At 45.1% G+C, this 69,852-nt stretch overlaps 2 protein-coding genes and 2 long non-coding RNA genes across 4 annotated transcripts; 2 read left to right on the plus strand and 2 right to left on the minus strand.

The window, feature by feature from the left end:
* Positions 1-34,981: 34,981 nt before the first annotated feature.
* On the minus strand, positions 34,982-42,147 carry LOC136304222 (tissue-type plasminogen activator-like). The gene is made up of 12 exons (XM_066207844.1): positions 42,126-42,147; positions 41,719-41,850; positions 41,222-41,335; positions 40,675-40,849; positions 40,020-40,111; positions 39,586-39,760; positions 39,159-39,244; positions 38,527-38,722; positions 37,886-38,022; positions 37,657-37,797; positions 36,121-36,269; positions 34,982-35,265 (listed from the first exon to the last, which is right to left on the minus strand). The coding sequence occupies exons 1-12, from the start codon at positions 42,145-42,147 to the stop codon at positions 35,107-35,109; spliced, it is 1,578 nt and encodes a 525-aa protein (XP_066063941.1). The 3' UTR covers positions 34,982-35,106.
* A 104-nt stretch (positions 42,148-42,251) lies between these two features.
* LOC136304219 (uncharacterized) lies at positions 42,252-49,514 on the minus strand. The gene is made up of 4 exons (XR_010724429.1): positions 49,408-49,514; positions 47,565-47,778; positions 43,322-43,423; positions 42,252-42,292 (listed from the first exon to the last, which is right to left on the minus strand). It is a non-coding gene; the product is annotated as an uncharacterized lncRNA (long non-coding RNA).
* Positions 49,515-49,570: 56 nt separating this feature from the next.
* LOC136304223 (inhibitor of nuclear factor kappa-B kinase subunit beta-like) lies at positions 49,571-56,960 on the plus strand (the record flags this gene model as incomplete). Its single annotated transcript, XM_066207845.1, is given in 17 exon segments — positions 49,571-49,720; positions 49,793-49,887; positions 50,628-50,745; positions 51,466-51,535; positions 51,953-52,041; positions 52,507-52,596; positions 52,983-53,107; positions 53,437-53,544; positions 53,855-53,984; positions 54,427-54,621; positions 54,874-54,935; positions 54,937-54,986; positions 55,341-55,464; positions 55,718-55,869; positions 55,983-56,044; positions 56,461-56,570; positions 56,828-56,960. Coding segments are annotated over 17 exon segments (1,863 nt in total), but the record flags the coding sequence as incomplete, so codon positions are not given.
* Positions 56,961-57,342: 382 nt separating this feature from the next.
* LOC136304220 (uncharacterized) lies at positions 57,343-58,322 on the plus strand. The gene is made up of 3 exons (XR_010724430.1): positions 57,343-57,486; positions 57,673-57,820; positions 58,024-58,322. It is a non-coding gene; the product is annotated as an uncharacterized lncRNA (long non-coding RNA).
* The last annotated feature ends 11,530 nt before the right edge of the window (positions 58,323-69,852 follow it).

Here is a 69,852-nt window from a genome sequence, read left to right on the forward strand (position 1 = left end):
GCCCCAAGGCTGCTGTGGGCACCACGGCACAGGGGCCGTTCCCCCCCGCAGTGCTCCTGTCCCGCGCGGGGGCTGTGGCACCGTGGCTGGCCCAGGGCGGCACAAAGGGGCCACGCGGCCGCTGCCGGGGCTGACAGCAAGGCCAGGCACACGCGAGGAATTGTTGGGCATCGCCTGCGCTGGGCAGGGCTGACTGTGCCAAAGGCACAGCTCAGCTGCCCTTGGTGGCTGCAGGAAAAGTCCAGAGCCCAAAGAGCCTCCATGGCTGTGCTGGAGACCAGGGCTTGGGGAGGGAAAGGCAGGGCTGCTGCGGGATGGGCAGGGGATTGAATTCCAGCACTCATCCTGTTCTCTGATGATCCTGGCACCATGCTGGTCCCTGTTGCAGCCTGGAGCAGAGCAGATGTTTATGGGACAGGAGCCCTCTGGGGCTCTCCGGGACATGCACCTTGCAAGGTGCGCTGCTCCCCCTACAGCTGTTCTCTGAGAGATGCCAATCCCAGCTCGGCACCTCAGGGCACAAGTGGCACCGCCTGTTCATGCACACACAGCTGATGTCTGCCTGGAAAGGGGCACAGGTTTTCGTACTTGTGCATTTCATAATATACAAGCATATTTTTATTATCTGGGTCGTTTGAGTAGTTGAGGAAATGGCAAAGTTTTCCCACCAGAAATTTCCTGGATCTACTATATTCTTCTACTGATGGCATAACAAGAAATACTGCTCTTCTCTAGTTGTGTCAAAAAGATTCCGTTTATTATTTTCTTCACCTATTCCTTCTGGTGTTTCTAGCTGTCCTGTTTAAATTGCCATGACTAAGGACATTTCTTTACTAGACCAGCTGGATCTATGTCCTTCCCGAATCTCCCTGATTTCCTCCTCCAGACACTCTCTGGTCATTCAAGTGCCTCTCAACTGACTGGTTTCATGCTTTGATCTTCAGGGAGTTGCCCAATCTCTCTGAAGTTCACAGAAGTATCGTATCAGTCAACATCTTAAGTGTGTTTGTATCTATCACAGAATTTCCTTTTCGTATGTCTTTGTCGAAAACTCTTCCTGCATGGAAAGCCCTTGGGGATGGTGGACATGTCAGATGCTGCTGGGACATCACAGAGAGCTGAGGGAAGAGCTGGGATGCTTATTAAACTGTATGGTGTTCAACTTCTGTTTGTTGGCAAGAAACCTTTCTGTGCCTCTGAGTCTCACCAGTCCCGGAGCCCCAAAGGACACAAACCTGGTGAGTTGTGGTTCCCACTCCGGGGGCACTTGCACCTTGGCTCTGCACAGGAGAGCTCTTCATCCACTTGTTCTCTTTTCCTTCCTCTAGGCATGGAGGGAGCTCCTGTCTTCAGCGTGTGCAAAAAACAAATCTGGCCAGAGTCGGGGCAGGGAGGCTTTGGGGAGACCTTGGGATCTGTGCTGGGCACAGGAGGTCTTTTCCATTGATCTGAGAGTGTCTGCTGTGGAAAGTGGATGTTAATACCCAGCAGAGAAATGACTTTTGCATTTTACGCAGCTGTGCCTTCCCCTGGGTTTGTGTGCTGACAAGAAATGAACATCCCTCTGTGTCTCAGGCAGCTCCTCCAAGGAAAGCAGGTGGGAATTGGAGCCAAGGAGCTGAAAGCTGCAGGTGCAGCCTGGGGTGGAAGGAACTCAGATTTGCACAAGGCTGCTCTGAGTCCCAGGGCTTGGATGGGGGAAATGGTGGGGTGGGGGTAGGGACAGAGTCTGATTGATTGTCAGTCAGGAAGGGCCTTGATTTTCATAGCTATTCAAAGTGAATTAGAAGGTACTTGTGATTTATTAAAAAAATATGAATATCGAGCTAATACTGATATCCAACTGAGGGGGACAAAAACTTTCTAACAGTTTAAAGTTAGAAAGTGTATGTCTGTTGCAGCACCGGGCGGCATGCGGGGTGGCTCCCAAATACACACCGCAATTTACAGACAATCACAGAGTCCTTTTATTTACAAAGATGTTGAATACCCAAAACACAAATGCGTATTCAGAGCCCCCCCCCCCCCCATCCCATTCTCCGCTTAGTATGGTAACTAGCCAAAAAACAATTAAGCATGCTAGTTTGGCCTTTGAAATGGGTCGGTGCTCCTTTTCAAGGGGAGGGGGGCTTAAAATAAAAAAGTAAGATGAGTCATCCTTGCTCTGAACTTTCTACCTTTTCAATGCAAATGTGACAAATGAGCTCTGGTAGGACTCCCATTTCTCCAGGTGCATGACTTTCAATGGGTTTCTGAATAGGGAGTTTCTGTAATCGTCTTGTGCTCCTAAATCTATTTATCAGGTTCTCTGTTCTTCATTACAAACCCAGCTAAGCAAAACATAAAGTTGACAAGCAATCAGTTATTGAGGCCTGGGAAAGTTAATTCAAATCTGGTTTCCCTTAACTAACCACAAACTTTTAATTTTTAGCAAACTTTAATTAATTCCTACAAAGCTTATCTCTAACTAAAGTCTTAACCTCTCTAAAATCCTTAATTCTTTAAAGTCTATGTCTCACTTGGATTCAATGCCAATTGGAGATTGCACATATCAGTGTATTAATAGGGAATAAAACCTCTAAACAGGACCATAAAAATCTTTTCTCAGTGTCCTTTAAAATATTATACATTCACCTGGAGGACAGTTCTAAAATCTGTCCAATTAACCAGAAAAATTTGAAAACTTAAATCAAATGATTCCCCGAGGCTTGGCCTGTTAACGTGTTCTGAATGTTGATGGAGCCCTGGGCCACTGAATTCCTGAACTGAAGAGCTGAAGGCTGAACAAGCCTCTGGAGAAGTCCAACCCAGCAGCAGCCTCCAAGTGTCTGAGGGAGGGTGTCACAGCTCCCACTGAGGCCACCCCTGCCCAGAGACCGTGGGGGAATGGGCAGACAAGGAGAGCGTCCCTGGGGCTGGGCAAGCAGAACTCAGAGGCACCAGCGGGTCCAGGTGGGAAACGGAGTGTGGGATGTGGCTGTGAAAGCCCTGCCTGGGCTGTGCCAAGCAGGACAGAGAAGCCCTGAGCCCCAACCCCCAAACAACTCTCTCCGTGAGACATTGCAAAGGAATTACAATTGTTTGTGTACTCTGAGTTGGAAACAATGGAGAAGTACCGACAAGAGATTCTCAGAAGCTTAAAACAACAAAACAGCCTTTACTGGCAACTTTAGAGAATCAGGGAAACTTGAGCAAAAGCTTTACTATGACATTCAGTCAACAAAAAAACACTGCTCAAAGCGTTAACTTGGCCCATTCAACTTCACAAACTGGAAGCCTGCTCAATTTTAAGTTAAGCAAAATTTGCAAGAAGAGGGAATTAGAAGAGGAAGACAGAAAGAGAGAAAGACAAATAAAATATAGAGAGATAGAGAGAGAGATAGAGAGAAGAACACACCCTGCTACCAGCTCCTGGATTCCAGCAGTGTTCAGACAGAAATTCCAAGAGGAGCTAGGGTCAACGTGTGTGCTTGCCTTGTGGTCAGCCTAAAATACCCCTTGGTCTTCCTGGGCCCCTCCCCCAGATGGGACTTTGGGTCATCTGGTCACTCAGGAGCTGGGCTGGGGGCTGCAGAGGTGGGTGTGGAGCATTGCCTTTGGTGTGCCAGGGATTGGCAGACACTGCTGGGCTGGGATAGAGGCTCTGGGGGATTTGGGTTACAGGGTCAAGTCAATGCTTTGAGAAGTGCTGGGGTTCAGGGCAGGGTAAGGCTGCCTCTGCCCCTTCCTCCCCCTCACGCGAAATGTTTCCAGCCAACAATCTCCTCCAGTCTCTCACAAGAGGCAATGTTGGAGGTGGAATCCCAATTCTGGCCGTGGGCACCTGGACAAGAAGGACAGTTCTTTTCCGTAGGAAGGAAAGTACAGAGCCCCAGGGTTTGGAAGGCAGGTGAGAGACTCACCAGGCCAAGGTCACCCAGACTTGTCATTAATGGCAGATTTTGTCTGGGAGCAGGCTTTGGATAGAGGGAATTTTTGGAGGTGGAATCCCAATCTCAGCCATGGGCACCTGGAGAAGCAGGACAGGGTTTTTTTCCCATTGGAAGGAAAGCACAAAGCCTTCCCTAGAGTTTTGGGGACAGATGGGAAGTGACCCTTGTGAAACCACTGCCAGCCAGACTTGTCCTGACAATATTCCCATGGGAACTATCCCTGGATATAAGGAAGTTTAGCAGTGAAATCTGAATTCTGGCCGTGGCTGGTGCATTTGCCAGCATTGCCATGGGTTAGCACAGGAGGGGGAGATTTCCCCTTCGAGAGAAGCTCGTATTTCAGTTTTTGCATTCAGGCAGCTCCAGATCCCTCAGCTTTGGTTGCACGGCAGCTGGAAATGCAAGCGCAGGAGCTCTCTTTGGGCCCAGCCACAGCAGGTGACAGCAAGGACAGGGCCCTGGCAGTGTGACATGTGCAGAGAGCGCCTTCAGCAAACGCTGGGGGCTGGAACTCTGTGCAGAAAAGGCCCCGGGGGTCTCTGCACCCAGGCTAAAGGAACAAAGTTCCATTTCTGGCCTGGCTGGGGAGCACCACAATGGTGCCTTTTCAGGGCAAGCTTCCATTGCCGGCTGTTCTCTGAGCCCCAGAGGGGATTCCGGGGGGCCAAGGGACTGAGAGAGGGACTGTGCAGGAGCCGGGAACAGTGAGAGAGCCCAGGCTCTGGATTTGTGTTTATTTTAGAACTTCCTGTGTGTCTAAAACATTCCTTGCATGGTTCTGCCTTGGGAAAGGGGAACTTCCTTGGTGGCACCCTGGGCTTGGCACACACCTGAGGATGTTATAAATGACCAGAGCCAATTTCCAAAATCAAAGATTTATTTAACAAATTTGAAAAGCAATTTCGGGAAACGCCACGATAAATCAGGACAACATCGGTCGAATGTTGGGTGGACAACCCGGGAGCAGCAAAGGGTGCTTCTCCGGAGTACTGCCCACAAATTCGGGGTCTCAGGGGAGGTGTTTTAGACCATTTTTCTACCCTGAGGCGAAAACAAGACGGTAACAAAGAACCCGAAGAACATGACATCATGTACATAACATAATCATTGAAATGTCTGGTGTCCGCAAGGGATATCTGAAAGAGTTTCCTGAGAAATTGAGAAGACGTCTGAATGAAAAGTCTCCGAATCTTCTGTCAGAAGGTTTCTGCCCAGATTGGTATCGGATCTCCTGATGAGCTGTGAAGATGTGGCCAGCCCATGCTTAATGGGCCGTTTCCCGGTTACCTCTCTGGCAGATGTCGAGGTAACACCTTTGGACTGTGAAAAGACTGTGGTATGCGAAGAGATGCCCTGGAACTCTTTCCAGGAATTCAGGGTTTTTTTACATTCCACTGCAAAGTTTTAATACACACAATTTTAATCCACGAATTTAATACTATGTATCTATTACAAGGAGATTGTCTGTTTTCCATGGGGAAGCTCAGGGGTTTTAGATTGCTAAACTAAAAGAAAGGAAACCCCTCGTTGCCTGAGTGCACCCAGTTCTCCGAGCAAAGCAGGTCCCACGTGAGCGAGGAGAGGCAGGATGGAGTTGGGGAATGTGGAGCAAGGTTGTCCACTGGGTCAGAGCTCAAGGCACAGCTTCTCTGAGCAGGCCAGACCTGCCTGCTTAGGAGAGTCCCTGGGTCAATATGAGTCACTGAATGCTGCAATCACCTCTGCTCTCAAGAGAAAAATACACCCTTGAAAATAGGAATGTGCGTTTATTAGAAGCCCTTTGAAATATTTCTCTGTAACTCTAGGAAAAAAGATCTCCCAATGAATTGCAACAGACCACGGGGAAATCAAGGGAGAGCTGAGAGATGAATTTCAAAGGAGGTAAGGATTTGAGAAAAGTTAATGTTTTAGCTAAAGATAAGCTTTGCCAGAATTAGTTCAAGTAGGTAGCTAGATAAGCTGTACTGGAAAGAATTAGAAGTTAATGGTTAGATGAAAGGATTGCGATCAAGGATAACGATCCTGGATCTAAATAACTAATTGCTTGTCATTTTTGTGTTTGTTTAGCTGTGTTTATAATGAGAAACAGAAGAAACTGATAAATAGATTTAGGAACACAGACAATTGTAAATCCTCGAGCATCCTAAAACCCATTCAACAGTCACGGAGAAAGGAAACAGGAGTTTGACCAGTTATCATTTATCTTGATATCCATTGAAAAGGTTGAAAGTTTACAATGAGGAAGACTCCACTTACTTCCTTTTTTTACGCCCCCTCCCCATATAAAGGACCACTGACCCAATTCAAAGAACAAACCACACATGCTTAATAGCTTTTTAGCTAATTATAATATGAAGCAGAGAATGGGAGGTTTTAGTGCTATAAATATGTATTAGTATTTTGGATATTCAACACTTTTGAAAAGAAAGAGATTTTGTAACTTGGCAGTGCATTTTAGGGAGTGATCGCACACAACTGCCTGGCGTTGCATTAAACATATACTTTCTAACTCTAAACTGTTAGAGAGTCTTCTGTCTGTCACAGTTGGGTATCGATAGTAGATCAATATCCATATTTTAATGTCAGCAGTGGCACAGGAAACTCCCAGCTGATGGGAACAAACTTTCTGGCTGACTTCAGAGGCCAGGACAGAACTGAGTGGTTTCCCTCCTGTCCCCCAGCCCTTCCTGGCCCCAGGGGCTGATGGCATTTGTGCTCCCTCAGGTTCATCTCCCCACACCAACACCATGGGGGTGCTCAGGCCTGCTCTGGGCACTGCAAACAGGGGCTCCTGAGCCAGAGCTGCCGTGTCTGTGCCTGCAAGGATGCGGCCCCCGTGTGAGCTGGGAGAGAGGCCAGGGCTGCTCTCAGAGGGGGGATGTTGTTGGCAGGTGCATGAGGACGCTCTGGGATGCTGCCCGGGGGTGTCCAGCACAGTGGGGATGGATCAGCCCCTGCTCTGCTGCTCCTTCCCGTCTCCCCCAGGGACCCTGCAGAGCCCCAGCCGTGCTGTTTGCCCCCAGCCTGCCCACGGCCACCCTGGGGCTGCTCACGGGGCTTTTCCGTGCACAGCATTGGGCCTGGGCGTGTTCTGGAGAGAGCCTGGGCAAGGAGCCTGGAGCAGCGAGGCCCTGCCCTGAGGCGTCAGCGCTGCCCCAGCGGAGCCCATGGCCTGTCCCTGCTGCAGCCCCGGCACTGCCAGCCCCAGCCCTGTGCCCGGCGCCGAGAGCACTCCGGCCCTACAGCAACACCAGGGCCAGGAGGGCAGCGGGGCAGGGCCACGGGAGCAGCGCTGCCAACACCAAGGGCTGCTGCTCCTGGGCACAGCTGCTGTGCCAGCACTGATCTGCCCCCAGCTCTCATCCAGAGAAGAGAACCAAAGGGGGATCTCTGCAGAAAACTTGCCTGCCAGATCCTTGGGTTCCTTTAAAGCCACCAGGAGTGCAGCCCCTCATTGACACAGTCTGTGGCCACAGGGAAGGTGGAGACAAACAAAATGAGAAATGGCACAAACAGTGACACTGCTTTGTGGACAATATTACAAAAGTAAAACAAAGGAAAAGAACCTCCAAAGTAAAGCAACAAGAGGTATCAAAAATGACTTTTATGACAAGTGATTTTGAGAAACTGGCCAGCAGTTTAATGTTTGTGAAACCATCCAGCCATCAGTCTTCCACACTGCATCCTCGAGCTCCTGCTTCCTCAGGCTGCAGATGAGGGGGTTCATGGCTGGAGGCACCAGCGAGAACAGAACTGACAGGGCCAGATCCGGGGATGGGGAGGAGATTGGGGGGGGCTTCAGATAGGCAAACATGGCAGTGCTGAGGAATAGGGAGAGCACGGCCAGGTGATGGCGGCAGGTGGAGAAGGCTTTGTGCCGTCCCTGCTCAGAGGGGATCCTCAGCACAGCCCTGATGATCTGCACATAGGAGAAAACAATGAACACAAAACAACGCAATCCTAAAAAGATGGAAAAACCAATGAACCCAAACTCCCTGAAGCAGTAGTTGGACTAGGAGAGCTTGAGGATCTGGTGAACCTCGTGGAAGAACTGGCCCAGCGCATTGCCATGGCACAGGGGCAGGGAAAATGTATTGGCCGTGTGCATGAGAGCATTGAGAAAGGCACTGGCCCCGGCAGCTGCTGCCATGTGGGCACAAGCTCTGCTGCCCAGGAGGGTCCCGTAGTGCAGGGGTCTGCAGATGGACACAGAGCGGTCATAGCACATGATGGTCAGGAGCAAATACTCTGCTGACATGAAGAACAGAAAGAAAAAGAGCTGTGCAGCACCTCCCGTGTAGGAGATGGTCCTGGTGTCCCAGAGGGAATTGTGCATGGCTTTGGGGACAGTGGTGCAGGCCGCTGAGGGCCAGGTTGAGCAGGAAGAAGAACATGGGGCTGTGCAGGTGGTGGCCGCAGGCTACGGCGCTGGTGACGAGGCCGTGGCCCAGGAGGGCAGCCAGGGAGATGCCCAAGAAGAGGCAGAAGTGCAGGAGCTGCAGCTGCTGCGTGTCTGCCAATGCCAGCAGGAGGGAAGCGGCTGATGGAGCTGCTGTTGGACATTTGCTGTGGCTTTACATGGGGACATGTTCATGGATAAAGGACAGTGACAAGTCAGGGCTGGCTGCTTTGAGCCAAACATGGGTCATTCCCTGTAGACTGTCCCACTGTGATTCACCCACCCTTGTTCCTGCTCTGGGAAAACCTTCACCCAGGTCCCTGCCTGAGCTCCAGTTGTGCTGTCTGAGTGTGCCAGGAGCAGCCAGGCCTGTGCATGGGGGCTCTCCAGGAGCCGTCCCTGCCCCGCTGCCCTGGGTTTTTGGCTATGTGGCAGAGGGACAAGCCTGGGTATTCAGGATTTGTCAGTGGAATCACTCCTAATGCAGAAAGGCTTGTTGCCATCTTCACTCCCACTTCTAAAGGGCATGGAGAACAGGAAGGAATTATAGGCATTATTTTCCTGCCCACACATCATTCCTGGTATACTGAGGTCAGAAATCCCCAGCATTTCTGCTGCACCAGACCTTGCCCAGAGCAGAGGGATCCCTGAATGTCTCACCCTCTCCAAAGGTCTCTGGGCAAGGTCCTCAGCACCCCCTTCTGCCAAGGACACTCACAGCTCCCTTGGCAAACCCAACAGCATTTCCTCAGCTGTGGCATCTCTGCACTTCCCCGTGGCACATTCAGGGAACTGCCAGAGGCTCTGGCACAGATCTGCAGGCAGGAGGGCAGCTCAGAGCTTGGAAGGACGCAGCAAGGAGATCCCCGGGTGTGCCCATGATGGGGTCTCAGGGAGGGGGCTCAGCTCATTCCCCTTTCCCATGGACTGCTTTGCCCACAGCCACACAGCTCACAGGGAAGCTCGGACACCCCATTCCCATGGACACAGCTGCCTGGCAAGAATCCCAAGGGCAGTGCCTGGCTCAGCTGCTGCAAATGCCAGAGCCTCCCTGAGAGCACCAGATGACAGTGACAGTATCAGGGGAGGGCAGAACCAAGAGAAGATGTTGTGGGGCTGTGCCTGGGAGGGCAGGGCAGACACAGCCAGGCACTCAGGACAGTGTTCCCGTGCCCAGCTGTGCACAGCACCTCCCACACACCCACAGTGCCCTCCTGCCCCCAGCACTGCTCTGTTCAGCCCCCTCTCCTTCCCTGAGCCTCTCCCTGGGCCTGGACATTTCCCTCCTGAGAGGAGCCTTGTCCCTGCCAGTGCTCACAGAGCCCATCCCACCCTCTGCGCCCTGGGCCCAGCCCTACAGAAACCTGCCTGTCTGCAGGGCCCGGCCTGGGGCAGGGTCTGTCTGCAGCTGGGCAAGGGCAGCTCAGGAGAGCCCTGCTGGGCCCTGCAAAGGGGATGCTGCTGCTGCTGCTGAGGGCTGAGGAGTGGCTGAAGGCCCTTTAGGAGGCTCCCAGCAGAGAGACTGACCACCCAAAGTTACAAATCAGGAGTCTCTGTACATGATTAAACGTGACTCTGATGATCCTAGGTGTCCCTTTCAACTCAGAATGTTCTGTGGTTCTGTGATTACAATTCCTGTTCTGCTTCACTCATCCTCTTTTGCCTATAATCAGAAGAGAAAAAAACCCCTTGCAACAGCGTTACAACAGTAAAGTAAAAACCAGACCTTTCTTGGAAACTTCCAGGTGTCTCAGTGGGAATGAGGAACACCCAGCCCCTGATTTCAACAATTGATTAGAGGTTGATTAATTAGGATATTTAACAGAAACATCGAATAGGAAATTCAGTATCCACAGCTACAAACCCCTGGGTCAACCCATTGGAGTAGGTCCAAGGGCTTCTTTGTGCCACTTTTTTTTCTGACTGCTCACACTCTGGTTTAAAAACAAAATGTTCATCTTGTAGGTCCACTTCCTGACAATAAGACTGGGCAGTATTTCAGGAATATATTTTGAAGCTTATTGTTCTAAAATCTAAGATAAAGGGTAGGAAATGTTGTAGAGTTAATTAAAGATTATAGTAATACAAGTATATAAAAGTAGTTGAATAGAGTCATAGTAGTTGAATAGAGTTGATTAAAGATAATAGTTTTATAACCACATAATAGTAGTTGACAGAGGTACGAATAAATGAAAAATGCATCAAAAGCAAAAATGTTTTTGTCATCACCCCAACTTTCCCATCCTTCTCCAAGCAGGAAATTGAAAACACTCTCAGGAAAGCTCCTGGTCTTTGCAGCAATACCAGGCTTAGCTTCCTTTGGCAAGTGTCCTCCGGAGCTGTGCCCAGGCTGGTCTGGAGCTGGGAGCAGCCCTGCCCCACACAGCCCCTCTCAGCAGCAGCACCTGCCCTGCTCAGGGTGGCTCCTTCCCCCCACAGCTTCTCCCCAGCGCTGGCAGCAGCTCCCCGGGCCAGCTGAGAGCTGTCCCTGGCAGGCAGCAGAGTCCCTGGCCCAGCGCAGCGCCCTGGGCTGCAGGACCCTGCTCTGCACGACAGCCCTGGGCACCCCTGGCTGCAGCCCCGGCTGCTCAGCCCTGCAGCAGAGCCCGGCAACAGGGAGCTGCCCTGTGCTGTGCCTCGGGTGCTGCAGCAGGGACACCCAGCCCTGCCCTAGGGCCACATGCCTGCTCTGCAGCCACGCTGAGAGTCTTCCTGGAAGGGCCTTAAAGCTGTGGGATGTGCCAGCTTCAGGAGATCCCTGCAGGAGCTGCAGCTTCTCTTCCCCCAGCCTGGGAGTGACTCTTCCTAACGCTGCGAGGATTTGTCCCCCAGTGAGCCCTCAGTGAGCTCTGCTCTGTGCTGCCAGCCCAGGCTGAGTTGAAGCCCTCTGTGCCTGTGTGCTGTGCCCGGGGTGGCTGCAGGCAGTGCCCCAGCCCTGCTGGGCTGGGCACAGGAGCTGCTCCTGGGCAGAGCTGTCTCTCTGCAGCGCTGCCCTTGCCAGGAGCTGCCTCTGTGCCAGGAGCCCGGCCCAGCTCAGCCGCACAGACACGGCACAAGGGCTTGAGTGACCCTCTCCAGGCTTGTGCTGAGGCCCTGAACATCAGTCCCTGAGAGGGAGCTGGAGAAACCTCTCAAGAATTCAAAGTCAGAATCCAACTCCAAAGTTTCTTGAAGTTTTACTGGGTCCCGCTGAGGGACACGACAGAGAAAGTGTCCCCAGGCCCCAGCCAGAGCAGAGAACTGCAGGCAGTGATGACACGTGGGGACAAAGAGAAGCCAAGTCTTGGTGCCCTGGGCCACAGCAGCCTCTGTGCCACCAAGGGCCGTGAGGAGTCACCTTGTCCTGAGGCCCTGGGGCCTCCTGGCACAGCCCCGGCAAGGCTGGGCACTGTCAGCCCCTTGTCCTGCCCTCAGCATCCCCCTCCCATCCCAGTGGCCTCAAGAATGTGCTGGAAGGAGTCCCTGGGGAGCCTTGGGCAGGAATGGCCCTGGGGGCTCCTTAATGCTCCCAGGGACTGCAGGCTTTTCAAAGGACTTAGGGCTTTGCTTTTGCCTTGGAGTCTCAGAGAGGTTTGTGCAATCACGGCCTCCAGTTATCTGCTTTAATTAGTCCCTTGAGAGGCTTTGTCAGTAATGACACTCAGTGCACTCATTAATGCTTCAAAGCACTTCAGGTTTTTAAAGGTACTTGATGCTTCCCTTTTAAAACTGACTTTGTGAAAGGTTTGTGCCATTGTTGCCCAAATTATCTACTTTAACAAGTCCTTTGAGATTCTCAATCAGTAAAAGCACTCAGTGGGGCCCGTCAGTAATTCCGGCTACTCAAGGTTTATACAAGGACTTTTTTTTGGCACTGAGTCTGAGAGGTTTGTGCACTCGTGGCCTCCAATTATTTGCTCTAATCAGTCCCTTGAGATTTTTACTCAGTAACAACACTCGGTGGAGCTCATTCATGCTTCAAGGTAATCGGGGACATTTAAGCACTTCTTTTTGCCACTGAGTCTCTGAGAGGTTTGTGCAATCATGGCCCCAATTATCTGCTTTAAGGAGTCCCTTGAGAGCTGTGCATTGACACTCAGTGGGGCTCATTCATGCTTTGAGATACTCAGGGTGTTTAAGGTACTTTGGGTTTTTCCTTCCCACACTGAGTCTCTGAGAGGTTTTGGTGCAATCCTGGCCTCCAATTCTCTCCTCCAAGGACTCCATGAGGAACCTGTGTTGGGGATGGACCTCAGGGTGACCCTTTAATGCTTCCAGACACTTTGGGTTTTTCCTCTGACTTTGACTCCTGGAAAGGTTTGTGCAATCTCTTCTCAGGCCCTGAGGTTCCAGGGCTCAGCACCAAATGCATCACTGGGCTCATTAGGAGAAAGCAAGTCCTGACAAACCACGGCTGTGCCTTTATTTCCTTCTGGCCTGGTGCAGTTCCTTAGGAAGTCTTTTTTCCTAGAGTTATGGAGAAATATTTCAAAGAGCGTCGAAGGAATCAACACCCTTCTTTTCAAAGGGGGTATTTTTCTCTTGACAGCAGAGGTCATTGCAGCATTCAAGTGACTGATACTGATCCAGGGTCTCTCCTAAGGAAGTCTGGCGTGGTCAGAGGAGCTGTGCCTTGAGGTCTGATCCACTTTGGACAACCATGCTCCACATTCCCTAACCCCATCCTGCCTCTCCTCACTCACCTGGGACCTGCTTTGCTCAGAGAACTGGGTTCACTCAGACAAAGAGAGGTTTTCTTCCTTTTTTAGCAATCAAAACCTCCTAAGTTCCAAACAATCTCCTCAATTTGTGGCAAGCCCAAGGTGTCACCAAGGAGGTTCCCCTTCCCCAAGGCAGAACCATGCAAGGAATGTTTTAGACACCAATGAAGATGTACAATAAACAAAAATTTAGAGTCGGCTGGAGGCAGAATTAGACCAACTCCTCAAGGACAGACAAGCTTTGAACTCCTTGCAAGTCAAAGCTCCAGGTGGGTTGTTGGGAGGTGTGTGAGTGAGGCAAGAGTGAGGGCAAGGGAAATGCAGAGAGCCCTGGAAGTGCTTCTGTGCACACAGGCTGTGGGGAAGGGCGCTGCAGCCCAGGCCTGGGCCAGGAGTGAGGCTGGATCATCATCCCAAGCTGCCCGGGGCCATGGCAAGGGGCTGTGGCCACGGACACTGGCCTGAGCCCAGTGCCTGGGCCCCTTGCCCAGGGCTGGTGTCAGTGGCCAGAGCCAGAGGGGATCCCTTGCTGGGGGCTGTGCCACGGCCACCTGCCCTGTGCCGCGCCGGCTGCTCAGGCGCCGCGGAACCAGCAGCAAACGCCGCTGCCAGGGCCAAAGGCAGCTCAGCCAGGCAGAAAGGGGCAGTGCTGGGCACTGGTTCCATGGCAGCCCTCACTGGGACAGCACACCTGGGTCACCTGTCCCGGCAATTGCCACGGAAACCTGGCTCATTGGGAATGCAATGGTGGACAAAGGTTTTAGGAGGGCCTGTCCCAATAGGACAAAGGGTGCTGGTTTTAAACTGAAGGAAGGGAGGTTCAGATGCGGAGAGATAAGGAAGAAATTTTTGAGGATGAGGCTGGTGATCTACCAGGACAGGCTTTCCCAGAGAGCTGGTCAATGCCCCCTCCCTGGAAACATTCAAGTCCAGCTGGGACAGGGCTCTGAACAAGCTGATCTGGTGAAAGATGTCCCTGCTCATCGCAGGCGTTTGGATGAGATGAGCACTGCAGAGCTCTTCCCATCCCAACCATTCCAGGATTGCATGGGGAGAAGGGGCTGCTGGCTGGACTCCATCCACTCCCTTGACTCCTCCTTGTCTCTGCTGGAGCCCACATCCAGCAGCCAAAGCCAGCCCCTTCTCTGGCCTTTCCCCCCCTGCCCCAGGGGCTGCCAGAGCCAGGGAGGCACAGGTGACCTTGAGGCTTTGCAGGGCTCAGGCACAGCGGCTGTGCCAGAGTCAGGGCTGAGGTGTCACTCTGCGGGCTGGGGCAGAGCCCAGGCAGAAATGAGCCCTGAAGCAGCAGCTGTGCAGTGGGGGCCAGCAGGCCGGGCTGCCAAGGGAGGCTTCTGGCCATGGCCTGGAAGCAGCTGCTGCTGCCAAGGTGCCTTTGGTGCCTCGGGCTCTCCCTGGCACAGCTCCCAGCACGGCACTCTGCACTTGTGCCCGAGCCCTTCGTTGTGTTGGCTTGGCCTGGGGCTTTTCCTGCAGTGGGACCTGCCCTGGTCATGGCACAGGAAAGGCAGTTCCTCATGGAGCAGGAGGCTCTGCCTGGAATGGGCTCAAACAAGTCCAACAAGGCCCTGTTTACTTCAAAATTGCTTCCTAGAGCACTATATTCTATATAATTGTTACAGCTCCTATACTGTGGAGTAAATAACTCTCTTTTTTCTATTTGCTCTGTTGTGTAAATAAATCTTTCTGTCAAATCCTGATCAGAATCAGTCATAGCTGTATTTATGGAAATATATCTGGTATTGGATCGGTAATCCTTGGGGACAAATTGCATTGCAGTTCAATTCCACCTGTCCAGTCTTTTACACGTAAACCTTTGACAAAGTCTGGGACTAGGATTGGATCCAGCCACTCCCAGTCTCCTCTCTTAGATGGAATTTGAAAAGTCAGGCATCCTGGAGGGGTTTGAGGATCCATGGTGTCTGTTGGGTGTCATTTCTCCACCTTGTGACTCAGCAGGAGTTTCTCCAGTGAAGAAATGAAGCTTTTGCCTGAAGCTCCCACTCTGCCCATGACAGGAAGCTGTCAGAGTCTGTCCAAGGATGTGATATGCCTCACTACTGTCTCCAATGATTGAGGACTGAGACCCCAGGCTCTGAAAGCAGCCCCTGGCCTGGCTGAGGTGGAACGCTTGCCAAGTCTCGGAGGACTGGTGTGCATCTCCATGAGAACGGAGTGCAAGAACAATGGAACTGGTCACAGTGGACTGAGCCAGGGCTGCCTGTCCAAACTGGTCTGTCCATACTGGAGGTACGGTTTGCAGCTTGTTCCTGAGCACTCAGCCTTTACACAGCTGGTTCCTGCTTTGGCTCTGTGCCCCTTGCTTTGCTTCCCGCCTTGACCAACCTATAGAACCTCTGGAGACGCCCGCTCACTTTTGTGATCACCCCACTGGAGAAGATCGCGTCTATAGGCATCGTTAGGCGTCGAAGACTCGACCCTCCACGTTCATAGCTATAATCCCCTTCCCCTCTTTCTCTCTCTTTCTTACTATTTTTTATTTCTCTCCCCACTATGGCATTTGTTGGCACTAAATAAAGGTGCATTTGTGATTGAGTAAACTGAGTTTGTCCCCCGCTGTGTCTTTTGTGCTCTGAGATCCCTAAAACGAACCATCACGAACCCCGCTTGTGTGAGCGGATCGTGACATTAAATTGGCGTCACGGACAGGATCTTGATGGACAGAGGGGTTGCGGGTTCTGTATAGCTTGTAACAGGGGAAGGACCCTCGTCTCAGCCGCACCTAGCACGCCACTTCGGTGAGCGCTGTTAGAAAGCAAGGGGGGCCAGGGAAAATTCCCGCGCACTGTACACACCCAGGCGTATAGCACTCCCTGTCATCAGGATTTCACAAAAGGATCTCATTGTGCAAAAGATGGGACTGTAGTTAGTTTTTGTATGTTTTGGGCTGCTTGGTGTCGTTGAGGAGACAACTCTTTGGAACTAAGGTGAACCTCCCAGGCAGTTTTGGTCTCCTCTCCCATTCCAGGGAAGCAAAGGGAAACACAGTTTTAGCTGTGCCTTTGGTGTAACTTGAAGCGTACCTCCCTGAGAGTGGTTTTGGTCCCTGCACAAAATGAGTGAAAAAGATAAGAATGCATTTTATGCTTTGCTAGCAAAACATGGTGCTAGACCTTCTCCAGACGGAGAAAGGTGGGCACAGAATAATTGATTGTAACTTTGAAAACATTGTAGATAGAATATATTCTTTGCAACATGATGCTAGATACAAACTGGGCAGAAATAAAACCATTCTTTGCTCAGTTTTGGGGGCCTGTCTTTCTGCAGCCATAGAAACCCGTTTTGAATGGGTGAGTGAAGAAAAAGCAGTCATAGAATCCCTGCAGAATTAGGTAGAAGCTTTGCAAAAACAATTAGAACAGGAAAGAAATCAGAATTATTTGCTGCAGATTTCCCTTGCAGAAGGGCGAAGTAAAAACTTAAAATCTGCAGATTCACCCACTGAAGGAAAAATAGAAGGAAAGGAGACATACAACATGAAACAAATATACCCTCAGAAAGAATTAGTACACATGCAAAATTGTGGGGAACACTGTTGCTCCAACTTGAGACCTCTCATCAAAACAGAATATAATTATATAAATGAAGAAGATGATCCCCACATAACCACCAAAGAAATACCATACACAGCCACTGAATTAGCTAAATTAAAGACAGAATACTCCCGCCTCCCTAGTGAATCAGAGACAGAGTATGTCTTCAGAGTTTCCCTCACAGGGGGCGACCAAATTAAATGAAGTGAACAAGAAGCAAGTGGCTACTGGGGACATGGAGTTTTCTTAACAACAGGAAACACACATGCTCCATGCTCCCTGACACAGCGTGCAGCTCACTGGGCAGGGGGCTTAAACCCCCTTGAGAGGGGCGACCCTCTGGCAATAGTCGGCACCTCAGACCAACTCCTAGAAAACATACACAAAGCTGCATGCTTGCAAATGATACAGGAAAGAAAATGAATCTCTGGCTGTGAGTCGCCAATGCAACAGCCTGTCAAACCTGAGACTATGACCCCACTCATTCGAGGTTTGCCAGAGTCTCTTAAACCAACAGCAATTTTTCTTCCAAAAACAATAGCATCTATCTCCTCGGTAGATAGACTTGAAAGATTTCTCGGACACACAAGAGATCAAACTGGTTCCACTGACTCCACTGACTCCTCACCTTTTACAACTCCTAGCACACAATCTAACAGCAGTTATAAACTTTGGACATGGAGTGAGGTAGCAGAGGAGTTAATAAGTTACAGTAGAAAATATGGACCGGTGAAGTACTGTCTTGGTTTGGGAAGACAGGTATCTGCCAGGTAAAATTACAATCAGAGGCTCTTTGGAAAAGATTTGAGAAAAATAGAATAGCAATTCTTTACTAGTATGTAATGCAAAGCAAACAAACACAAAAAAACCCTTCACCAAACAACTACAGAATAACAAACGAAAACAGTATGTAGTGTTTTGAAAGCAAAACAAATGAGAGGCTCCAAGTCAGAGATACAATTTAATAGAAAAAAAGGAAAGAAAGTAAAATAAAATAGATGCAATAATACAAAAGACCACTGACAGAGTCAGAATACAACCTGAGCGGAGTGATGGAAGCAGTCCAGATGAGGTGGTCTTCCTGAAGCAGTGATCCTGTAGAAAGGTCTGGTAGCTCGGGTCCTCTGGGAATCCAGTGGGTAAGCGCCCCTCTGGTGTTCAGAGTCTCAGCTTATATCCAGGCTGGAATGCTGGGTTCCTCCCTCTGGGCGGAGCATCTCACAATGGGATGGTGAGTCATGTGATAAGGCCTGATGGGCCCATTAACAGGAGGTAGTCCAGGAGGGGGTTATCTGTGAGCTGTGCAGCAAAGGTGCTGATGGGCCCATTAACAGAAGATAAGCCAGAGTGGAGGAGGCAGGGAGCACTGCCTCACCTGGTTTCAACAGTTCATGAAGATGGTGATAGAATATACTTCAACCCAGGACAAATTTTTAAAGCCCCAAAATCCCCTAAATTCACCCCAAAATTCCCACTAAAAATTGGGATTTTTAGAGCCCCAAAATCCCTAAAAATTCACCCCAAAATTTCCCCCCAAAATGCCAAAAATCACCCCCAAATTCCCACTAAAAATAGGAACTTTTAGAGCCCCAAAATCTCCCAAAATTCACCCAAAATGCCCCCAAAATGACCCCAAAATTTCCCACTAAAAATCGGGATTTCAGAGCCCCAAAATCCCAGAACATGACCCCAAAATCCCGACTGAAAACTGAGATTTTTTTAAGCCCCAAAATCCCCCAAATTCACCCCAAAATTCCCACCCAAAATCCCCCAAAATTCCCACTAAAATGGAAATTTTTAGAGCCCAAAAATCCCCAAAATTCACCCCAAAATTTCCTGCTGAAAGTGGGAATTTTTAGAGCCCCAAAATCCCAAAAATTCCCCCCCAAAATTGAGATTTTTAAAGCCTCAAAATCCCCCAAATTAACCCCAAAATTCCCACCTAAAATCCCTCAAAAAACCTCAAAACTCCCACTAAAAATTGGGATTTTTAGAGCCTTAAAAATCCAGAAATTCACCCAAAAATTGGAATTTTTAAAGCCCAAATATCCCCTAAATTCACCCCAAAATTTCCACCCAAAATCCCTAAAAATGACCCCAAAATTTCCACTGAAAACTGAAATTTTTTAAGCCTCAAAATCCCTCAAATTTACCCCAAAATTCCCCCCAAAACCTGGGATTTTTAGAGCCCCAAGAATCCCAAAAATTCACCCAAAAATTGGAATTTTTAAAGCCCCAAAATCCCCAAAATTCACCCCAAAATTTCCACCCAAAATCCCAAAAATTTACTCCAAAAATTCCCACTAAAAATTTGGATTTTCAGAGCCCCAAAATCCCCCCAAAAATTCATTCCAAAATTCCCACCCAAAATCCCCCGAAAAAAACCCAAAATTCCCACTAAAAATTGGAACTTTTAGAGCCCCAAAATGCCCCCAAAATGCCCCTAAAATGACCCCCAAAATTCCCATTAAAAATCGGGATTTCAAAGCCCAAAAATCCCCAAAAATGACCCCAAAATCCCGACTGAAAACTGAGATTTTTTAAGCCCCAAAATCCCTCAAATTCACCCCAAAATTCCCACCCAAAATTCCCACTATAATTGAGATTTTTTAGAGCCCCAAAATCCCCAAAATTCACCCCAAAATTTCCTGCTGAAAGTGGGAATTTTTAAAGCCCCAAAATCCTCCAAATTCCCCCCAAAATTCCCACCTAAAATCCCTCAAAGAACCCAAAATTCCCACTAAAAATTGGGATTTTAAGAGCCCCAAAAATCCCAAAAATTCACCCAAAAATTGGAATTTTTAAAGTCCCAAAATCCCCTAAATTCACCCCAAAATTTCCACCCAAAATCCCCTAAATTCACCCTAAAATTCCCACTAAAAATTGGAACTTTTAGAGCCCCAAAATCCCCCAAAATTCACCCAAAATGACCCCAAAAATTCCCATTAAAAATCGGGATTTCAGAGCCCCAAAATCCCAAAAAATGACCCAAAAATGCGCCCCAAAAATCAGGATTTCAGAGCCCCAAAATCCCAAAAAATGACCCCAAAATTCTGATTGAAAAATGGGATTTTTGAAGCCCCAAAATTACCCAAATTCACCTCAAAATTCCCACCCAAAATCCCCCAAAATTCCCACTAAAATTGAGATTTTTGGAGCCCCCAAATCCCCAAAAATGACCCCAAAATTCCCACTAAAAATTGGAATTTTTAGGAGCCCCAAAATCCCCAAAATTCACCCAAAAATTGGAATTTTTGAAGCCCCAAAACCCCCAAAATTCACCCCAAAATTCCCACTAAAAATTTGGATTTTTAAAGCCTCAAAATCCCCCAAATTCACCCAAAATTCCGACTGAAAATTGGGATTTTTGATGCCCCAAAATCCCCAAAATTCTCCCCAAAAATCCCAAAAAACCCCCAAACCTCCTCCCAGTACAAACCAGTACAAACCAGTAAAGAAAAACCCCAAACCAGTACAAACCAGTACAAACCAGTACAAACCAGTACAAACCAGTCCCCCCAAATCCCTTCCCAGTTCATCCCACTTCATCCCAGTGACCCCTAAACCCCCTCCCAGGACAAACCAGTAAGGAAAACCCCCAAACCAGTACAAACCATTATAACCCAGTACAAACCAGTACAAACCAGTACAAACCAGTATAAACCAGTAACTCCCAGTATCCCCCAGCGCCGGGCCCTGGTGCTGAGGCACTCCCTGGAGGCCGCCGAGCGTCGAGAGATCCCAGTTCAAACCAGTACGGACAGGTGAGGGCACTGGGACGGGGACTGGGGGCACTGGTTTATACTGGGATGGACTGGGAGTGGGTTTGGGTTCACTGGTTTATACTGGGATGAACTGGGAGTGGGTTTGGGGGTCACTGGTTTATACTGGGATGAACTGGGAGTGGGTTTGGGGTCACTGGTTTATACTGGGATGGACTGGGAGTGGGTTTGGGGTCACTGGTTTATACTGGGATGGACTGGGAGTGGGTTTGGGGGTCACTGGTTTGTACTGGTATGGACTGGGAGTGGGTTTGGGGTCACTGGTTTATACTGGGATGGACTGGGAGTGGGTTTGGGGGTCACTGGTTTATACTGGTTTAAACTGGTTTTGGGGTTTCTGGGCGTGGTTTAACCTTTGCCCCTCCCCCCACAGGTGAACCGACCACGCCCCTCATCAGGCCACGCCCCCTTCCCTTATATGGAGCGACAACAAGGGCGGGGCAAAATGGGCGGGGTCTGGGTTGTACTGGGAGGGAGTGGGAGGGGCCAACGCGGCTCTGACCCCGCCCACCGCGTCGATATGTAAATTTATGTAAATGAGAGCACAAATAAACGCGAATGATGTCACTGACCACGGGGACTGGGAGTTACTGGTTTGTACTGGGAGGCGCCTGGGCGTGGCTCTGACCCCGCCCACCTCACCGAGGCGCCAGCCTCATGTAAATTTATGCAAATGAGAGGCGAAATAAACGCGGGTGACGTCATTTGTACGCCGAGGAGCAAAGCGGCGCCGCGGGGCACGACGGGATACACCGGGGCGCAAAGCGACACCGCGGGGAATGACGGGATACAACGAGGCGCAAAGCAGCGCGAGGCATGACGGGATACACCGAGGCGCAAAGCGGCGCGGGGCACGACGGGATACACCGAGGCGCAAAGCGGCGCCGCAGGGCATGACGGGATACACCGAGGCGCAAAGCGGCGCGGGGCATGACGGGATACACCGAGGCGCACAGCGGCGCGGGGCATGACGGGATACCTGCAGTTCCTCTCCTAAAGGAAGGCTCAGCCTGGGACTCATTCCTCTCTCTTCCAAGACACTACTTTAGAAAACTGCAGGATTCCAACCTAACCCTTCCTCCAACACAGGGGCCGGAAGAAAAGATTCAGAATTTCTGTCCACCCCCATAGGTTCAGCCATACAGCTATGGCAAAATGCATCTCTTCTCTGCACTCTTCTCACGTAAGATTTGTTTCTTTAATAAACCTTTCCTTGGAGGAGCAGTCTTACATCAGTAGGAGATTTATAGTATTTTAAGTAAATTTATAAACTGAGGGTTTGTAGTTGCACATACAGCAGAGATTCCAGATGACAGCAGAGCAGACCAAATGCGGCCAGACTGGTGTTTTAAAACTGAGGTCATCGACTGATTCCTGTGATCCACAATCCCAACACCAGGCCACACCTGGTGTTCTTGCCTCTAGAGAAAAGCACACAACCTGTTATCTCTGCTGAGCTCATTTGGTACCATTTAATACATATTTATTACACACTCACAAAATGGCAAGTGTGGTTGCATCACTACCACAAAATGTTCTTGGGGATTTACTCAATCATTGATGATTACAGAAATGGTAAGAAGAGAGGCCAAACAAGAAGAGAGTTAGAAGTTTGATCTGCAAGACAGTTCACACAAGGCCACAAAAGAAAACAAGCACTTTACATGTTGAATTTCACCCCTGTTTATGAGGTTTTCTCATGATATTTAACTTCAATTATCAAACACAAATTTTCAAACATACTAGTGAACATCCCTCAGTCCATAGTCTGTGCCTATTTCTTGCTCTAAGTTAGATGAGCAAACAGATAAAATTGTATCAGCTCCTTTGAACCGACCCATTTCAATTCAACTGTGGTTACAGCATTTCAACGGCGAACAAAAAGCATGCACAGCTGAGTTTCAGAATATATAAATACTCACACAAAGCAACATTTTCAACTCCAAGAGTGTTTAGTATGACACACTTAACTACCTCCAGTACCTAAGAGATCTGTATTGAAAAATCTGAGCCGTGTTACTAATTTTAAGTGGACACTAAAAAACCAAACCCAAACATTAACATGCCACATGTCCTGGCTCTCTTAGCACTGCATTGGCCATAAACACACAATAATTTTGATTCCAAAGATTTCTCAAGGTTTCCTGGGTTTTTGTTGTTCCTACAAGTATCCCAGCTTGTTTTTACTCACTGTACCAGTCTCAGGTTGTAAACACAAGTGGGCTGTGACTCTCCCATAAGCAAGTTTTTTCATGTGTTTGCAAAACTGACCGCACGAACGTGGTTACAGCTGCTCACATGCTCTACTGCCTACACACACTGAAATGCCAAACAATTAAGGAAGGCTCCAATGAATTCTCAAGATTTGGGATTTTTTTAAGAGCTATTTCAAAAAATAACTAAAACCAGTATTTGTTGATGCATTTACTACCACGTAATTGTACTAGAGCCCGTTGAAGAGACAAATTTGAGCTTTTTTTTTTTAAATGCCTTTAGAAAGTATCTTTACCGAACACAAGAATTGGTTTACACTAGCAAATCATCAGCCCAGGTCCTGCATTTCATCAGTGCTTGGACAGACAAAATGAATTTTGTACATCTATCTACCAAAGGATTGCTATTCTTGGCAGTTTATTATCCTGACTGGATCAATTAATTCCTTGCACTGGGGCAACAGGATGATGCACAGATAGACACAGAAGCTCAGAAAACCCTTAGAAATACCTAGTGACTGACCATGAGACTCTGGCCAACCTCAGCCCAAGCATTTTCTCAATATCCTCTGTACACTAATCTAGGGGAGCTATGAAACACAAGAAATCTCCCCTAACACAAATTACCACTCACCAGTGGCCAATATTACAGCCCTGACCTGATAAAAATATCCAGGAATCATCCGAATCAGATTTTTCTCCCTATCCCATCCGCTGGCAAAATTACACAAAGCAAAGTGTTTAAACTGCCATTATGTACCAAGACGGATGAAGATGCACAAGATCCTGTATTTGGTAACTGAAGTTTCCTCATGCAGCAAGGGGAGGACAAACTGGGGGAAGCAATCTCTTTGTCCTAGCATGGACACAGAAGAAAACCATTTAGTCTGAGACTAAATTCATGTCATAATGAACTTGTACCTTTGTTTGTTCCCACCGCTTTCAAAATATTCCTCTCTTAAAATAACAATCCTTTTGTTCAGGCTGCATTTTCACTTTCTGTGTTAAACACTTCCAAAACAACTTTGAATATCTGAGGAATTCAAGTTGTTGAAAACAGGGGCTGGGAGGAAAACAAATTAAACAGATTTGTTTAAGCCCAGTGTGCTTATATGAAAATCTTTCATTTGGCTTTCCACAGCTCCATCTGCATGGCGATCTCTCTAGACTCACGGACAGATTTAAACTTGACATTATCTAATGGACCTTGGGAAAAATCCTGCACAGCAAATTGAATTTTTAAAAGTGGTACTGCGCATTCAATGAGCAACTAATACATTACATTTACTTGAACTGCAGCAGAGGAACATTAAGGATAAGAAGCCCATTTGGAACTTACGTTCTTTAGCCTCCATTTGAATATACATTTCAGGTGTAGATGTTACAGTATTACGGGGCGGTTTTGAGTCTAGGCTTTGTGCAGAAATTAACAACTCCAGTATATTTGGTGAGGGGAAGCAGCAAAAAAATCCCATAAACACACTGTGCACAACCTGTGCCAATCCCACATGTGACTTGTGGCCTGACAGTGTTGTCAGCTCTCCATCTTAAAACAGCTTGGTTTTCCATTCCACTGAAACCAAACCTTTTCCACAGCATCGACACATTCCCTGCTTATGGCCAGCCTGTTGTGACCCAGCACCTTCACAGCTGGTTGTTGGGTGGGTGGGTTTTTTTGTTTTGAACCTTCTCCTTCACAACAATTCTCACTAGCACATGAACTTCACTCCACGTTACTCAACTGTGCCCTGCTTTACATTCCAGGCTGTCGAGACCATCCAGTTCTTCCAGGAATTATCTGCTCCTCCAGCCTACCAAAGTCTCTTAATCCTGTGCCATGGCATTTAGTTCATCCTGAAGAACGGTCTCAAGACAAACCCTGAGGATCTGTATTAACAGACCAATTCTTCCCTTCCAAGTACAGCTTCTTGCTCTCCCCTTCAGTCATTCCCTGTCCAGTTTACCAACCACCATTTTAACACCTTATTTTGTAATTTCCCATAGAGAACTACACAGACATGTTTCTTAAGTGTAGATAATGAACTTCCTACACCTAAACTATTATTTTATCAAGTTAAAGGACGGGCTACATCTGGCACCAATTACTTTGGACAAAAACCTCTCATCCATGTGTTATTTGCTGTTGAATCTGTCAATATTTTTTCAAGACAGGCTCTAGAAAGTCATCCATCCTCTTCAGACCAGAATAATTCTCTTGCCCATCTCCCTTCCCCATTTTTTTTCTTCCTTTTACACATTTCTTGTCTCTCAAAATGTAGTCATGATGTTTGCCAATAGATTTCACAAATCTCTAAGGGCCTAGTTCTTGAGTAAAAACAAATTAGAGATAGATGTTGATATTTGTCACAAATACATTTAATTCCTCATTTTAGACAGAGCCCTTATTTGGTTTGTTTAATCTCTGCAGTTCAGGCAAGCTCTTGCACATATATCGACTCACTTAATCCCTGCCTTCTTCCCTTTCTCTGCCCTCTTCTCACCCCCACACACAAGCACATGCCTCTACAGACCTGATAAAAAATTAACTTTCATCAGCAAGCTACTTTAGTCTGCAAATCACCCTGAGCAAAATATTGCCAAGTAAGGGACACACTACAGTTAAACATTAAGAAAAAGCTGCCCTAAAAAAGTGAAAAATGCTTCTTAGAAAGGATAGACAGGAGTCAGGAAAAACTAAACTTATAGCAAAATCTGGTTTCTTAAAATAATTCAATTTGAAGCAATACAAAAAGAAAAAAAACCCTATTCCTGTGTTTCCATCTGTCTTCGTATTTGTCCAATTACTAACCCAGATATGGAAACAAACCAATGTAATGCACTTCAACTTTATCCCTGGAGATGCCTCCTTGAAATAAGATTCAGAACCACAACTTCTCAATTCCTGTTAAAAATTCATTTCTTCGGAACACTGTTAGGCAGAACAGTGAGACAAAAACCTCTGAAAAAGAATGCACCACCAGAGACAGAAAATTATTTTGAATCTATTGAAAGCATTGATGTTAAATCTCGTTACAAGCTGAAGTCTGTAACAAAAAGTGCTATTTCCTACAGGACACTGAAGGACTGTAGGACACCATGTCTCCATAGGCCTGGGAAATGTGTTTTTAAAGATACTCCTTCAAAGGCTTCATCCAGAGTTTGGACAAAACTAGATGTCCAAGTTTCCTGTCTCTTGAAGTAACAAGTAAAAACAATGTTTTGAAGACTGTCAGGACAATCCTGGAAACATAAGAGCAGTCCACACAACCTCAAATCGTTCTCTTTAAGGAAAATGCTGGAACTGCAAGTTGGCACAAGGCAAATTTGCAAAACTTAAACATTTCCACAAGTTTTCTCAGCTGTTCTGCAGGGTTGCTGCAGTGTCCTCTGCTCCCAAAAAAAACAGGTTTTCCACTGTTTTTAGCTGCAGCTTAGCAGTGGTGGGAAAAACTGTGTTTTTGCAGACAGAGCCATCAGCTGGAAGATCTGAAATACTTTTCAAGACAAAGTTCCTCCTCTCTCATTCCCCAAAAGCAGTGTTATAGAGAACCTACGTTCTGGAAAACTCTCCACATACAAACCTCTGCACGTTAACAGGGAAAGAAAACAAGATTAAGAGAACACTGCAAGGACTGTAAAGTAAGAGGAATTCCCCTACAAATTGTTTTGGTTCTAATACTACTTCTAGTATGAACAGTTTCTCACTTCTATGATAATATCTTGCTTCATCCCCGAGTTCCCCAAAGCATAACAACAACTTCAGAAAAATAAAACAAGCATTGGGTTTTGTTTTGGTGTTTTGGTTTTTTTTGTTGTTTCAAAACACAGCAGAACACAGCAATATTTTCCCAACTGAGCAAGACAAAGTCACATTGTTCATTGCCACTCTGCCTTTTCTAATTTCCTGGTGTAAGCAAAAGAGATTGCTCTAGCCTGAAAACAGGAGTTATCATCCACCATCAAACTCAGCCTAAGGTATTAGCTCACATCTGTAATGATGATTCAAAGCTGCAGTGATCAATATCACATCACAAGTGTCCAATCCAGAGGGCATTAAAGGATCCTATTACTGCCTATCTGAAGGATCACACCGGAGTTTCAGATGATATCAATGCAAAGGTAGAGAAAAGAGAAAATTCTCACCCCACAGAAGCAGCAAATTAAACTCTCTTTAGGAAGCTTCAAGCTTCTACTTCATGTGGAAACTATTTTACTTCAATTTGTCATTTCCATGTTAAGACACAAGTTTGTCCCATGGAGGAGAACCCCTTCATAACCATCCACCACAACCTGAGGGTTTTTTTTTTTTCAGATGAGTGTCTAAATATTACACACACAAACAGCTGCAGGTAAACAGAACTTTGTCAACCCAGCTCAACACGGAATGGAAAAGGAAAAGCAGACACAGGGAAGTCAAAAGTCAACTAACAAAACTCAAAGCACATTGAAGAGAGCTGTATTTAAGCCAACACAGCTAAGAACTGCCAGCGGCACAAGATACAGGATTTTGTTCAGTGTTACAAAATGCCAGGTTTTTTTCTGCTGATTTACTAGATTTTGTGCAATTCTCTATTTTTAATAGAAAGATAAAGCTCATGAGTCACCCTGAAATCTGCAGCCAGGTTCTTTCACTCTCTCCTTTCCAAAGTGGCAAACATTTCAAATTAAGCTCTAATACAAAGAATACAAATGCACTAAAAGCTGTCTGTTCTTGTGTCCTGTATCAAGGTATGAAAATGGCACAACAGTGTTAAAAAAAAAGGGTTCTCTGGTACACAAAAAATGAGAATAGGCTAATTTTTACTACAGTGACTTTGCCACAAATCACTTTTTGCCCAATGCAAAGTTAAAACGCAAAGGGCAAAAAACGGTTCCCTGTAACTAGAGCAAGATCTACTTGACAAGTCAGTCACATTAGTGATCTTCTAGTCAAAAAAGGAACTTTTACCAAAACACAATATTCCCGCCCTGTTACACAGAGGGACTATTTGTAGATCTTCCACTGTAGTGCAGTCTGAAAACTTTTAATTTCCATTTCTGGCTAAAATTATTTTTTTTATCTTGACGTATGTTTGACATCAGAGAAATATTGGATGAGTTTAAAGTACAAGTAGGGCTTGTCTGCCCTCCTTTTCCTAAATTTATTCAGCCTTTTCCTTTGAAAGCAAACACCATTCTACATCTACAAATTCTACAAATCCTGCATCATAGGTCCCACACCTACAACTTCCCCACAATTCCTATGCAGCTCCATCCTCTACTGCCACAAGTACCTGGCGGCTCACTGAAGGAAACCATCACTTTTTTGGTTCTCCAGTTACTGTCAATCTTTCACTCCCTGTTCCGATTTAGTGGCACTACCCTGCTAAACTCCTATTTGGTTTGTGCCAGTTCTTCCCACTCCTTTTTCCTACCACCTTGTCTTGTCAGGCTCTTGCTGCTTTCTCTCTCCCCAGTCTAGCATGCATGAGGACCCTTTATGCCCAAGATACAACTCAGAGAAGCTTCCTGTCACCACATTTCAGAACCTCCAGAAAACTCACCTGTCATTAGGTGTAGCAGACTTATTCCAAGAGCAAAATGAAATCAGAGTTCGTTATTTCTAAATATACTTGTGATAGCTTTGATGGTTTTTTCCACCTCATTCCTCTCCTTACAGTCTAAAACATGAAGGTCTTAACCTTCTTTGTTTAGTAGAGAGTCAAGTTCTTGACTACAAGCACAATCAAGAGGGCAAAATTTTCCACAGCACATCACTGACAATCAGCAGAAACACACTGTGCATGTACAACATCAGAACTGTAGGCAATTTCAAACCTTATTCTGCATCCCGACATACCAGAGACACTATACACAGGGCATGAAATGAAAAAATGGCAAGAACTTTGTACACAAAACGTAGAAGGCCTTTGCCAGGAGTGAAGAGCAAAACTTTGTACAATACAAGCCTCAAATGTAATGATATTTACATGCTAAAACAATGACAGCCACAAATGACATAACCTTGCTTTTCTGTATTACAGAAACAAGGGTCGCTATTCCAAGTGGAACGTGAGGGCGGTCTGGCTGAAAAATCCATCACCTCACTGACCTCCACGGTCGATTGAACTGATTTGGAAGGCTAGATGAGTGCCCCATACAACATCAAGTCTGAGGGCATCCATCCTAAAGCTGTTTGCTCGCAGAGAACAACCCCCCTGAGCAGACGAAACCATCCATGTGTCAACAGTACATGGTACCTGCACTCCCCAAATACAGCAGCCAACGAGGCCCAGGTGGATTTGGAAGAGAACGTGAGTAGTCCAGCTTCCAGGACTGCAGGACACATGGAAGTGAGACCACCCCCAAACAAGCTCAAAACCAATTTCTAAGAGAAAAACGGGTAGTCTGTCTTCCAGGATTGCAGACACATGAAAGGGAGAGCCCCTAAACAAGCTCAAGATCCAGTTTTTGGAGAAAACAGGGTACTCAAACCACCATGACTGCAGACATACATTAGTGAGACCACCCCAAACCAATTCCAGTTTTATCTGCAGAAGAATATCAGGTGGTCAAGCTTCCAGGAGCAGAGACACATGAAAGTGAGATGCCAACAAACAAGCTCAGGGTCCAAATGTAGGAGAAAAAAGGGCAGTCAAGCTACCTAGACAGCAGATATATCAAAGTGGGACCACCCCCAACAAGCTCAAAGTTTAATTCTAGGAGAAAAAAGGGTAGCCAACATTCTAGAACTGCAGACACATGAAAGTGAGACCACCATGAAACAACCTCAAGGTCCAAATGAGGCAGAAAAAGGATTAGTCAAGCTTCCAGGACTGCAGGCACATCCAAGTGAGACCACACCTGTTATGAGTGGGCCAGGAGACAAATCTCCCTTTAAATGCCTGTATTAGGACAGCTTTGGGCGGGGAACCCAAGGGGTCACACACACCGCCACTGCTCCCTGGAGCGATGAGGACGAGGAGGTGAAACAGCTTTGCCAGGTGCCCGACAGAGCCGGGGCTTGCGTCCCCACGAGAGCCGCAGGAAAGCACAGGCTCGTTGACAAGCCGAGGGCAGTCACGCAGAGAGGGCACTATCTGACTTATGGCGACAAGACACGGAGCCCCAGCAAGCAGCCCCATGTTCTCCCTGCTCACTGGGGTAGTTTGGAGTCCTGTCTGGCTAATGGCTCACCGGCCCTAGGGGTTTTTAGGCGTCCACTCCACCTCCTGTGGGCACTGCAGTCCCAGGGAGTTCTCTGGTTTGCGTGTCGCCATCAGGGCTGTGAGGGGAGCAGCGGGAGCACGGCCCCACGGGAAGGAGACAGTTTCAAAATGGACACCGGCTCGAAATGGGGGGTGAGGGAGAGCGGAAAAGGTACACAAATGAACTTATTCACATGCAAACTTGTCACGATCCGCTCACACAAGCGGGGTTCGTGATGGTTCGTTTTAGGGATCTCAGAGCGCAAAAGACACAGCGGGGGACAAACTCAGTTTACTCAATCACAAATGCACCTTTATTTAGTGCCAACAAATGCCATAGTGGGGAGAGAAAAGGAGAATAGTAAGAAAGACAGAAAAAGAGGAGAAGGGGATTATAGCTACCAACATGGAGGGTCGAGTCCTCGAGGCTTTTGAAGATGCCTATAGACGCGATCTTCTCCAGTGGGGAGATCTCAAAAGTGAGCGGGAGTCTCCAGGGTTTTTATAGTCCTCTCCGAAGCGACAGGCAGTTGGCCAAACAGCTGGGGGAAATCATTGCAGTGTGTTCATTCAGAGAACCCAGAACAAGTCGGTCATCAGCAGGTACAGTGTCAACCAGTCCAAGTCAGCAGGTGCAGTGTCAGCAGGCGTGGTCACTTCACCGTGACTTGCCCATTGTTTCTGCTCAGGTTCTGATGTTCCCATATGGGTGCTGGGTGTTTTCCATCAAACACACCTGCAGGCAGCACTTGGCCAACATCCCACCTCAGCCAGGCCAGAACTCCTGTGTTGAGATTTTCAAGTCCCTTTTAGGGGTTTCAGTCTCTGTCCTTGACGATGGTCGTGAGGCAGATGAGGGATCTTCGGACCGTCTCTTACACAAGGGTCGGCAGGGGAGAAGATCCCACTTCAGGCTTCCACAACCCATCTCCAGGTTTCTCTCTAAGCCCTCCCGGTGTAGCAATGTATCTGAATAACTTGGGCCATTTCCTGTATCAGCCAAACTGTTTGTAGTGAAGATGACACCTGCAGTCTTCTTTTCCAGAGTTCGCAGGAATTCATCAAGGCTACAGGAACAACAACAGCTCTGAAAATAAGAGCCTAGGAAAGCCTCTCCAAGAAATGCAGAACTCAGATAGGAGACACATAGCACGGTGATGGACACTTAACCAATTAAGTGCCCTGAAAGATGCGTGCGTGCGTTCCTGCCTTCCTGCCTGCCTGCGTGATGGAGAAATAACTTAGCCGACCGAGAGAGACACCTGTACCCATGAAGAGTAGTGCTAGAAACTGGAACTGTAGCTTTATGTACACAAGAAAGTAGCTGCTGTTAGAAGCATATTGTTTCCTTCATTTCAGCAGCCCATTTTCCCCCTGTATCCCTGTGGCTACCTGCTCCCACTGCAGAACAGAAGCAGCACCCAGCCAGCAGCTCCTCAGTCCTGGCAGGTCAGCGGCACTTCCAGGAGCACACCAGGCTGGCAGCAAACTGCCCAAAGGGCACTCAGCCCTAGACCCTTCAAACCCTCCAAAGTAGCTTGGCCAGGGGGCAGGGTCAGCACCAAAGACACAGACACCAACCTCAGGAGCTCAGGGTCATTGGTGACAGCTCAGAGCAGCCAAGAACCTCCCAAGGAGAAGCTCAGCAATGCTCCCCAGCACTGCTACCCAAGGTGACCTACAGGGACTGAGATCCAGCACCAGGGACCCTAAGCCTCACCCCCAGCAGCTGGGAATCCCCTGTCACAACCCAGCCCTGAAGAGCCCCCCCAGAACTGGCAATTCCCGCGGGTGCGTCCGCCCGCAGGCCAAGAGGCTCTGGCTGTGCCGGGACAGGGCCCAGGTCGGGCAAATGCTGCAATAAACAGGCGCACACAACTCCCACAGCGGGAACAGCTGGGCTCAGCCTCCTCCGGCGTCGCCCCAAAGCCTGGCCAGGGCTTCAGGAGCAATGCAGGAGCTGCCTTTGGCCCCGCTCCTCCCAACAAGGCCACAGGACTCATCTCAGGGCCCTGTCCGGCCTCTGAACACAGAAAGGTCAAGCCATGTTTCACTAATGAGCACGGACCTAGCCCAGAACACTAATGATCCTGGCTACCGCACTGCCGACAGGATACAAACACAACATCTGGGTTGAAGGCTCACCCAGAGGTCAGCTTTGCCTCAAGACTCTGCTTCAGGCCTCAGGCCTTCAGGAAGTCCCAAGCTGCTTGAACCTCTGCGCAAAGCCTGCTCCCATCTCCTGTGGAACCTCACAGATCAGGCAGCACTTCCTCTGCCCACTCCTGAGGCTATTTAGCCTGCCAGCAAAGAGCAGGGGCTGACCTGGGAATGACAGAAGGCAGGGAGGGGAAAGGACCCTTTTGCTTCCATCCAGAAAGCCAAAGGCCGTCAAAAAACCCTCTGGTGAACACCTGAGCAATTACCTGAGCAGCACCGGGAGATGAGAGGCCTGGCACTCCTGACTCCCAGAGCTCCCAGGCCTGCCTTGCCACTCACCTTCATCCCCCGTCTTGGACAGCAAGGCAATCCCAGGGATGGAAATCCAGGCTCCTGCTGCTCCTGGAAGGAGGCACCCAACAGCTCCGTGCTGTTTTGTTTACTCTTTTATTTACTGCTGAAGTGATTCACATTACTTGACATACTGAAAGGTTTCTTATATACATAAGGGTATCAGGCCCTTATGATGTACCGGTCTGAGATGGCTGCAAGTTCCTACGGAAGATGGAGCAGGGCAGAAAGGGGAAATAGGGAATAACATCAGTGACATAAGCTGGACGTAAGAAGGACTTCTGGGGGGGAAACATGAGGTGCAGCTGTGCACTTCAGTTACAAAAGATGCTGATGTCGACTGGGGTTCTGAAACAACTTGAGTATGACAATATCAGCTGCTAAGTCTGATGAAAACAAGCGGGCAGATGGCAGATATTATTCTAAGGCCTTGTCTCAAGATGGTGCTACTGTGTGCTGGAAGAGGACAAACAGGGATAAACCGTGTAAGAAGTGGAAAAGTTGATGTAAAGATGGAAACCATTTCAGGGATTTTTTTTTTTTTTTAATCAGGGAAGGATGTAATGGGTTAAGAAGCCAGAGAAAGGCAGTTAAATGCACTGAGCTAGGTGGCAGCAACTTCTGAGAAATGCAATGCAAGGTAAAGTAAGGCTGGAGAATACTAGATGCTAGCTATTGGACAAGGATTTGGTAATATATCCCAGATTAAGAATCTATTACAAAATGAAGGTTAAAGAAGCATTTGTAAAACTTTGGGGTCGATTCTGGGCCATTCTTTTAGTCAGCTACAGAGAAGATGTCTCAGAAGAGAGACCAGGATGAAAGGAATGAACAAGTGCAGAGATGGCAGCTAGGGCTTATCCAGCATTCTTTGTCAACTTGGATATTTCATGTCATGTTCTTTTCCAAGAATTGGTAATAGCTGCGAAGTAAAAGTCTTCTCTGCAGCCTACCTTTTTGTAGGTTCTATTTTTCTAAAAGAGATCTGTGTTAGGTGTGATTCAGTTACATTTTATTGGTGGCTGTTAGATCTCATTTTGCTCAAATACTGTATTTAATAGACTGTTTAAATTGCAAAACAAAAGTTGCCTTCCTGGGGACTCTGACTTGCGTTACTCAGTGAAATAATTTAGACTATTTTACAGACTGCAGGTATTCGGCAGGCTGGGGAATGCCAGGATAGTGAGGCACAAGAGCACCTGGAAGTGAGCTTAGGGGAAATGAAGGGAAATTAACTTGTATTTTTCTCAAGGTTAATAATAAAACCAGCAACAGCAACAACAACAAAAAAAATCACCAAAAACCTGAACTGTGACTCTTCATTAAAACACATTTTCTCATCCCAGTGGCTGGAATATGAGCCTTGTTGCTGAAGCTAACTGGACTTTTATCACTGTTTCTCTGAGGCCATTAGTGAAGGTTTCTAAGGTCAATTTCTAAGCCAGTAGCTAGAAACAGTAGCTAGACCATTTGTAAAGTTGCCATTTACAAAACCCCTTTGAGAGAGTAATGGCCATCTTGCCAAATCTCTGTTTCTATACCTGCTTAGATTCTTTATCTGAGTAGTTATTGTACAACTACTTAGTATCTGAGCTTATCAGAGAGCTCCTTAAAAACACTGGGAGTAAACGTTTCGAGTTACAATGTTTTGAATTTCCCAAATACAACAGGCTAGTTTTCTAGCTAGAAATTCATGCTAGAACTGAACTCCTTTTGTACCCTCAGTACAAGCGTTTCCTTTTGTAAAGTAGTAGTTACACCTGTTTTCTCTTTACAAAGCAATGGGACAAAAGAGAAGCTCTCAGAGAGGCTTCTCTCTTAGGATGTGCATAGATGGCACTTAGCATCATGTGGCAGCTGCAGTGCAAGGAAGTAACGCTGTTTACTGGGATTCTGGTTCATGGTGACTTGGTTGTACCCTGTCCCATCTTCTGTTAAAGGACAAAGGCAGCCTTGTGATATCTGACTTGGCCTTTACTGGTGGATATAAATCTAGCAGGCACTTAAAACAGCTGCCAATACACTTGTCCTTTTGTTTTGCCCTGCTGCGCAGAAGATACACCTTTTGCATCATATCAGATGATAATGCATAGAAATTTAATAGTCAGAAATATGCATTGATTCTGTGGTAGATCAGGCTGGTGTTAAATTTTTTACACATTCCATTACCAGGAGCAAAACCAAGTGAAGGAATAAAATGTCCTAATAAGCACGCCATCCTGGATTTGCTCAGAGAGTTTAAGCTTAAACTCAGTTAATTGGTTCCAAGCTGAAGAAACAAGTAGTATAGTATTCTGGAAATAAGCAGCCCATGCCTACGGCTTTTGTTCTTTCTACTGGAAATAAACTTAAATTAGCGAAGTCAAATGGTATAAGGACAGAGCTTAATGTCTTCAATTGCACAGTCAAATAAGGAGGAAGATGAAGTTTTCAGGAAATTAAATATCCCCTTCAGTTCACACACATTCCTAAAACAATACAGCTGCTGAAGAGATGCATGATGTTCTCTCTTGGTTTATTCACTCAGGGCCAGAATTAATTTTTATTGTACTTATGTGATTTGATGCAAGGTGAAAGTTTGGTGTTGTTGGGGAAAAAGATGATTAGCTTCTAATAACCTGTAATAAGGAAAGGAGAGCATTTTAAGAACATGACCTTCCCACACACTGCAGTTTGTCTTCCTGTTTTACTACAAGTAATAAGCATCCGGATGAATGGGAAGCCCTGTCAGCAAACTTAAAGCACCCAGAAGGAAGCTGTGAGGGCATGGCCGCAAGACTGCAAAGGTTTCATCTTTCTTTCTTTCTTTCTCAGAGTTTCATGGTGTCCTGAATCCAGTCAAGATAACGACTCACATTTGTATAAACACCAGGTATGTCTTTGCGGCCACAGCCTATTCCCCAGCTGATGATTCCAATCACATCCATACGATCGTCCTTCACACAGACCAGAGGCCCTCCAGAGTCGCCCTACAGGGAAGTAGCAGATTAGTAACAATCTCTTTGTTTGGTTTGGCATTGCTTTTCCCACCTCCACTGGCTTTAAGGGTTCACTAGTGTTTACAGAAATACCCCATGCAGTATGCTCACAAATCAAGAGCTCTTAGTACTTTTACCTAAGTCACTTTCATGTTTCAGACTGCCTCAATGCTCATCTTATGAGGAGAGATACAGAAAAATATAACACCAAGGTGTCTAACTTTGTATGGAGCTCATTTATGAAATGCAGGTAAAATGCTGAAAAGAACAAAGAGAGGAAGGCCTTTATTCAAGCTATAAAGATACAAGGGGTTTTACACTGTTGTGTGTAACAGTAAGGCAAAATTATTAACTAGCTGTTTAAACAGAAAGGATGTGGATTGAATGCATGCCTTCCTTTTTCCTCATGTCATAGCTGTTTGTTCTCTACCATCTTTCAGCCTTTATCCTTCTTTGCACTACTTTTCAGTAGAGGAGCACCCCCTTCCTTCTACAGAACCTCCTGCTGAGTTTTGCATGCTCACAAAACAGAAGATACTAGGAAATGATGGGGTGGGTTTTCCTGTTCAGTTTTGTGGTATTTCCTGTATTTGGGATCTTCGGTCTGTGTTGCTCTGGTTTGACTGCTTAAGTGTTCCCTGCCTTCCCCTCCATGAGGGGTGGGGGAAGAGAAATTAAAGAGGAGCCACCAGTTCTATTCTGTTCATCAAAAGCCTACTAGGACTGCCATGTAGGCAAAAAAACTTCTTTAAACAATTTTCTGAAGCTTTTTGTTTAGTTAGCTCAAAGTACAGAGGAAAGAAAAGAGACAAGGAAAAGAAAAAAGAAGAACAGAATAGGGTTTACCTTGCAGGCATCATCAAGGTTCCTTGTGTCTCCTGCACATAACATACTGTCCGTTACTGTCCGGTTCTCTAGATACTGTGCTGTGCACCGACTGGCTGGGAACAATCTGACATGGCCTTCCTTCAGGTGCTCTGAATAGAACGGAGAAACTGGAAGGAAAATGACAACATATATACATACATATGTCTCTGTATGTGCATATATATGTTTTCTAAAAGTTGCAGTTCAGTTTCCATAGTTTAGGGGAGAGTGAACTGAAGTAGCTCTGTGGCTAAACTAAAATTTCCTTGCAAAAGGATTTTTTTTATATCTTGCGTGTTCCACTTCAATAATCAGAACCACTTAAATCTCGTTGAGAAAGAATATTGTCTCTTCAGCAAGCTAGAGAGGTTTTATGCAGGCTCCAAATTAAAGACTGCTGGGTTTCTTGGTGGATAAGTGATCTTCACAGAGTTACATCAATCAAAATGAAGTAACAGGAAATGTCTATGAAAATGCCTTAACCGTATGAAACAGGATCCTAACTTTTTAACATTAGACTTGTACTGACAAAAGTTAGATGCTTTGTCATACATAATACTGAGTAACTGCTACACTTACGTTGGAATGGAAGAGATTTGCATGGTTGATTTGGACGTGGGTTTTATTCTCCTGTACAGCTACAATTTCACAAAACTGGAAGTTGGCAGGATTGTTGCTATTCAGTAGAGTTTTGAATTACAGTTGCAGCATCTTTTCCCTTTCAGAATTTATCCTGTACTCCCTGTAAGCAATGCTGAGGACAAGCTTTAAAAGCACCTCTAAAAACACTTAATGCCACACTTACATGCTACATCTTTAGGTCTGTTCCAAAACCCCTGTGGGTCCAAACTGTGATTAGGTCTTGTATGATGGATGCTTCACAGTTTTTCTCTTACTAAGTTTACAAGTTAATGAACTTAAAGAAAACGGAAAAGGAAGAAAGTAAAATAAGAACTGGGGTTTTTTTGTTTGCTTTAAATACAGGTCCAGCTGTGTACACTTTCACACACCTTTTATTTCTGTTTGTTACAGCTCACTTGAAAAGCAATTTAACCAGCCTTTTAATGTATATCTGGGATTGTTATTTCTTTAGCCTTTTTTTTTGCTACTCTCTGCATCTCTTAGAATAATGCGTCAATCTGCAACTGTATGGTATATCAAGGCTTGAGAGAAATGAATTTCTGTCCAAATTACAGTATCTAAATGTATTGAGTACAGCAGATGTGGCAGCCCTGATTGCAAATCTTATGTCTTTCCTACCTTACTCATTGTGCCTTTCTTTTTTAGTTTTGTACTGTGGAGAGTATCGGGGAAGACTCTACTAGCCCATAGGGCTGACAGAACTCAGATGAATAACTTACAGTAAAACTTGTTTTTGAGTAATTCCTACATACATTTTGTAGTGCTCATATAAGCCATTATGATACATTACACATTCAGTGGTGCTAAAGGCTTGAATTCTTTGAGGGCAGAGGACTCAAGGTCTGGATGTATAGACATGTATCTTCTACTTACATTCTTCATTTTTGCCATAACCAGAGATCTCACATTCAGTCCAGTCAGGCAGCTGCAGCTCTGGCATGGGGAGGCAGGCAGCACGTACAGTGCCTGTTTCAACAGCACAGTCTTCTGCATCTGACTTCAACTGCAACAGAGCTGAACATGGAAAAATATCCCCATTTCATTAACCACAAATTTGAGCCAATCATGACCTTCCAGTCACAATGTCAGAAAAGTTTCTTACCAATATCATTGTTGAAATTTTCTGAGTCAAATCTCTGATGCACAGTGTAGTTCTTTACTTGAAACTTCTGTTCATTTTCCTCGGGAGTTGCTCGGGAAGTCCTACCCAGTACAATCTTCAGCTGATTTGTACTAAAGCTGAAGAACAAGAGAGTCTGTATTCCTGTGTTAACTAGAGCGCACCTTTCCCTTGAAGATGTGCTGTTGGAAAGTCTGCTCTTTATTTATTTATTTATTTATTTATTTATTTATTTATTTATTTTTAGCTCTATTACTACTTCGTTACCCAGGCAGTTTGACTGCAAAGTGACCTATTTGCCTTCTTTTTTGCTCTATATGCTTACAGCCATCAGGGCAAAGTTCCTCTGCCAGCCCCTTGCTGTTCTCAAGTTTCAGATGGTTCTGCATGTGTATTGACAACTGTGTTCTTAAGGTAACTGATACTTTCCTGTGGTACCTTAATGCCATCCTGCTAGTTTGCCTAATTAAATGCCTCTCTGTAATGCTCAGCACAATTAACTATAATCTTTAGTGCAGACTTACTGGGATAAAGAGGGGTTTTTCCAAGTCTTATACCCTTCCAGTAAAGCTATACTGGATGCTTCTATTTTCCAGACCTTTTACCCCCAGTCCTCAACTTACCCTTCCTCAAAACAGTGAGCTGCTGACAAAGCCCAGCAGGAACTGATCAGAATTCCTCCACAGAGGAAATGCTCTCCAGGCACTTGGTGATACTTCACAAAGATGGTAGCTCGCCATGGGCGAGCTGCAATGTCTGCGTAGGAACCACCTTTAATCCTGTACCGGCGTACTCTGCACTGCCGTAATCCACAGGTGGCTGTGGATGACAAACCCAGAAACAGGCTTTTTGTTTGGGCACTCTTGCTTTGAGTTAAGGTTAAGAGCCTGCTAGTCACCAGTCCATGTTGAGGCAGCTGGCCACCAACTGTTTAGTATTTGACTCATCGCTGTTTCCTAGGAAACTTGTATTCTGATTTGAGAAATACAGTAAGGAAACCCTGCCTTTTCCTGTCTTCCATTTCTGTAATCTTCCCTTCTGGCAGAGCAAGAGGCATTTCCATGACAGTGGAGCTACAGAATCTCTTTTTGCTCCAAACAGCTTTTTTTGTTTGTTTAACTCCAGCCCTTTTTTTGCTGGAAGATGCTTGAGTGTAATACAGCTTTTTTTCTCCAGATCTTATTTTAATACAGATGACATGCAGGACTGTAATGCTTCAAAGAAAGAGTAGAACCAGGAGTGCTGGTATCCTTACAGCAAGTAGGCCCATTGCAGTACTCCCATGTGAGCTGATTTCCTTTCAGGACATGGCACCAGGGCTTGCTGTCATTATCAGGATTCCTGCAGCATAGGAAAGAGAAGAGCTATTTGTATGATCAGATCTGCAGAGAGTTTGCAGACACCTCAAGGTGTCAGACTGTGACCCGAGTGCATTCTTTTTGATACGGGGGGCCCTAAGGGGGCACTCCCTAAGTGCAAGTGAAATTTGCACTTGCAGAGCCTGATCTTAGGGAAGTATAAATAGGCCAGGTGGAATAAAATTACTATTGGAAGTGAGTTTCATTGCCACCAGTAATGTGCTTTATTAATCTGTGTATAAGATTAGAGCCTTGCCTTAACAGTACTGCAAGACAGTTTGGTGGGTTGGGTTTTTTTTTGTTATTCTATAATCAACTACATACCTACAGAAATTGTGACTACCAAGGCCCAGCTGGTAAGCATTTCTTCTCCAAGCAGTATATAGCTTGTTGACAAGGATTTGAGAATTCCACTTCAAACAGGTAGCTCCAGAACTGGTAACACTGTGGCTGCCGCCGTAATCTGTGCCTCTTCCAGATCTGCAGTTGATGTTCCTAACTTCAGTAAGAAAGCTGCACGTTAACCGATTGATGCAAAACTGTCGGTTGTTCCTAGGTGTGATTTCCGTCAAGGGATCTATATGTTACCTCTATGTATCTCATTCTCTCAGTGTCTTAAATACTAAAAGCCTAAATATGATATAACATGAGAGTTTCAACTTTTTAGGCTACAAAAATAGCCCAAGTTCACAGAGAACCCTTATATATGCAGCAAATAATGGAAATTCTAATGTCCATTTCCTGTCCCCTGCATATACCTTTAGAACAGGAGGGCACACTGCAGTGTTCCCAGGTGTACCTTCCCCCTTTGTAGATATAGCACCAAGGTCTGGAATCCTCATCTGGGTTTCTGAAAGAGTTACAATATTATGCATCATTTTAAAGCTATTGCCAGTAGTGTCATGTAGGCCATCTAATTCGCTTAGTCCTGCTCTGCAGTGAAGATGTGGACTGAACCACCAGAAGTTGCTAGAATTCCTATTTTAATTATAAAACTGTGGAGTACACTGGTGTGAAGATGAGATGGCCAGTAGCTAGCAGGAGTGGACAGCATGTTTGTGCAGTTTAGGTCATGTACAGAAAACACTATACAGTTTTGATCAGAATTTGAAGCTGTAGAAAGCTGAATCAGAAGTGGAGTTTAGGAAGGACTGAGAAGGGGCAAGAGAAAGACTCTGGGGTGAGACACACTTGCATTTTGTAGTCTGCCACAGACATCAGTCTAGGAAGACCTGAAGTGCAGACACGTCTACAGACATGGCAATTACTGCTCACGGGCTGCACAGTATCTGCACCTGTGCAGAGTATTCCCTGCTTGGTATCAGACTACAGCAAGCAGCCATTCTTTTGCTCCAGGCTCTTAGAATGGGCTAATTCCTGTGGCTCTGACCCTGTGTGCCATCAGCCCCTCACCTGCAGTAGTTGTGATTGCCCAATCCCAGTTCAGCAGCATCCTCTCTTTGGCCACTGTACAACCAGTCCACCAGGCCATTGCTATTCCAATTTAAACATTCAGTTCCACTCTCTGCCGTGCTCCAGATACCCCTATATGTTACTCCAGTGTCTTTGTAGCATTTAACTTCAGTATCTGAAAAAAAGGTAAGATCTGAAAATCTAAGGACAGCATACCAATTCTTTTCTCTGACAGTTTCCCCAGTCTCTGTTCTGTTTAAACTTGGCTCTCAAATGTCTTGTCTAGTAAGTCAGTGAAAATGCCCTGTCAGGCAGTCTGCAAGTGCATATGAAGGTCTTCAGTTACAAAATTTTAGAGTTTTATTAAGAGACACCTAGAACAACCAAGATGTGCTTAAAAGTTCTTTGTAGTATTAGCTTTAGAATAAAAAAAGACAACTTACTAGAGAGCCTAGCCTACAGCAGGAGCTTCTGGGTATCTCATCCTTGTGTACTGCACAGCTAACCCCAATAGCATTGTTCACAGTAGTTGATGTGGTATACTCACCTATTTCACACTGCTTCCCTGAGAAACCTTGGTGGCACTGGTAGATGCAGAGCTGTGGGGAATAATGTGCCTGTGAACACTGGCCCCCATTGTAGCATTTATTTCTGGTGCAGGCTGTGGAATAAGCAAAAGCCAGGAAATACTGTTAGATTTCACAGAAGCAAGAAGCTGGAAATGTATACACACCTTTCATTTTCCTGTCAGTCTCTTTTAGCCTGTTCTGTTTTTCCCTACCCACCTGTTATTGCCATGTGCTTACAGCCTTTTTGTGTAGTGCTTCAATTTTTTCTCTGTTTCATTCTCTCCACATATTCTGTCAGACTTTTTCAGCTCCATGCCCACTCCCACTTAGTCCCGCCCATGACAGTGTATACTGGTATTTTCTTTTCTATCCTCTTCTATTCCCAGACAAATTTTCTGTGCAGTAACTCCGGCCCTGACAATGGACGATTAGATGGACAAGCTCTCACCATTTCCTTTTTCTTTGTCATACTTACCTCTGACAGGCACAGTGTGGCAGTGACTCCGACCACTGTCACACCTACAGTATTCGATTCTGCTCCCTGAAAGCCTCAGCCAGGTCCCCCTGTATTGGTAAATTTCTGCAGATGAATTATCTGTGCAAATGGCTGTAATCAGAGAAAGGAAATCCTCTTTTAGTTCAGGGAAAAGACCTGGCTGAACAAAAGGACTCCCTTCTATTTCCAGGAGAAAAGCATCTGTGATGGGAGCATCTGTCTAATGGGTTGCCCTTTTTCCTTCTCAGACCACAACTGTCCCATCTCTCTCGCTGCTGTGCTGCCAAATGTACTGTTCCACTATTGACTCGTCTCTCTTTCTTTCAAGAAGAGCAGAGGGAGGGGAAAACTTTGTTGTGGATGGTATTAACGCTCTGGTATTTTGCCTTCTGAATCTCTCATCCACATAACCATGACAAAAAGCTCTCAGGCTCTGTTTCTTCAGCATGATTTGCTTTCCCCTCCCATGTTCATAATGCTCCAGCTAACATGGTTTTAGTTAGCCTGGCTTACCTCTAGATCTGGCTCCTCATTTGAAACGCATGTGTAAGCCCTGCAAGCAAAGAAGGTTAATTCTGTGAGTAACTGCTCTCTTAAAAAAGATGAGAGAACAAGTTCCTTCAAAGAGTCAGTCCTTTTCTTAAGGGCATGTAAATCAGGAAGCTCTGAGGAACTGTCTGCCCTCTTGTCAGACAGTACAGTGAAAAGTGCCTCTAGTACCTCAGTATGGGTTCCTAAGAATTGTAAATCATTTTGTTCCACAGATTACCAGGTGATTGCTTGTCATCTGAGTGAGGTGAATTTGGGATATGCTTTACTCACATTGTGTGTGAAGTCATTATGTGTTCTTGGGGCGTTGCAAATGCTAACTAAAGCTTGCCAGCTTTCTGCTCTTTGAAGGAGGTTCAAGCAAATAATTTCCAAGGTAGGTACAGTCAACAAGCAGTTACTTTTGCTCACTGACATGCAGTTTCCCCATGAGACTTTGTAGCTTGATTATCTTTAAGAGATATGTCTCTTGCAGCCAGTTAAATGAAATATTTTGGATAAAGTTTAATGGAGGAAACCAATTTAGAAAGCTGCTTTGATTAGGCCACAAGAGAAAGAAGATAAGAAGGAGGAAAGGTGGGATAGCAATTTTTTGAGAAAGGGAGTAAACGTTCTGGAATTGTGTAGCATTTACTCAAGCTGTGTGTGGTGTGAGGCTTAAAGTGAGGGGACAAGGGAACCACTGACGTGCAGTTTTAAGTGAGAATAGTGATGAAGATGATGACCATAGAAAACGGAAGGCTGGTTACAATGGAGTTCTTATTAACAGTGAAAGGTGACAGTGAACAGATACACCAAGAATACCCGGAGAAGACTTGTTTACTTGCAAGTCTTGAAATGAAAACGAGCCAGGATAACACATAACACATCCACAATGATAGACTACTTTGTAACATTTTTCTTCCTCTGGTTTGTAGTGAGCTAAGCAGATTCTCATTCTGCCTGATGCAGACAGCTGCAGCCAATGGCAAAGAAATGCTGCTGAAAATACAGGAAGATGGCAAGAGAATTATTTGATGCATTAGCCTCTTACCTGGCACTGGGCAGTCATGATTGCTCCTACCAGCACAAGGAGACATGGGAGCTTGCCTTCCATTCTGAGTGTTTTTCACATCAGCTCTAAATATCAAATTATCTATAGAGACAAAAAATAGGATGCTGAACAAAGGAAGTTTACAGTGTGAATGCAGTTCAAGGTGTAACTTTAAATAAAAGTTTTAAATGATGAGAATTCTTTTTATACATTTTTTCAACCCATCACTTCTCAGCTGTCTGGTCTAACTGTCCTGGTCTTCCTAGGGAAACTGCCAGGCTGGATCCAGATGTGCTTTTACTCGATAAACTTAGAAACTTGATAAGCTAAAGCGCACTCATTTACATCTGGAGGAAACTGAGAGAGTGCTTCCTGGGGAATAATACAGAAGTAAATTCCAAGTACTTTTTCCCTAAATTGTAGGATGCCAACAGTAGTACCATGTGCACTATTACAGATATGGGCTTATCTGATGATGCAGTGTAATGGTGATTTAAACGCGTTAATTGAGATTCTGATTACTGGCACCTACTTAAGAGATCTCTTGCAGAGGGTCTGCTGAAGGGTCAGTTTGTGTTAACAGTGGTTTAAGAGGATCTGCATTTCTTGTAGACTGCTACTTTGGGTGAGAGTGAAGATTCTCTCTTGTGTAGAGAATGTGTAGGCAAAATGACTTTGCTTGATGATAGGTGAGGACTTATTTTCAATATTTCTACTGATCCTTCCCAACTAAGCCTTTAGTTTTTACTAGTATCATACGCCTTTGCTAAAAAGGCAGAGTTATGGCAATGGTCTGGCAGGCTAGCTTTTTTCTGATAGCCTCATTTATTTGTTGCAGCATCTTTCTGTATGTCACTTCTATGCAGTCACAACTATACATTATTCCCTCTAATCTCTTCTGCAGCTTTACACTTCAAAGCCCTCTTCAATCCACCAAGAAGAGTTTCTGCTTTCTCCAAATCGATTTACATAGTCTGACTCGTCTATCAGTACTCTTGGGAGAGAACCTTCATTGATCCCTAGTGGAAGATTGTAAGGTGTCATGTAGATGTGGTGGACCCTGCCTGCTTTGAACAAGTCCTGCACCACAAGTCCATTTTCTCTCTTCCTTTTAAAATATAACACCTCCTATACAAACCAAGAGCTGGGAGCAAGATAAAGTAGCAGGCACAAGATACAGGCAAGAAGATAGATTTTAATTTCCAGTCTCTAGGATTGCCCTGAAGTTCCAAATACTTGAAATAATATTCAGGCACCGTTGCCCACACTATCACCTTTTTATCATCTATGTTATATGCAGAAAGCTAACTCAATTATTTGAAAAAACTACTACTTCTGGAAATCATGAGCTCAGACTTTGTTTATATAAAGCCAAAGAAGGCAGCTGGATAACAGCTGGTGAAACTGGAGTATGATAGATGAGTTTTAAATTTGGATTCAGGGCTAATATGGAGAGAGACTCTGGGTTTTTAGTAGTCTTGTCATTGGGGCTTTTTTGTTTGTCTGTTTGTTTGTTTGTTTTAAAATTTGTTCAAAGCAAAAGGTATAAATAGTCCAGTTTCTGAAGCAGAACCAGAAGTACAGCAGGATAATTTAGGATGTGATTTCTCATCATTAGGCTGCAAAAAGAAGGGACTTAAGTTGCAAGTCAGACTGAAAAGATTCACAAGAACATCTTCCGAGAACCTTAATTACTCCATGCTTTATCTTTAGGTCACATCTTGACGATAAAATCCTTAAAATTCGGAGCATCTCTCAGTGACTTGTATTGGTCCATAGATTTCACAAGACACTTTTTATATACTTTCAAGTCATTTTTCACCTCTTAGGAAACACTGTATAGTGAGCCTTTTTAAAAAAAAGTGGTACAAGCGATTCCCAAATAGACATTAACTTCAATTGCATCTGAACTAAACCAGCAGCGTTCCCAAAGCCGAAGTGAATGATCTGAACCGCTGCCCAGTCGGTTGGTTTCTGCTGTAACCCTGTGTTATAGTATCCTTACTCCCCGCAGCTGTGGCTCATTATTACAGCTATGCAGGCTTGTGTTCTGAATCCCACAGTGGCAATGTTTTAACTTGCTAATTGTTGGTATCACTGGTGATCTTTGTTGTTATCTGCAGAGAAGGCTTGAAGTTCTTAAAACTGTTAGAAACAAGATCCCGGTAGCTAAGACGCTTTCAAAGAAAGCTTTGTTCAGTGAAACTACTTAGATGTGAGTTGAGCTGCCTGGTTAGAATTTCTGCCTGGGAAGCTCGGTAAAGAACTGTTGAGGTCTTATTTCTGAGGTATCTGCTAAGATGCCCCCAAAACAAGGCAACGCCAGTGATTTTTTTTTTTTCCCCCTGGCCTAACTGATATCTTGGAAGAAATCTTAGCTACCTGAAACCAGCAGGAAACTGCAGACCATTTTCAGGGGGTAGTTGAATGTCTTTTTATTTTTTCTTTGCCTGGAAGACTGACATGAGGAGTCTCTATTTTAAAAGCACCTGCATGGCTTAATCAAGTTTATCTCATATATTCATCTGTACAAGTAGATTCTAGCCTTACACAGCATGTGTTTATACTGCAAATGCTGTAGATAGTCTCTCTAAGTTTGTTTTGCATCAGATGCCACACCCTGTCTTCCACGGATTTCTGTTTCCCGTCTTCAGGCTATCTTAGCTTATAATGCTGCAGCCTTTCCCCCACCTCTCCCCAGCTCCCCGTGGGATACCTGTCCATCCACTGATGGCTGCTGTCCCACTATGCATGGAAAACTGGTAACAGATGTTACCCTATGTTTCTTTTCAGTTTTGGGAGGGTACAACTTAAGCCAGTCAATTGGAATGTCTTGAATGATAAGCCTTGTCAAATTGGAATTTTATGTCTGTTTGAAAAGTGTATTTACAAAGCTCCAAGTAGAAACCTGCAAGCAATGCGCATCTGGCAGGGCTCTCATAAACATGTGCGCCTTCTGATCTCAGCCTGTACTTCCTTTACGTCAAAAATACTAGACAATAAGTCAAAGACCTAGATGCGATGTTCTGCCATTTTGATTCTACACTTTCAAGTACATTAGGACATAACAATGTGCGATTCCCTACATTTGTCTCTTTTTGCTGAAGCATCATCAACGGGAATGCTTAAAATCCCACATATTAACCTTATTATTACTAACAGCCTTTCTAAGCAGTAATGATGTGTGCATTATCTTACTAATGTGGAGTAAGACCTAAAAAAAGAGCTGTAACTTATCAAGCGTGAACAAAAAGTTCTTAATCATAAAATCATTTAGGTTGGAAAAGACCTTTATGAGCATTGAGTCCAACTTAAAACTAACATTGCCAAATCCACCAGACCGTGTCCCTAAGTGTGACATCTATAGATGCAGAAATTAAAAGTAGCTCTCCTTCCTCCCAATGACACAATGTATCCATTCCAACATACATTGTTTCTGAATCTATAGCACTAATAGCTTACTTGATGATGATCAGCTATCTTGACGTAGTTGAAGCAACTGACTGCCTTCTGGACAAAGTGTTTCTGCATCCCCTTTCTGAACTGAGCAGATGAATAGCACAATTGAACTATTTCTCCTTGAAAATATAACAAACAGACCTCTGTTTTGGGGTGAAAGAGCTAAAAACCCAAAAGGAAACAAAAGCAAGATGCTGTAGTCTTTTAGGACATTGGATGAAATGAGTATTTCAAAGTCTTTGTTTTTGGAGTCATTCTCGGTATTTCCTGTGGGTTTGGCCACATTTAAGGAGAAGCATATTTAGGGAGAACTGAAGATGACCCATCCTCCTCCTCCTCCCTGTCCCTCCATTATCATGCTTTGGAACCTGGAGTGAAAGGCATAGTCTGATCTCCTGGGAAGATCAGATAAATTCTCCTTTTGCAGCTAGTTCTCTGTGTCTCCTTACCTTACCATCAAGATATTCGTCCACAACTCTCCCTTTAAGTTCTTCTGCTAATGTCCTTTGTGCGGGGGACTCCTCCTTGCTTAACTGGTCAGAGCCCGAGGCTGTCAGCCCTTTCCCTGGAAAGTTTCAGCTTTCCTGAAACTACTGAAAGTTAGCAGCTTTACCCACACTATGAATCTCTTCAAAAACTGGAAGGCAATAGCTCAGTTAGTTAACTATCATGGTGCTTCAGTGGGATTTATTAAATAATAATATTTAATAGTATTTAATGACAATGCCGTTCATGTTGAAAACAGGAAATGCCAGTTTTGAAACAGGTGCAGAGTAGTGCCTACCTTTTTGCTTCTTCTCTTCTGTATTCTCTTGATGATTTGCTTTCCAGACCAGGCTGGGTTTGTGTTTCCTGCATCTCTGCTCTGATCTCTGTCCTACTTGTAGCGCCACTCGAGGGGGTGGAGACTCCCTGGGCCGTGGGGCGTGCTGTCCACATCCCACCCCTTCCCGAGCATCTAGGGGATGGTCCAGGCAGGCGGCTGGCTGGGGGGGAGCCTGTGAGGGACGGGAGGAAAGCTCCTTGCTGGCATGCTGCTGGATTTTACGGCCAGTTTGTTTTGTTCTCTCTCTTTTCCAGTCAGAGAGCAGATTCAGCCTTCGTAACAACTTTTTTTTCCCCACTGAATACCTTACTGTTCAATGACAGAATAGTACTTATCTCTTACAGTGAACTGTCCTGTCCCATTATGCTTCTGGGTGTGTGAGTGAATGAATGCACAGCTGTATTATTTTCTAATATAATCAGAAGTCTGCAGTATGTCGACTTAGTAGTAATAACGAGAAATTCCTGTTTCATGCACGAGTGTAGTGTGCTGTACTCCTAATTAAGATGTTTGGCAGAGAGGCCCTGACCCGCATGTAGAGCAAAGCATGCCCTGAACAGAGCCATGGGAGAAGAAACAGTCAGGGGAGCTTGCAAGTTAAATGAACAAAACTTCTAATGAACTTTAGATATAAATAAGGAACAGCATGTTGAGGACCAGAGCTAAATGTTCACTGATGCTACTCATCCTAGAAAACTGAGATCTACTCACTGGGGTGTGGTCACGAGGTATTCAGTTATCAAAGTGTGGCAGACAAATGCGATGATTAGTTTTAGAGCTGATCTTAGGGCACTGTTATGAAAACAGTCAGTGGTGCAATTGTTACAGCGATGAATGTGTCCTGCCTACTTGGGACTGAGTCACTAGCAGTCAGGCTCCTGACAGAATTTAGTGTAAGGCATAAGAACTAGTATGTGAGTGACTTCATTTTCAGGAAGCAGCTGTCTGGAGTCCTCATTTGGAAAGCACGGCACTGGTTATTTTGCATAATGGTAAAGATGAAACACTGCGTACTCTATATGTTTAGCTCTTCTCTGCACGGAGATCTATGTCAAGATTATCAAATGTATTTCCCCAAGAGTCATGGTGCTGGTGATAACATTACTGCCATAAATCTGATTTAAGTGTAGCTGCATTTGACCCTTTCCAGAAAGGACTTCCAGTAGCTGAGATTAAACACTGCTGAGTGAACAGGGGCTAATTTGTTTTATTTTTAAAGATAACAGCCTAGATTAAAGATGCTAACAAACTAATGGCCTTGGGGGAAGATTTCAAAAATTATTTTTCTGACTTTTCACAGCTTAAGGACAACCATAATTGTCTACGGAGTGCGGTGCCATTTGTAGGGCTTAACATATTTTAGGAAAACCAGCAATAAAAGTGTCTGCTCTCTCAAGCACCACCTACTGGCTTTTCTCTAAGCTGATCCTCGGGATAATTTCAGCAGGACTGTTTAATGTCAGTGACGAAGTGTGCCATCATGACATGCCACAGCCGCCCCATGTCACCCAGACGGGACCCTCTGTGCTCGGTGGCTTTGGCAGGTCCAGTGCAGGCGACTGGAGTTGCGGTAGGTCTTGGAGTGTATTTTCCATCCCCGTACCGTTGCGCGTCTTTGCAGTGGCATTAAAGCACCTCACGCCAAGCCAGGCCAGGAGGAGGAACTATCCAAACCCGGTGTAATGCCCAGAAGAGCGCTTTGGTTCGGGCGGTGCGGCGGGAAACGCAAATGGCGCATCCCGGATTGGCAAGTTTGGGAGATGCTGTGGGAAGAAGACGGCAACTCTGCAATTTTACTTACGCAGCCCACGAGCTGTACTCTCCTGTCATTCCGAGCCCATGACTTCACGCGGTATGGCGGCCACGAAGATGGCGGCTCCTGCGCTCCTCGCCGGGGCGGCCGTGACCGGGCCCAGCGCCGGCCCCGCGCGGCCCCTTTAAGGGCGGGCGGGCGGGCAGTCGCGCCGGAGCCGGAAGCGCAGGTCCCGCGGAGCGGAGCCGGGCCCGCCGTGAGTCGCCCGCCCGCGCTGCAGGCGCTGACCTGCGGGCCCTGGGAGATGCGGGAGCGCCTCGGCACCGGCGGCTTCGGCAACGTCATCCGTTGGCACAACAAGGCAGGAGGCGGCCGGGCCCGCGGCGCCCCGACTCGGGACCCGCGCTTAGCCCAGTCCTTGCCGCGTCCGCAGGAAACCGGCGAGCAGGCGGCCATCGAGCAGTGCCGGCAGGAGCTGAGCCCGCGCAGCCGCGAGCGCTGGGCGCTGGAAATACAGATCATGAAGAGGTGAGGCGGGGAGGCGGCGGCGCCGGGCCGAGCCCGGTGCCCGCTTGCGGCCGGGCCGGGCGGAGGGCTCGCTGCGCGGTGTGGCGGCAGTGCCCCGGGACGCTTGGCCAAGACGGCCCTGGAGCGCGGATCTGACGGGTGCGCTGAGGGAAATGGGGGGGAGAGGCTTTCGGCCGCCGGCCGCCGAGGATTTCTCTTCCGGGAGGTGCCCAGTCGGCTGCGGCGGCAAGTGCGTGGCAGTTCACGCCTAAGAAAGCTTCGCCTTGTGCTGCGTGAGACTCTTGGGTCTCACACTGCCGTCTTCGGCTCGTCTGCCGTGCCCTCAGCGCTACAACAACGCTGCTACCTAGAGCCGCCGCTTTGCCTGACTTAACGTCTGTGCTGCGGCAGTCCCTTGGGGTGTTGGATTAACGTTTTCGGCTGCAGCAGTCTCATTGCAGTTTGGGTCTTTTCTGGACGGTAGCAACAGACTCCCTTGCACTCCTGTGCAGGGCTCATTGCTGTACCTTCTAGACAGATCTGTAATGCATACATGTTGAAGAAACACACTGTCTTCCGTATGAAGTGCCAGGAGTTGAAATGAGTCTAGATCCGTGAAAGATGGAAACCTTTAGAATTCACTGACTCAATTTCTCAAAGCATTTGTGACCATGTTGGGCTTTGCGTGGTGACCACGAGCACATGAAAGCGTATAGCAGTTTCAGAACATCATGTATACTTGCCTAATTTTTGTTCTACAGACTGAACCATCCCAATGTGGTGGCTGCCCTCGATGTCCCTGAAGGGATGCAGAAGCTCGCACCAAATGACTTGCCATTGTTGGCCATGGAGTACTGCCAAGGTGGAGACCTCCGCAAGGTGGGGCCCCTAGGATGGTAACCTAGGAATGGATCACCTTCTGATCTGGTCCTAGGTTTTCTACTGAAGTTTTCCCTTCAAACCTTTGCTTTCATACCCTGATGTTTCCTATTTTTAGTCATGGCGTCAACAAGTGTTGGTGACTTGGTCCTTGGTATTATGTTCAGCTTTTGAAGACTTAAGTGCTTTGTATTTTTTTAGGTGCAAGTGACACTGTGAGGAGTTTGCACACAGAGAATGAGGGCAAGTGTAGGGGACGTGCAAGAGTATTTGAGTATGGCCAAGACCATTGTGGGGTAGGTGCATCTGTAGGCTGTACCCTTCCTGAAAGTGATTAACTCTTGTCTGTCATAGGAAGAGATAACACATGGTAGTTCTAATCCTAAGGCTTTTCTGACCTTTGCTATAATCTGCCCGTAGCTAAAACACAGACCTTAGGCCTCAGATTGGAGTTGATACTGTCAGGCAAAGAGGGATGGAACAAATAGAAGGATGAAAACGGGATGACAGTGACTTCTTTCATCTTCTTTCCCATGCAATTAAACCAAGGCACAAAGCTGTAATTGCTGCTACCGCAGGTCACAGTCCATAGAGTTTTGTGCTTCTGGAGAATTTAATTGCTGTTGCTGAAACTTTTTGCATCCCTGAGAATTTGTGGAACTCTGGAGTTCACTCGGGATAGAGAAGGGAAAGACTACATTCTGTGTTCCTTACTTGCAGTACCTGGACCAGCTGGAGAATTGCTGTGGCTTGCGGGAAGAAGTTATTCTTATCTTGTTATCTGACATTGGTAAGTGGTGGCAGTACCTTCAGTTGTCTGAACTATGGAAACCCTTTTAGTCCTGAGTCCACTCTCCAAATATACAGTAGTGACCTTAGTGACTCCATTTCAGACTGACCTTTTATGATCTTGATCATCTCCCAAAAGTGTTGGGAGTCTGGGGAGGTTCTTGCCTACTGGAAGCTAGCCAGCATTACTACAGTTTACGGGAAGGATGTGAGGGAACATCCAGAGAGAGAACTCAATTTGTGTCCAGAGTTCTATGATGCTGACTTTACCCCTTACACTCAGTGTTTCATTGTATGTTTGATTGTACAAGGTCTGATGTGAAAGCCATGCTTATTACTAGATAGAATAGATGAATCCTTACTGAGCTCATGCTCGGTACTGTTACTTAACTCTAACAACTGGCTTTTTCTGTCTCAGCTTCTGCTCTCAGATACCTTCATGAGAACAGGATCACCCATAGAGACTTGAAGCCAGAGAACATTGTGCTGCAGCAAGGAGAGCAAAGGGTAAGCAGGAAGCAGTCGTCTCTACCTGCACAGACAAGTAAACTTACAAGGAACCTGCATGTGCTTCATGCAGTTACATGGTCCCTCTGCAAGAGCACTCAGCCCAGGATAACACCTGTCTCAGGTCACTGTCACATAGTATTCTGTGTGCAGCTGAGGTGAGACGTTGTATTAGACGTCTGTTAACACCTGACATTTTGACTTTCAACTATTAAGGAAAGAAGCAGACTGTACTGATTGACCAAAGATCGGAAGGAGCTAGAGGCGTAACTGCTAAGTGTGCTACAACACCTTCAAATTCATTGTGGTTTTAGAAATCTACAGTAGCCTCCCATTTCTGCTTCTATCTCTTCACTGGCACCTTTCCTGCATAGCTTTGAAGAGCCAGACCTTTTCTTTCTGCTGTATGATGTGCTTTTAACAGGACTTCAGTCTGGCATTCTTATTCTCTGTTGTGTGTTTCAGTTAATACACAAAATCATTGACCTTGGTTATGCTAAGGAGTGGGATCAGGGGAGCCTGTGCACATCCTTTGTTGGGACTCTGCAGTACTTGGTAAGAAAGGAATTCAGCTAGAAGAGCAGCTACTGCTTTCTAGTGGGATAGAATTAACTGTTACCAAGCTTTGGGCTGGGATTAGGTACTTGCACGGTATGGGGTGCGTTTGTGGTGCTGAAGCTAGCAAAGGTGACTGCTTTTTTGCTGACGCTGGGTTTTGCTGAGACTGGGTTTTGTGCTACCTGCATCTGTTATAAATAAGCAGGAGTGCCAGTAACCTATGCTACTCACTCCAGGAAGGTCTTAAAGCACGTGAGAGGCAGCGTTCAGTAATGTCTTTAATTATTTGTACAAATGTTAATGAGATGTTAAGGGATAGAGAAAGCTAAGAGCTTTCTGGCCAAAGCCATCTGGCTTTGTCTCACGCGTGTAAACTGTATCAGGCTCCAGAGCTGCTGGAACAGCAGAAGTATACGGTGACAGTGGATTCCTGGAGCTTTGGCACGCTTGCCTTTGAGTGCATTGCAGGCTTCCGACCATTCCTACCCAAATGGCAGCCAGTGCAATGGTGAGTGAACCGTGGCTGGGTGGTAAGTGGGCATGATGTGACTTTCTTGTTTTTAGGAAGCAGAAGTGTGGTCCCTTGATTCTGAGGATAATATCCCTATGTTTCTTGCCCTTTTGGAAAGTGACCCCTTTCACAGGGGCTTGACTCACCTGAGCAAGTTCAGCATTCCTGATACTTGCTCTATGGGATAAGGGCTGACTCCTGCAGGGCAGGTAACAGAAACCAAAGTGGCCTCTGTATTATATGTCAAGAGTAGCTTTCAAGAGCCTACTAGCATGCAGGCTGGGAAAGGCGGGCAATTTTTTCACCATTGTACTCGCTTACATTAGGCATACAAAAGTGCGTCAGAAGAGTGAGCTGGATATTGTTGTTTCAGAAGACTTATCCGGAGAAGTCAAGTTTTCTAGCAGTTTGCCCTGCCCCAACAGTCTAAACAGGTGAGTACTAGAAATTGCTGTGCTGAGATAAACTGATTCTTCTGCAAAAGGACCAAGTTTGTGTTATATGCCTTACTGTGTTAATCTGTGAATACATTGAGTGCGTGACACAGGCAGTACTACTGTCGCTTGTCAGACTTGTGTAGTCTTGGTTTCTGCCTTCTAAACGCTGCGTTTGTGATGGGGAGAGGTGGAGCGCTGGAGGGAGAAGGAGGGGGGCAGTTTTGTCAGTCCTCCCACACAGAACAGGCCATATTGTTACTGCAAATGCCCTTTCACCTTTTCTGATCTCCTGGTTTTTGTTGCTCAGTGTTTTGTCTGGGAGGCTGGAGAAATGGCCGCAACTCATGTTAATGTGGCACCCACGTCAGAGAGGTACAGATCCTACCTATGGACCCAATGGGTGTTTCAAAGCATTGGATGACATTTTGAACTTGAAGGTAAGCAATATGTCTGTATTAGCCTAAAAAGTTTTCCAGAGAGCAGTTTCCTGAGCCTCTGAATCCTAGACTTAGGAGGAAGAGTGAGGCAGAAACTCATAGAACTGTCTCCTGACCGTTAGTGGCAGGTGCTTTCCTCTTGCTTCTTTGAGGACAAATACTCCCTGAGCTTGTTGGGAGTAGTGAAGAGCTTCTGTGCATGCTTGGTTCCATATTCTGAGAGAGGATTCTACAGGTATTTAACTGCCATGTGGCCTCTCTTCCACTTGATGGAGGACAAGAACTTTGCCATAATGTTAGGAAGTAGCTGTAAAGTGACTTCTTGATTCTGCCAAGTGCTTTGAACAGTTTCTTGGTGGTCATTTTTTAGGTCCCTCAATCTCTGCTCTAAGATGACCAATGTATCTTCAGCCTTTCTCATGCCACGCTACTCTTCTGGTAGTTGCTTCACGTTTTGAACATGGTTACGGGAACTGTGCACACCTACCCTGTGACAGAGGAAGAGACTCTGCAGAGTGTGAAGGCCAGGATTCAGTCAGATACAGGAATTCCAGAACAGGACCAGGAACTACTGCAGGAAGCAGGACTTGAATTGTTTTCTCAGAAGTTGGTCACTAAACATACAGCTGATGGCAAGGTGAGTCTCAGTATTCCCTTTCTTAAGTTTGAGTGAATCAGAAGTCACTGCACTCGCTTTGGGATCACAGCACTCCCTGCTGTTGTGGCATGCTTTTGTCATGGTAACCTCACAGACCTAACAGCCACTGTAGCGTAGGCAGCCTGTTGCCTTTGGTGCTCTGTGTTTGGTTGAGGAGGACTCTTCTGTTTGTGGTGTTAGCAAGGCTTGCTCTTCCCAAGAAAACCTGGTTGGGTCTTTTGTCTTCTGCAGGTGAATGATACTGCAGCAGCAGACACAGACCTTCTCTTCCTCTTTGATAACAAGCAAGTTTCCTGAGGCTCAGGTGGCCTTGCGTCCTCATCCAGAAAGTGTTGGCTGCATCCGTAAGGACTCCTCTGGCATGAATATGAAGGGCGGGGCGGGGTCAGTGTTGAGAGGGGCGTCTGTGTTTTGTGGTCTGTATCGTGCACAAAGAGTAGAGGGAGCTTTTGCGTATTGGGACTGAAGAAGCAGTAAAATGGACTGTCATTCATTCAGTTTATCAGAATAACTAAAAAAGGGAGGTGTTTGATTTTGACATGCTAGGGGAGCTGCCCAGGGGTTATCCAGCTCTAGGCTTTGCAGGCAGTAGCATGCCCCTCAAAGGAGCAATGTTTTGGTCTGTTTTGTGATAACACACTATTCCTGCTTCACGCTGATATGTCCATTTCCCTTTCTCCCACCTCCTCTGTTTTCAGTTCAGGATCCAAAGAAGGATCTCCACTTTTTCCAGTTGCGGAAAGTGTGGGGTCAGATCTGGCACACGATGCGGATGCTGAAAGAGGACTGTAATCAGCTTCAGCAGGGGCAGCGAGCAGCCATGTACGGTGGCCGTTTCTCCACAATACTTATCTCTGTCTTTGTGCGCTGGTGGAAGGGAAGACAGAAATGGGACCCTGTTGGAATGGGAAAGCCCGTGATTGGAGCTGTATGCAATTCATGAAAAGTGGAGAGTTAGCCCTTTGGCACAACTGCATTTGTCCTCACCGCTGTCTCAAGTATCTGTTTTGGATGTAAATGAAAGCCTGGTGGATTTCTACTTTCAGAGGCTAATAGGACCTTCTTGTCCTTGCAGGATGAATCTGTTGCGTTACAATAGTACCCTCTGGAAGATGAAGGATTCTATGGCCTCCCTTTCTCAGCAGCTGGAAGCAAAGCTGGACTTCTTTAAAACAAGCATCCAAATTGACCTGGAAAAGTATAAAGAGCAGATTGAGTTTGGAATTAGTGAGTATAGCATCTGGCAAACGGGTCTTTTCATGACTCTTATCCTCACAAAAACACCTGCCTCCTTCTCTGTGAACCTGAGAAAGCCAGTCAGTCTTCTTTGATTCCTCTAGCTTCTGAGAAGCTGCTGTTTGCCTGGAAAGAGATGGAGCAAGCTGTGGAACTTTGTGGGCGGGTATGTTTCTAAATCTAACTGCTAGTCATAAAGAGGTTTGTTTTTGTTATCTCTCCCCTCCTCCCCCTTTAGCTTCATTGTCCCTGCCTTAAATAGAAGCCCCTTGTATCTGCACTGATGTCAGATTTCACATTGCCTTGGTTTGTGTGGCACAATTTTTGTGCATTATTAGTACTACATGAAGCTCGTTCTGTTGTAAGGCTTAGGGGGAAACGGGAGATCTTGGCGAAGCCCCAGAGACGTCTTGGAATTTCCTTGAATTGAAACGACTCGTTTGTCTTTGGCCAAGGCTGCTGTTTGCATCTTGTTGGTTTGTTTAGAAATAAGAATGAGAAAGGAAGAACCAGTTTGAGTGTGAGTGGTAGTGTCTCTAGGTATGAGACTGTTGTGTTGCTTATGTTCTACCCTGCTTTCAGGAAGATGATGTGGAGCAGGTGGTGAAGAGGATGATGGCCCTGCAGACAGACACCGTGGACCTGCAGAGAAGCCCGCTAGGTCGTAAACAAGGAGGAACACTGGAGGATTTGTGAGTTGAACTACCTTGAGCTTCAGATGCAGGAGTGTTTCTGGCTAAGCTTACTCACTAGAGGACAGTGAAAGGGCTGTTTCTTCCACCCAAATTGTGGGGGACTGGGAGCACTTTAACACTAAAGATGTTTTTTGACTCATCTGTCATTGTTCTGAAATGGCAGACAGGTATAGAAAAGATTTGAGTTCTCAAACTATTTGTTGCATGTTTTGGTTCTTTGGAAATCCTTTTCTTTCCTGCTTTTTTTCTTCTAGAGAAGAACAAGCCAGAGAGCTGTACCAAAGACTCAGAGAGAAGCCAAGAGGTAAAAGACGCTTTAGCTCAAGGTCAGCTTGCTTTGTGCGTAACTTTGGAGGTGTAGTAAGGATCATTGAGAAAACTATCTGACTTCTAGGCCTGCCCAGACACTAGCAGCACATGGGCTCTCCTGGATTGCCTTTTTTCGAGAGGGAAGTCAGGGAGTCAGTTTCACACTAGGCCAGCCTTCCTTTCTTGGTGCTTTGTGAGCTGTTCTCGAAACTCCTCTGGAGCTCTTCTCAGAGCAGGCTGTTGCCACAAGCAACAAACAACCTTTCTGGGTAGAAAGGATGAAAGACACGACTGTTCCTTTGATACAGTCCCAACTCTCCTTTTCAAGTTCTTTAAATTTTGAAGAAGGTGGCTAAAATTCAGTGTAATTCATCCCACTCAAACTCGCATATCCTGAACTTTGGCTGTTTCAGGATTAAAGCAGTAGTGGAAATGAGCCGCTAAGAATCTTCTCACTCTGTCCTATAAACCGACCTTTCTGTGTAATATTGGCTCTCATTCCAGATCAGAGGAGAGGCGGTGACAGCCAGGAAATAGTACGACTGCTTCTACAGGCAATCCAGACCTTTGAAAAAAAAGTTTGAGTCATTTATGCTCAGCTCAGGTGAGCTTTGTACATTTTATTCAGAGTTGAGAGAAGGTATTTTCTCTTCCAGCAAGAGAAGGTTTAAAACTCATTGCATATGGCTATTGAGATCTTGCAGTGTTAACAGAAAATAATTAACTTCAGAACTGTTCTCCTACTGCAGTGGCCCATGTGTGATCTGATTAGTTTTTATTTTTTTAATAGTAAAACTGTAGTTTGCAAACAGAAGGCATTGGAATTGTTCCCCAGAGTGGAGAAAGTGATGAATCTGATGAGTGAAGATGAAGAAACAGTTGTTAGGCTTCAGGAGAAACGACAGAAAGAACTGTGGAACTTGCTGAAAATTGCTTGTGTAAGTAAAATAAGAACTCCCCTTTAACCTGAGAATATGGTTTGTAGCACAGGCTACTGAAACAATAGTAAATTGAGTGTATCCTATGGTTCTTTTCTTTATTTTGAATCAGTATGAAAGCCAAGTTCCAGGTTGCCTCATATTCCCGGCTGCTGAAAACTAGCGGGAACAATTGCACTCTGAATATTTTGTGTTTTCATCAGAGTAAAGTGCGTGGTCCTGTTACTGGCAGTCCAGAGAGCGTGAACACATCCCGTCTTGGTAGCTCAGGTCAACTGCTGCTGCAAGTCCCTTCTGGAACATTCAATTTATCAGAATCTGTAAGAAAAAGCTGAGGCAAAGTCTGGAGTTCTTCGGCTGCTAATGCCACCACTACAAAGCTAGGTTTCCTGCTTTGTGCAATAATGGCACACAGGGTTTCTCATATTTTACACTTTGTGTTCAGCTTGCATTGTCAGCAACCTTAGTTTACTTGGTAGTTAAGACTTCCTGGGGCTTTCAGATCTTCCATATGAAAATTTGGTATCATGTATGGCTTCACTTCCCCCAGCCTCAGTAACAAAAGTGGTTTTTGGTTTTCTTCCTTTAATCTGAGATGGTTGGGCTCGCTTGGAAGTACACTGCCAGCAAGAACTGTTGAAGTATTGTCATGTAAGGTCACAGTAGCTGAGCTGTGTCATTGAGACTGCTGCATGCGTAGTTCCGGCTTGCTTAAATGAACTGGGTTACCACTTGGAATGAAAGACCTTGGTTTTGTTTTTGCCTGTTGCCCCATCCTTAAGTTTATAGGCTTCTCAGCTTTTCCTCTAGCAACAGTGGTTCCACCTAATAAGAACCCAGTTCCATCTTGGAATACATTTCCTTTCCCCCATTTGGTAAATCAGGGGCTGCCACCAACTTTTCAAGTTGCAGTATGAATTACAAGCCTATGACCTGACTAACTTCAGTGTTCTGCAGCGTATCTGCCAGAAGTATTTCTTAATGATAGAGGCAGCATCTCTTTAAACTGCCACAGAAATTAATAGTGTAATAATTGCCCCTTTCAGTGAGGAGCTGCTGCTGGAATCTGGGAAACTTTGTAGCCAACTAGAAAATGTGATGCATGACACAATGAAGGATCAAGAGCAGAGTTTCTTGGTAATGTATTCACTCTTCTGTAAATGGACTAAGGAAGTGCCTGGCTTCGAAGTTCTGAATGTGCAACTTTGCCACCACTAACACAGCTGAATGAAATCTGCATTTTACTCATGGCCAAGGGGGAGAGTAGGAGATGCACAGAGATAGGAAGCACCGGTTCCCTCATAATCTGCCGCCTGACTTACTCTGCTTGCCAAAACTGGGAGCCACATGCTGGGAACTTGCTGCGCTAAACAGTAAAGGATGGGGCAAAGCACTTGGCTGTTGTACAAAACTACTGCAAAACTGCACACAAATTTGGGATGAGCGGGTGTCAGGGATCCTTAATTTAACAATGCAGAATATTGAAGAGAGAGTAAAATACTGGAGAGTGCAAGTAGGTTGTTTCCTTGACAGCAGTCACGTGGCTCATCATGAAATTGACCAACTTGTTCCCAGTAAATTTTTTATACCTCTTAACACACTTTGCCTTTATTTTAGAAAAAGCTCAACTGTAGCCTGGTGTTGAATTTCATTTATTCTTTCGGCTCTAGACTGGAGCTGGCTGCAGCTTCAGGTAGAAGAAACAAACAATCCAGAACAAACCTAGATGTAGAATCACTCTGGTTGCCTCTGAAGCCATGCTGCTTTGGGAAGCCAACTGTGAAAAGCTGCTGCCTCTGAGAAGGGAATATCAACTGCCTTCTACTGTCACCAACTGCTTATGTGATACATATGGCTTAGCTTTTAGTATCCACTTCTCAGACACTTTTTCACAAAGATACATTAGGGAATGCCTGTTCTAACTGCTTGGAGTTATGTTCTTAATTGTGCCTTAGGACAGCAGATCTCTGTCCTGATACGTCTTCCCTTGGGCATCGCCTGTGGCTGTTTTGCTGCATTTTAGGCTTTCTAATGAACAATGGACAAGGTATACCCAGTCACTGGTAGATGTCACCTTCCTAATGAACTGTGAACTTAATTGCTTAACTTTGCTGATTTGCACTTTTTTTCTTTAAGTGTAATGGTTGTACTTACCTAATACTTGTTTCCTGTATGGGAACAAAATTATCTAAAACATGTAAACTTTTGGTTTGCTCTTGTTGATGCGCTCAATAACACTATAATGGAAAAAGCTGCTTTCACTGTGCAGGTCTCTAAAACATGAGAGGTGTAAGAATGTTAGCCTAGAAACCAAAGAAGGAAATCTTCAGTGTACAGGTATCGTGTAACAAAGCATTTTTAGATTATCTATTAACCATGCTTAAAGTTGCATGAAAAGATGAAAAAAAGACCAAAACCCCAGCTGGATGGAACCTTGGTGAGAGTCAACACACACCAACCTTGTGTTCTGACTGTGACCAATTTATTTCATTCTGTTCTAACCCCAAATTTCCACTACAACACAGAGACCTCCTTTTATAAAAGGCTGTGAAGTATAGGACATGCAAAATGCAATACAATAATGGGGAGAGGTTGGATTTTCTTTTGGGTTTTTTGGAACAGATTTAAAATACAGGAAACTGAAATGTGGCACAAACATCACAACTTCCATGCATGCCTTCAAGTGTCTTCCTTTGTTGTGCTGGCACACTCTGGACTTCAGCATTGGGTTAAAGTCATTCTTGGGCAGAGTAAAAAGTTCACACTTCTTCAAATTTCCGAGTAATATTAAGGCTGAAATGCACCGGGTACACTTTTCCTTCATCTTCCAGAGCACCACCAGTTGTTTTACTTAAAGCTGTGTTAGGCTTCCAGCTCAAATCCCAGCCCAATTTTGTGACCTCCAGCACTGAAATTCTTGCCATCAGTCAAGCCTGAGAGGGTCAGCTTTACACCTACAAAAGCAAGTCACGAGAACCATCATGCACTGACATCCCAGTACAGTGCTCTTCCTCAGGTCCTTGACCTCACTAATGTGGCTTAGTTGCCACAGGAACTTGCATCCATAGGCATCCTTTAGTTCTCTGAGTCTACGTAGACTTCTAGCTCCTTTGTTCATCTAGTCTGTTCTTAAGATGACAGTGAATTAAACCATAGTGTAGTACTTAACACCATTTGCTGCTACCAGTGAGAACTGCGTACCAGGTCGAAGGGCATGAGTGTAACCAATTCCAGTGAGGCTGGCATTGTTCACTTTAGCCTATAGGAAAAAAAAATCACAGTATTTATCAACTGTGTAAGTATTCATACAGAAGTATCCCAGTCCCCTGAGAAGGTGGCCTATGCATTAACACTCTTGAGCTACTTGGAGACCAACCTCTCTTAGAAGCATGTTCCAATCTTTTCCTTTTCTCAGGAGTGTTCAGCTTAAGCGAATGGTGCAAATTCTGCCTTCACAGAATGCCATGCTGTTTTTCACTGCCTCCTCTATTATGTCTTTATATCTTTTAAAGAGCTACTTACTGCAGTCCCTCAGAGCCTGTCTTGTTCACATCACTCAGGAGTGATTTTCTTTTTTCTTCTAATGAGCAAGAAATACATGAATATGCAATCCCCTTTTTGCATTACTAAGTTTTGAGCTCTTAACAACAGTATTTCTCATTTTCAATTTTGGTTCAGTGGTCCTGGAACTAATTGTTGTTTTGAAACATAAATCCTTGCTACTTCAGTTCTTGGTCTTAAAACACACACGTCAGCTAACTTTCAACAGTTAACTTACTGTTAGGAGAAGGCTGTAAGCTCAGGTAAACTTCCACCATCGTAATTATAATATGGTTTTACATTATGGATTTAAGAATTAAAAGGACACTTTCATTGTCTTTTAAAAGACATTTTTCAGCACAGTAGCATGCTATTCCAAGCACACTAGTCAGACTATTTCACTATGGACAAAATTATATTTAAGATTTCTTTTCCTCCATAAGTTCACAAGTACGATGTGTGAGGTCCCAATTTAAATTTGAACCACAACAGAAGCCACAGTTCGCAATCTACCATACTTCCTCAGTAACTAGTTCAAGCAACTGCTTCATTACAAATTTTCAGTATTTAGGGGAGCTTGAAATACTCATTTCTGTAACAAAATTCTTACCACAACGGAAGTCCTCTCATCCATTTGGTACTTTCCAGCAATACCAAAACGTGTGTTGTTACTGCCAGCAGTCCATGCAAGATTGACTGATGTCTCAACCTTATTAGTAACCTTCTGATAAACAGACCCACCAAACTCAGTGCCGTCATTCCTGTTTGTAATAGATGCAAGTGTGTCAGGCCTTGCTTTGTTTAGTAACTCTTTAGATTAACCCTTCCCCACAATGATTTGACATTATCTCCTAAAATGAACCAAGAGATCCAATACTTCCCTGAACCCAGGCTCACTACTTCCTAGCTGGAACTGGCAGACTCCTGCTCCTATTTTTTTTTGCACAAAACATGTTTTGCTTGGAGAACGGAACAAGACTTGCCAGAGACCTACAGTTTAAGGTTCTGACAAAAGAAACCAAACCAAACAAACCAAAACCAAAACCAACCCACCCAGGTAACCTGGTTGCTTGTCTCAAGTAAGCCAGTGTGCAGTAACACATAAAGGAGACTTCAGTTATGAGAATAAGACTGAAAACAATGTTGTTGCATTATAATTGTTTAAATACACCATCTTCAGAGCGTCTCAGGCCACCTGAATGCCAAGATTAGGGCTACGCAGCGATGACAGCTGGAAACAAACACAATGCCACGCATGCCTTTCTCCTTCATCGTGGGCATTTCTGAGGGAGAAAGTTTCTGTGTGGAGAGTGTGATTGATAACTGGCTAGCTGCAAAAGGTCACGTAGACATGAGAGAGCTTTGCTGAGCACACAGGCACTCTCATGAGAACCAGCAAGGCAGCAAGCTTCGCATGTCCTTGAGCACAGCTGGGATACGATAACAAGACCTTGTAGCTGAAAGATATGAGGGAGAAGCACGGTAAAACAAAAACTTACTCAAACTGTGTAACCACAAAGAAATGTAGAAAGAGGCATAGCTGACTTTTAGTCTGAGCACCAATCCTGAGCTTAACTTTTGAAATATGCATGAGCTTATTAGTGTTATTATAAAAGCATTGTATGAATTATCAATAAACGAGATTTGCCGATCACTCATATTGAGTGCACATTTCTCCCGCTGCGGATTTCCCACAAGAACAGACCTTCCAGTTCTTAAAATCTTCTTAGTAGGAGGTGTGATGGTGCACTTTGAGTAAATTGTGGTCAATTCTGTCTCCTAATAGCTGGCATCTTCAGATTCTACTGGCGGTGTTGTGAATGTCTTTTCAAGAGTTGAGAAGGAAAGTGTCTTTTAAGGATTCTGATCTTCCAGTGTGATGCGTAGATACCAGTCAACGTGTAGACTGATGACAGGCACAGACAGTATGATTGGCAATTGCTTAGAAAATAAACAAAACATCAGGCAGTAGAATAATCCTGTCAACAAGGAGGATAACAGTAACTTTTCCAAGGGACAAATGTCAATGTCACTTTCAGTTACATTGCAGGAAAAAAATGGTAAAAGAAATGGGTGTGACCCAGAATTCCCACAGCCAAGAGGATATGTGAGTACCAGTTTGGCTGAAATGACTGTTGCTTGTCATTCCCCAGTGACAGTTTGGAGAAGTCATCACAGGCTCTTTTAATTGATGAATACTGATGTGTATAAGTCAGGTGTCGGTATATGTATTTTCACATCCTTTTTTTTGCTTTTTCCATTGTGCAGCAGGTAATCTCAGAACAGCAGTGGCTGTGCTGAAGCAATATAAATAGTAATCTCTGATATTTTCCAATGATGTTTGATTGCCAAGTGATATCCTCAGCAAAGTTGGTCAGACCCTCTCAGTCCTACTCCTTGTAGCTTCTGAGTACTGAGATTGTAGAAGGCCTTACTGAAGCTGACAGAAGAAATTTTCATTGCCTTCAGTGACTTTTCAATTGGGCTGAAAGTGCTGGTTGGTCTCAAAAATACTTTGTGAGCTTTGATCTAATGAGTGGAGACCAGTGGTAAATCAAAATGGAAGGAAGAGCTTTGTGGGCAAAATGCAGTACAGGTTAATTTGCTTTTCCAAATTCTAACTTATTTAAATTTCACATCAGAAGTTGTGGAGGTCTAAATCCCTACTACCACCTTAAGGTATCTCTGCCTCATCATTGCTTAAGACACTGACTGAATGCACATAGTTTAATTTAAAGTTGATTGCATTTAACAACAGAGTTTTTAAAGCCTTTAGTCATGTAATAATGGTAGATAGCGCTTCATTTAGTCAAGAATGACCCGATACAGTTATCTATCATTTACATTAGCAATGTTGAACCGACAGTAAATTCAATTAATTCTTCAATTTTATGCTCTTAATATTTAAAAACCTAAATCCACTTTAAAATCAATTTGCATTATTTTGAGGATGGGATTCTTAATGTTAAGCTCCTATTAAATCCGCATTTTCTCTACTCTAAGGTTGCTTTGAATTTTTTTGTCATGTTTTTGTGGAATGTTGGTCTTAAGCAGTTTTTGTGGGTTTGTCTGTGACTTAAGGAGCTCTCTATTGGATACTGATCTATGTAGTTGAAATAGAACACTGAAAAAACATGGTTTACAACAAGTGTTCTCATAGCAGACCAGGAGGTTGGGTTGATATTTCTTCTTCTTCCATCAAGGAACACCCGTGGCTGTGGGCTATAATTTATAACAACAGTGCTGCTTTGACCGCTTTTGGTTACTGTGGGCTTGTTTTCAGGAATGATGAGTATGTAGTTATCCCATCTTGAAAGAAATACATAGCACATGTGCTTATTTGGATTAATTAGTATGATTTTATATCACAGTTGATAGAAAGCTGGAAGAAAAGCCCAAGAATAAAGGAATAAAGGAGGCCAACCAAATAACTGAGGGTTGTGACTGTGGTTAAAGTCCCTTATGAATTCTGAGTGCTCCAGCACCGGTTTTCTGTGAGTCACTCTTTGAAGCTGCATTATCATTTTGTTATATATATTCCAATATATGTAAGTCCTGTCAGACCCTAGAGAGAACACTTGCAGTGAGTAATTTCAGGTCTGAGTGCCACAACCAGGCTGCTGAGAAAGCTGGCCCAGCCTTTTTTTTTCTTGGTGTTTCTGATGGTTTGAGCTGCAAGTTCACTCAGTTGAGCTGCTCTGTGCTCCAGCTCTGTTTCTTTAGTGATGCTGCAATACTTGCTGCATGGCAACTCAATTGGAAAACAAAGAAATTAATGATACAGACAGAAGATCTGTTCCCAAAGCAGGGTGAAATTCTGGTGGAAGGGCTTCTGCTGCTTGAATTTTAAACACTGTGCTGTTAAACCTCTCACGTCATCTGTGGGTTAGTGGTTGTATCACCTGGGATAGTCCATCCAGGCCCTGTTGATGCAAACGTGCTTTTCACTGGTGCTGCTCCCTGTTTTGGAGAATATCTGAAAATAAGGTGTGAGCAAGTACTGAAAATTTCAATTTTTGCTCCTATTTACCCACTTGCCTGCTGTTTTAATTTTGAAGTGGGGTGTCAGATAGAATCTGTCTAATGGCAGCGGTGTAAAAAGCATGCCTTCAGTTCCAAACTGAAACCCCTTGCAATCAGCAGATGTCCCACCTCAAGGAAAATGGGTTGCAAGCCCAAAACATTCACTTTCTTTGCCTCATTTCTTATGGTGTTACCAAGGAAATAGCCAGACTTGGATTGTGCTTACTCTTTGCAATGAAGAAGTTGTTAATGCTGCGTTTTCATGCTCCCATTGTCGTTGTACTCCAAATGTCTGTTCTGTGGAATGGGCAGGATTAGGCTGTTTAAGACAAAGCCACTCCACGTTTACAGTGCCTGTAAGGTCCATAGTAAGAGCCCTAAATAGAAGTATCATTTTCAAGATGCCTTCTATTTTACAAGCAGCCAAACAGAAAATGAAACCCTGGGTTGAATTGTAGTCTTCCTGAAGGAAGTGTCAAAGCCTAACAAGGGAGCTTGACCCAGCTTTGTACTTGTTGTTCAGTGAAATAAACTTTAATTGCTAATGAATCCAAACACTGTTAATGAATCCAATACTACTACTTTACTGAAAAAAGCTGCAATTACTGGACAATCCCCTGATTTTCAGCTGCTGTAAATCACTCTATCTTCACAGAATGGAGAGGGGCACTTCATTTAACAACACTGAAGAATTAAGACAGGGAAATGGCATAAAAATCAGAAAGGATCTTAGAATTATAATCAGGGGAAACAGTAAAGAAAAACATGTAAAGTTGGGCGTTGCTTCTGTGAAAAGAGAAGTTGTACATCCATGTACATGTAGTTGCATTAAGGAAAAGCATTAGTATTCAAGCCAAATGATGTCATGGAAAAACCGGTTTGTTTTTTTTAAGCATGCAAAACTTCTGTCAGTTGAAAGGGGATAAGAACAGCATATTAATCAATTTGCCTCCTTACCTGTTGTTTTGTGAAGTAGTTAGGATTGCTGGCATTTTCCATCTGGAATTTTATGCCAGTGGCAGATCCCTGACTGTGATGGTAGAAGGGTAAGGACCTCATCCAAATGCATCAACAGGAATAGTGTTTCACTGTGAAACTGCCAAGTATTTCAGACCGGTGCCTAATAAGGCAAAACCTTGTTGCAATTATGTGTGAAGTGTAATTTATCTAATGTAATTATGAGATGTTTAGAGCCAGTCATTTGAAATAGACTCCACTCCTCTGTTAACTTTTGACATTGAAGAGACTGTAATCATGTTGCAGACCATCAACCCTTGGATTAAAATTTCAACCTACAGTGAGCTTCAAACTGCTTTGCATTTACCCTTAGAAGAAAAGGGAGGTTGAATAATTTTTGTTACGTTGATTTATCTTAGGAAAATGGGTGCCAAGGTTCTGAATTACAGTAATTATTGTAAGCATGTAAAATATTATCAACTACAAGATACACCTGATGTGGTGTGGATGGATTAGTGCACATGCAAAGACCAATTTGAGAACATTTCAATTTTTGCTGCGTTTGCTAGGGCTAATTACATCCACTTAAAATACAGATTGGCTCTAAAATGGCAGTGGTTTGCAGGTCCTAAGTGTTAGGACTTTGGTTAAAGCAAAAGGAAGAAAATAATTCTTTTTCTTTTAGCTTGTCATGCAGTTTGTGCTAAGGCTTTCAGTAGTACTTTATTGTGACAGCTCATTTTCCTTTTCATTTGATGCCCTCATATACACCTTGTCACTCTATTAAACCAGAAAGATTTAGTTTCTTAAAGAGCCTTCAATGAAGCTGTTATAAAGCCTTTTCTCAAAACAACAAATATGGAGCCTGAACACATGAGATTACATTGTTTTAGTTTATGTTGCTTTTTTGAGGAAATAAAAACAGGAGAGAGCAAGAGTTTATTGCTTAAGAAGTATCAGCTATTATCATCAAAAGGGTTCATAATTTTGAGTTTCATTTTTATTTTGACCAGAACACTTTTAGGTAATAAATGTTGCAATTGAATCTTGTTTTTTTTAGGAAGTTGTTAAAACAAGCTAAATGCTTTCCATTTATGGATAACAAACTGATGCTCTAAGTTTAGGAATTACTGTGCCAAAATTTGAGTATTTCTTTGATTTCCTTGTAACCTGTAAAACTGACTGTTTCTGGTTATTCTGGGACCTTTGAACTAGGGGTCTTACCTCAGGTGGGATGTCAAAAGAATATATAGATTGTGATGCTGTTTTCTCTCCATTACTAGGAGCAGTTTTTTATCTGGGCAAGTTGTGATTCAGACAATGCCACTAGATTTCTACTTGAGAATCTGCCTTTTGTGGCCTGTTTTATGGATATTTTCACTTTTTTCATTGCAAGTTTTTAGGATTTTCTAAGTGTGTGTTTCTAAAAAAGCAGCACCCAAATTAATTGCATCTTATCAGTACGTAAGAACTACTTTATGGCATTTTAACCTGCAAATGCTATGATAGCGTGTGTGGAAATGGAATTTAACTCACTTGGCGGACTTGAAATATATCCCTAAGCAGTAATTGCAACATCTTACCAAATTCTCGAGCAGGAAACCAACCTTTTTCTAAATGGCATTTTTATGAACTGTTTTAAGGACTGTTTACTGGAAAGCTGCCTAATCACTGCATTCCGTGGGTAATGGCTGAGATATGTGTCCTGAATTAGTAGCAGGAAGATGCTCAGCTACTCTGGCAGGGAACAGTTGATACTGCTTTTGCTAATGCATGTAAACCACAGAGAAAATTCTGAATATGGAGAAAATTTTTATCAATAGCCCCATTTAATTGTATCCTTCATTTGAACGGTGCCTTGCTTCAGCGATTTTTAAGGAAATTATTGAGACTATTTTTTTAAGTGGTAGAAGTAACAATTAAAACCCGTCCATGAAAAGATTTGGGAATACATTTAATTGATAGAAAGATTAGGTATATCAGGGGAAAAATCCACGTTGCTGGCATTCTTCTGTTTTTGGGTCTTGGCAAAGGAACTAAAATGGGTTAAGAGGAAATTGCTTGTTCCACAGTGTGCTGTGTGTGGCTTCCTGGGGATTTTACCTTTACGGTGAGTGTTCCTCTGAACACAATGAAGCTGCAGGCATGTGCTAAATCCAGTTAAGGAGATTTCCAGTCTAGTCTTTTGGCTCTGGAAGAGTCCCTAACTGTGCACCTGGGACATAGTGTTGAGGGTTGGGTTTGTTCCTTCTTTCTCTGGGGAATTTTTTCCCCACGGGTTGCCAAGGGGACCGGGTGTTGGATACTTGAGAGTGCTTGGCTGAAACAAAGAGATGGACAAAAGGTGGAAAGAGGAGATAACGCAGGTAAAAGACACAGCTTGAGGCAGCTGAGTGCTTTTCTGCTTCCGGCGTTCGGGAGACGCGTGTCGGTTGCTCCTCGAGGATCTCAGCCGCCGCAAAGCACGCCGAGGAGAAGCTGGGCGCTTTCTGCCTCGCCTTCGAGCTTCTTCGGCGCTGCTCCTCTTGCTGCAGCGTGACCCTGCACCCCCTGCGCTGCCGGGACATCCTGCCCCTGCCTGCCGGGACACCCTGCCATCCCAGCTACCAGCCCGGGACTTTTCCACTGTTCCAGCTTGGTGCTCTGAAGATCCTGCAGGGACACCGAAACCAAACTGCCCTGGGTTTTGTGAAACAAAGCCCTCAAAGTTCTTAGTACTGTTGTCGTTTGTCATTAATGCTGTAGTTGTTTGGTGGGGAGAGAGTTTTTTTGTGTTTGTTTGCTTTGTATTACATACTAGTAAAGAACTGCTATTCCTATTTCCCAAATCTTTGCCAAAAAGCCTCTGATTATAATTTTACCTAGCAGATACCTGTCTTCCTAAACCGAGACAGATTTTGGCGCCCAACGTGGGGCTTGAGGGCACTGAGAAAAGAAAAGGGAAGAGAAATAGCAGTTCTTAACTAACCTAGTGCTTTCTTTTGTGTGCGTTAGATATAAAAACCTCATTAGGCTGCATCATGTGGTCTAACTTAGCCTGGTTTGGGTGGCATGTGGTTGTGGCTGTATTCCTTCCATTTGCAGGCCCTTATCTAAACATGGGCCCTATAACTAAGGCTACTGTGACTGTCATCCAGTTTATTTTATGGCTTAATAAGGTGAAGGACTCATGGATTTTTAATTTCCTCTGGAAGGCAGGCACATGGATTCAGGGCTATCGTACACTAACTGTGTGTTTTTGGAGTTACTTTAACAATGGTACCTACTGTGAGGAAATGACACCGGGGGAAGTTTCTTTTTCCCAACCCTTTACCCATCTCTTTGGGTCTGCCCCACCAGTTTTTGAAGGGTTTAAATCCTCTCTGAATGCTAATGATATCATACAATGGCTGGTGCTGCTAATATGCGTATTCTGTTTAGCATTCAGAGATAAGGGAAGATTGACCTGGATAACCACCCTGATACCTAGCCCACAGAATAGAGATGATACCCCAGAGCCTGACTCTGCCCCA

The sequence above is a fragment of the Chamaea fasciata genome, unplaced genomic scaffold (assembly GCF_029207755.1).
Source record: "Chamaea fasciata isolate MVZ Bird 193981 ecotype frontalis unplaced genomic scaffold, bChaFas1.0.hap1 SCAF_58, whole genome shotgun sequence".
NCBI lineage: Eukaryota > Metazoa > Chordata > Aves > Passeriformes > Sylviidae > Chamaea > Chamaea fasciata.

What these genes read in the sequence shown, in the direction of transcription:
- LOC136304222 (XM_066207844.1), bottom strand. Translation starts at nt 42,147, where the DNA reads ATGTGGATGAGAGATTCAGAAG. An exon ending in GTGGATGAGAGATTCAGAAG is followed by an intron (nt 41,851 to 42,125) that starts GCAAAATACCAG and finishes CTCTGATTACAG; the next exon opens with CCATTTGCACAGATAATTCA. An exon ending in GGCAATCACAACTACTGCAG is followed by an intron (nt 40,112 to 40,674) that starts GTGAGGGGCTGA and finishes TAACTCTTTCAG; the next exon opens with AAACCCAGATGAGGATTCCA.